Source organism: Triticum aestivum, chromosome 1B (assembly GCF_018294505.1).
Source record: "Triticum aestivum cultivar Chinese Spring chromosome 1B, IWGSC CS RefSeq v2.1, whole genome shotgun sequence".
NCBI lineage: Eukaryota > Viridiplantae > Streptophyta > Magnoliopsida > Poales > Poaceae > Triticum > Triticum aestivum.
The window spans coordinates 292411694-292479383 of record NC_057795.1 but is presented as its reverse complement, the minus strand read 5'-3'; the positions used below and the strand labels follow the sequence as shown (position 1 = coordinate 292479383).

Sequence of the window (67690 nt, the reverse complement as noted above, 5' to 3'; positions counted from 1 at the left end):
CGGATGCCTCCTAAAGAGTAACAGAGGTGTGCGAAGGTAGGCTCAAGCGTTGATTCTTCTCATGAGCGTAATGGTATAAGCCTGCCTGACTGTGAGACCGACTGCTCGAACAGAGACGAAAGTAGGCCATAGTGATCCGGGAGTCCCGTGTGGAAGGGCTCTCGCTCAATGGATCAAAGGTACGTCAGGGATAATAGGCTGATGAGGGAGTCCTGGACTAGGGGGTGTCCGGATAGCCGGACTTTCATCATCGGCCGGACTCCAAGACTATGAAGATACAAGATTGAAGACTTCGTCCCGTGTCCGGATGGGAGTTTCCTTGGCGTGGAAGGCAAGCTTGGCGATACGGATATGTAGATCTCCTACCATTGTAACCGACTCTGTGTAACCCTAGCCCTCTCCGGTGTCTATATAAACCGGAGGGTTTTAGTCCGTAGGACGAACAACCATTACAACAATCATACCATAGGCTAGCTTCTAGGGTTTAGCCTCCTTGATCTCGTGGTAGATCCACTCTTGTACTACCCATATCATCAGTATCAATCAAGCAAGAGTAGGGTTTTACCTCCATCGAGAGGGCCCGAACCTAGGTAAAAACATCATGTCCCCTGTCTCCTGTTACCATCCGCCTAGACGCACAGTTGGGGACCCCCTACCCGAGATCCGCCGGTTTTGACACCGACATTGGTGCTTTCATTGAGAGTTCCTCTGTGTCGTCACTGATAGGCTTGATGGATCCTTCAATCATCAACAACTACGCAGTCCAGGATGAGACTTTTCTCCCCGGACAGATCTTCGTGTTCGGCGGCTTTGCACTGCGGGCCAATTTTCTTGGCCATCTAGAGCAGATCGAAAGCTACGCCCCTGGCCATCAGGTCAGGTTTGGAAGCCAAAACTTCACGGCCGACATCCGCAGAGACTTGATCTTCGAGGGATTCGAGCCACAGCCGAGCGCGCCGCACTGTCACGATGGGCATGATTTAGCTCTGCCACCAGACGGTACCCTAGAGGCCGCACATGAGTCCGCTCTGATCCCATAGTTCGGAGCCGACCGCGCAGATCGAGGACGGGTGGCTGGACACCGCCTTGGGTGCTGCAACTTCTACGATGATGGAGCCGAATACTGACCTTGTCCCTTGCAAAGCTCGTGACTCCAAGGTGCCGGACTCCTTGCCGGACTCCGAACCTCCTGCGCCCCTGCCAATCGAATCCGATTGGGCGCCGATCATGGAGTTCATTGCTGCGGACATCTTTCAGCACTCACCCTTTGGCGACATCCAGAATTAGCTAAAGTATCTCTCGTTATCAGGAGAGCCCTGGCCGGACTGCGGTCAAGATGGTTGGGATGCGGACGACGAAGAAATTCAAAGCCCACCCACCACCCACTTTGTAGCCACTGTCGACGATCTAACCGACATGCTAGACTACGACTCCGAAGACATCGACGGTATGGACAACGATGCCGGAGACGATCAAGAACTAGCGCCTACGGGGCACTGGAAGCCCACCTCGTCATACGACATATATATGGTGGACATCCCAAAGGATGGGAACGGCGAAGAAGCAACGGAGGCAGATTCCTCTAAGAAACAGCCCAAGCGCCAACGTCAGCGGCGCCGCTCTAAATCTCGCCATAGTAAGAATGGAGATTCCGGCACCAGAGATAACAACACCCCAGAGAGTGCCGAAGACAACCCCCTCCAGCAAGATTCAGTGCAGGAGGACGCAGAAGCCAGCCTCACGAGAGAGCGGCAGACGAAGAGGTCAAGGATGACAATTACATGCCTCCATCCGGAGACGAGGCAAGCCTCAACGACGATGAATTCGTCGTGCCCGAGGATCCCGTCGAAAAAGAGCGTTTTAAAGCAGGCTAATGGCCACGACGAACAGCCTAAAGAAAAAGCAGCAACAGCTCCGAGCTGATCAAGACCTGCTGGCCAACAGATGGACCGAGGTCCTCGCGGCCGAAGAGCATGAACTCGAACGCCCCTCCAAAAGCTACCCAAAACGCAAGTTGCTCCCCCAATTAGAGGAGGAGGCATATAAACCTTCATCACTAGCGCACAATACGGCAGACAGACCACCTCGTGGCCGCGACACAGAGGCATCTAGGCCCTCCACCAGAACCGTACCCCGACACCGCTCGAAAAGCGCGAAGCCACGGGGGAATGCGCCGGACTTGCGAGACATATTGGAGGACAAGGCAAAACAATCAAGATCTATCTACGGATCACGTGGGCGCCCCACAATCCACGACGACTACCGTCGCGCCGGATACAGCAACTCCGGCCGGGCCGAACACAGTAGACAAAGCTCTCTCGAGCTACGTCGTGATATTGCCCAGTATAGAAGCGCCGCACACCCACTATGCTTCACAGATGAAGTAATGGATCATCAAATCCCTGAAGGGTTTAAACCCGTGAACATTGAATCCTACGATGGCACAATAGACCCCGCGGTTTGGATCGAAGATTATCTCCTTCATATCCATATGGCCCGCGGTGACGATCTCCATGCCATCAAGTATCTCCCACTCAAGCTTAAAGGACCAGCTCGGCATTGGCTTAACAGCTTGCCAGCAGAGTCAATTGGGTGTTGGGAGGACCTGGAAGCCGCATTTCTCAACAACTTCCAAGGCACATATGTGCGACCACCAGACCCTGATGACCTAAGCCACATAATTCAGCAGCCAGACGAATCGGCCAGATAGTTCTGGACACGGTTCTTAAGAAAGAAAAATCAAATCGTCGACTGTCCGGATGCAGAGGCCCTCGCAGCCTTCAAACATAACATCCGCGACGAGTGGCTGGCCCGACACCTAGGACAGGAAAAGCCGAAATCCATGGCAGCCCTCACATCACTCATGACCCGCTTTTGTGCGGCGGAGGACAGCTGGCTAGCCCGCAGTAACAACCTCAGCAAAAATTCTGGCAGTCCGGACAACAAGGACCGCAATGGCAGGTCGCGTCATAACAAAAACAAATGCCGCGTTAACGGCGATAACACAGAAGATACGGCAGTCAACGCCGGATTCAGAGGCTCTAAACCCGGTCAACGGAAAAAGCCATTTAAACGAACTACTCCGGGTCTGTCCAATTTGGACCGAATACTCGACCGCTCTTGCCAGATACATGGCACCCCCGAAAAGTCAGCTAATCACACCAACAGGGATTGGTGAGTGTTCAAGCAGGCAGGCAAGTTAATTGCCGAAAACAATGACAAGGGGCTGCATAGCAATGACGAGGAAGAGACCCGGCCGCCGAACAGTAGAGGACATAAGGGTTTTCCCCCACAAGTGCGGATGGTAAACATGATATATGCAACCCACATACCCAAGAGGGAGCGTAAGCGTGCACTTAGGGACGTATATGCGATGGAGCCAGTCGCCCCGAAGTTCAATCCATGGTCCTTTTGCCCGATCACTTTCGATCGAAGGGACCACCCCACCAGTATCCGCCATGGCAGATTCGCTGCATTGGTTTTAGACCCAATCGTCGATGGATTTCACCTCACTAGAGTCCTGATGGACGAAGGCAGCAGCCTGAACCTGCTTTATCAGGATATAGTGCACAAGATGGGCATAGACCCCTCAAGGGTTAAACCTACAAAGACGACCTTCAAAGGCGTCATACCAGGTGTTGAGGCCAATTGTACAGGCTCAGTCACACTGGAAGTGGTCTTCGGATCCCCGGATAATTTCCGAAGGAAGGAGTTAATCTTTGACATAGTTCCGTTCCGCAGTGGCTATCACGCTCTGCTCGGACGAACCGCGTTTGCAAAGTTCAATGCGGTGCCGCATTATGCATACCTTAAGCTCAAGATGCCAGGCCCTCGCGGAGTCATCACGGTCAACGGAACACTGAACGCTCCCTCCAAACGGAGGAACACACAGCGGCTCTCGCGGCGGAAGTACAGAGCAGCCTCTTAAGGCAATTTTCGAGTCCGGCCGTTAAACGACCGAACATGGCCAAACGCGCCCGGAGTAACAAACATCAAGACCACCTGGCACGTTCCGAGCACGCGTAGCAATGCGGCCCCAACCCCAGCCCTTGCATGATTGCAAGACTAGCCCTTCGCGTACATCATTACGCTCTGGAGATACCATGGGCATAGGGGGTGGGGCACGACCACGACAGGCCCAGAGTGTGGCTTAACCACACCAGGCGCTCCCAAGTGTGTCGCTCTTTTTGTTTTTCTTTTTTTCCACAGGACTCCGTTCACCAGAGGCCCTGTCCGGCAGTGGACCTGCCAAACTCACGATGCAACAGCCAGGGAAGGACAATGGCTACGATGAACACTCAGGTGGTCTCCTATGAGCATTAAATCTGTTTAATACACCATTCCGCAGCCTACCCCTGGAGGGGGACATGTTTAATAGTCCAATCCCTTGTTTACCGCACTATTTGTATCGTTCTGCACTCGTGGCAGACTTCCTGGAATAAACAATGCATCACTTTTCGCTTATAATTGCATTCCTTTTCTTTACATATATGTTCATTTATAACATCTTGCATCCATACACTTTGGTACGGCCGAATACACCAGGGGCTTATGTTCCCCGCTTTATGGTGTGATAAGTCCGAACACTTTCACAAGTGTGGCACCCCGAACTTATAGCACTATATGTATCGGCTCCGAATCATGTCTTGGGTCAATAGTTGGGTTTGCCCGGCTCCCATGTTTTGGTACCTTATGTTCCGTTCTATCGGCTAAGGTAGCACTGGGAGAACCACTGCGATTGTGCCCCGGTTGAGTTGGGCGAGCGCCTTAGTGGAGAAAGCTAAAACTGACCGTCATGATAAGGCGAGAGCTGGTCACTGTTCGAGAGGTCTTTTCGAGTCCCTAAAGACTTATGCCGCTTAGAGCGAGGAACCGGCTTTGTCCGGCCCAGGCGTGGATAGCACCCCGAACTCGGTCTTCCGAATACTAGGGGCTTCGCCGCAATTTAAAATTATAGAATTCTTTGGCTAAGTGAGAGTGTTCAAGCATTATAAGTCCGGTTGCTTTGTTCGTCGTGTTGAGCGCCTCCCTAGATGGACCCAAAAATGGGAACAAGAGCACTCAAGTTTATACAGAACACCCCAGCACTCGTGGCATGGGGGCTGAAACCGACGACTTGCCATCTCTCAGATTTTATAAACGGCCGCACAGAAGGTAATATTTTAAATTAATAAGCGTTGCTTAGCGCATACGAACAAAGTTTTCAGCGCACATGATAACACATTGCGAGTCTACTCAAATATTACATCTTTGGAGCACTCGTCCGCAATCTTGCGGGCACCCTTCAGGACACTCTTATAGTACATTTCGGGCGTGCGATACTCCTTGTCCGCTGGAGGCGCGTCCGTCAGAAGCTTCTCAGCATCCAGCCTGCCCCAGTGCACCTTTGCGCGGGCAAGGGCCCGACGGGCACCTTCAATGCAGGCGGAGCGCTTGATGACTTCCACCCAGGGACACGCATCCACCAGCCGCCGCACCATGCCGAAGTAGCTCCCAGGCATGGCCTCTTCAGGCCATAGCCGGACTATGAGGCCCTTCATGGCCTGCTCGGCTACCTTGTGGAGCTCGACCAGCTGCTTCAGCTGGTCGCTAAGGGGCACCGGATGTCCGGCCTTAGCATACTGAGACCAGAAGACCTTCTCCGTTGAGCTCCCCTCCTCGGCCCGGTAGAATGCGGTGGCATCAGACACGCTGCGAGGCAGATCTGCAAACGCTCCTGGAGAGCTCTGAATTCGGGTAAGTAAGAGGTAATTCACATTCACATGCTTGCTTTGCATGAAAAATACCTTACCCGCCGCTATTTTCTTCACCGCCTCAATCTCCTGGAGGGCCTTATGGGCCTCGGCCTTAGCGGCTTTGGCACTCTCAAGAGCCGAGGCAAGCTCGGACTCTCAAGTCTTCGAGTCGCGCTCCAAACTCTCATGCTTCTCCATGAGAGCCTGGAGCTCTTGCCGCACCTCCGCCACCCGCGCCTCCTTCTTCTCTCGCTCCGCTCGTTCCGCGGCTGCATTACGTTCGGCCGCGGACACGGCCTCCTTCAGGGTCGCCACCTCGTTCATGGCCCCTACAGTGCCCACGTTATCCTTGTTATTTCTATTGCAACCAAAATCGTTTTCTGTAAGGTACAAATTTAATACGGTGTTACTCACCTTCTTTGTCCTCGAGCTGCTTCTAGCCAAGGCCGAGCTCGTTCTCGGACCGCTCGAGGTTCTACTTCAAAGCATTAACCTCCGCAGTCAGTGCGGCAGAGGTCAGTAGCGCAGCCTGCAAACCCATATTGACATAATTTTTAGAACTCCGGCGTATATATTTTTTAGATCCTCAGTCCGGTTTTTCTTTTCGAACACCGAACCGAGCATTAGGGGCTACTGTCTATGCGGTATTACATTACATATTTTAAAATTTCTTACCTCAAAGCCTGTTAGAAGGCTGCTACAGGCTTCGGTCAGCCCGCTCTTGGCAAGCTGAACCTTCTGAATCACCGCACTCATGATAGTGCGGTGTTCTTACTTGATGGAAGCGCCGTTGAGTGCCTCCAACAAGTTGTCCGGCGCCTCCGGTTGGACGGAGGCTGCCGGTGTCACGGTCTTGCCCTTCTTACGAAGGGGCCGCCTGCCGGACTCCGGAACCAATGCGGGTTCCGGTGTGGAGTCCGGTGCGAAGTCCGGGAAGTTGCCTTGCGGCACCTCCGGAGCCTCCCCCTCCTAGCGGGTCCCCTCCTGGGATCCCACCTTGGCGTCCTCAGCATCACGAGGGGTGGAGCCGGTCGGAATGGAATCCACATCCGAGGGAGCCAAGGACCCGCTCACAGAAGCGGGAAAATCGTCCTCGGCCGGACTACCGGTTGTATGCGGCATTAGAGGGACAGTATGTGGCATAAAAGAGAAATTATAAATCATTCAGGAATCCGGATACTTACGATCAAGCCGGGGGCTTGGCCCTTGAGGGCCACCCCTCGTCGCCGTCGTCGGTGTTGGCGGAGCAGTCCGGAGGAAGGGTCGTTCCCTTCTTGGACCCTTCGGCCTCCCCCATTGGGGAGGCCTTCCTCTTCCTCTCTCCCCCCTCTGGGGTAGAGTCCTCTTTCCCCTCCTCGTCTTCGGGGGAGGAGTCCGCCTCGGAACCATCGGACGATGAGTCCGAGACCACCTGGCGCCGGGAACTCCTTCGGGTTCCCGTGGCCTTCTTCTTGGCCTTCTTCTCCGGCACCACGTAAAGGGCCGGAACCAGCAGCCCTGTCAGACGGGTGTCCGCTGGGTCTTCGGGAAGGGGAGCCGGACAGTCAACCTGTCCGGACGTCCTCTGCCAGTCCTGTTAAAGGCATTGGGAGTTTTAGATCCCACATAGAGTCAAACTATGAAAGAAATAAGTGTCCCATAAAGGATAGCAAAGCTTACCTCGCCGGCCGGGTGCTTCGTGCTGAATCTGCGATCTTCAGTTGTGGATGCGGGGGCTTCTCCCCCCTTGAACAGCACCCTCCAGGCAACTTCGTACATCGTGTCGAAGAACCCGCTCAAGGTCCGGTGCTGCGCCAGATCGAACTCCCACAAATTGAAGGCCCGTTGCTGGCAGGGGAGAATCCGGCGGACGAGCATGACCTGGATCACATTGACAAGCTTGAGCTTCTTGTTCACCAGGGTCTGGAGGCAGGACTGGAGTCCGGTCATCTCCTCCGAACTACCCCATAGCAAGCCCTTCTCTTTCCAGGAGGTGAGCTGCATAGGGGTACCAGATCTGAACTCAGGGGCCGCTGCCCATTTAGGGTCACGCGGCTCGGTGATGTAGAACCACCCCGATTGCCACCCCTTGATGGATTCCACAAAGGCGCCCTCGAGCCAAGTGATGTTGGGCATCTTGCCCACCATGGCGCCTCTGCACTCCGCTTGAACGCCTTTCACCACCTTCGACTTGACATTGAAGGTCTTTAGCCACAAGCCGAAGTGGGGCCGGATGCAGAGGAAGGCCTCGCACGCGACGATAAACGCCGAGATGTTGAGGATTAAATTTGGCGCCAGATCGTGGAAGTCCAGGCCATAGTAGTACATGAGCCCCCGGACGAAGGGATGAAGTGGGAAGCCCAGTCCGCGGAGGAAGTGGGGAAGGAATACGACCCTCTCATGAGGCCTGGGGGTGGGGATGAGCTGCCCCTTGTCGGGCAGCCGGTGCGTGATGTCGCTGGATAGGTATCCGGCGCCGTGCAGCTTCCCGATATGCCCCTCCGTAACGGAGGAGGCCATCCACTTGCCTCCCGCTCCGGACATGGCTGGAGAAGGTTGATACGAGATGTGCGGACTTGGGCACTAGAGCTCGAGTGCGCGGAGATGGATAAGCGAAGAAGGAAGAAGGCGTAGGTAAAAAAGGTGGATCCTTATCCCCTTATATATATGAGCGGACGAAGACTATGCGTCCCCACCGGCCTGATAAAACTCGCTTATCTCCCAAGCGCCACAATCAATGGCGCGGTTGGGTTACCCACGTCCGTATTGATGGGAATCCCGGAATAAGGGGAACATGATCTCTGCTTCGACAAGACGTGCCAAGGAAACCGCTTCGCTAAACGCGCTGATGTGGTATAATGAAAACGATTCAAGTAAAGACTTGGTAGTGGCGTGATGTCATGCCACGAAATACGTCAGCTGATTGAACTTGTGTACATATTATTCTCTCTACGGTGGTATGTGGAATTTATTTTGCAGAGCCGGACACTATCCTGGTGTTCACGAATCTTCTATGAATTATTTGGAGGAGGAACCCGCCTTGCAATGCCTAACAATATGCGCGCCGGACTCATCGTCATTGAAGCCTGGTTCAGGGGCTACTGAGGGAGTCCTGGACTAGGGGGTGTCCGGATAGCCGGACTTTCATCATCGGCCGGACTCCAAGACTATGAAGATACAAGATTGAAGACTTCGTCCCGTGTCCGGATGGGACTTTCCTTGGCGTGGAAGGCAAGCTTGGTGATACAGATATGTATATATCCTACCATTGTAACCGACTCTGTGTAACCCTAGCCCTCTCCGGTGTCTATATAAATCGGAGGGTTTTAGTCCGTAGGACGAACAACCATTACAACAATCATACCATAGGCTAGCTTCTAGGGTTTAGCCTCCTTGATCTCGTGGTAGATCCACTCTTGTACTACCCATATCATCAATATCAATCAAGCAGGAGTAGGGATTTACCTCCATCGAGAGGGCCCGAACCTGGGTAAAAACATCGTGTTCCCTGTCTCCTGTTACCATCCGCCTAGACGCACAGTTCGGGACCCCCTACCTGAGATCCGCCGGTTTTGACACCGACAGCTGATGACTCCCAAGAGCTCTTATCGACGGAGTCGTTTGGCACCTCGATGAAGACTCATCACATCCTGGGTTCGAGAAGGTCCCAAAGGTTCGGTTATTCGCCGATGAAAGTGGTATGTGAGTTGGGTTTAGAACATCGTGAGACAGTTCGGTTCCTATCTACCGTTGGTGTTAAAGGGAGAACTGCGAGGAGCCAGCCCTAGTACGAGAGGACTGGGCTGGGTCAACCTATGGTGTACCGGTTGTTATGCCAATAGCAGCGCCGGGCGGCTAAGTTGGTATGGAAGAACTGCTGCGCCGCGGGAAATCCTTCTCTATACAAGTTCTCGTACGAGGTTTTTGAACAGAACTTCAATAGGCGAGAGGTCTAAGCACTGTAAGGTGTGAAGCGATCTCATAGTAAACGAATGGAAATTGACAACAATAAAAAAACATAACTTAGAAAGAGAGGTACTGAAAGGTAAAAGCACTGGAAATCCTAAAAAAGCGCCCTTTGACTCGAAATCAAATTTGTCCTAGTGTTTCGAATCCACAACAGAACAATGAATGAATGAAATGAATGAATGTGGGCGGTCCCCAGACGACAAGTGTGTGATCAAAAGCCTTTCCTTTAGTTGTTTATATAGGAACGAATCAATCAAGTTTCTACTAAAATAGAACTCTAGAATCAGTCTGTCCGGTTAAGCATTGGGGAGCTGATAGGTCGAACAGAGTGGTGCCAGAGCTCTAAAGTGGCTCTAAATATCCATTTCTTTGATTTTCCTGTGTGCTTTTTTAGGTGGCTATCTATATTAGGCAGAAAGCACTTACATTTGATACCGGGCACTTCGTCATCAGGTGGAAAAGAACGAACGAACATTTCCGATCCTTTGTATTCGATCCGTATCTCTATTCAATGTGTTTTCAATACCCTAACCTTCAAGGGATGAGACACCCACGATACCCAATAGTGCCAGCCAAACCAAGCTAGTACACCATCCATCCAGAATAAAACAAAGGAAAAGAAATAGAACATACCTCCTTAAATAAATATCTCACCTATCAAACTCAAGCAAGAGTCGAACCGCTAGCTTTTTGTGGCCATGGGAACCGGCTGGGACACCCTCAAACCCCCTTTTATTCGAAAAAAGGGATCGACAGTTCTCGTATAAATGGAATGGAATTTCTCAAATTTCACACAGGAGATCATCCTCAACAAGGCCTTGTGGGCTGCTGTTATGTTAGGTGTTTATGAATCTGATTGGAAGGGGACTTAGACCTGATGGATTGGGATATATAAGCTTATTCTTCCAACTGGATTGAGCCATAGTGCAACGTTAGTTCTTGCTGGATCTGGATCACAATATCAAGTTGCTTTCCTATAGCACCTACATGGCCACATTTGCACTAACTTTGTTCACTGCTTGGTTTGACTGAGGTGTTCAAGAAAAAGGAAAGATGAATGCATTTAAAATCTACGAGTTGCCTTAGTAAGAAAGTTCCTCCTTCTCGCTATAGAAATGATCTTTAAGACAACCTATCCGTTTCAGTTTTGAAGAAGACAAGAATGAGTCAGTGCCAGGTGTCCCCGGTCGTGATACACTAACCAACGAACTTAACCTATAGCACTCAATCAAATGAAGTTTTGATTTCCCATATGGAGAAAAAGCTACCTTCAATCCATAGTGCCGTCTTTCTCTTAAAATGACATTAATTATGCTTTCTTCAAGATCGAGATCGTCTAAGACCTATGCCTGATCCCGTCCAATAGAAGGTTTAGTGAGCACCACCGACCAGTCCACCTACTTTGATAGCATAAAATCGTTCGGGGATTTTAATTTAAAAACACCTGCGCAGAGCTTGGAGAGCAGAGCACTCGGGTGCAATGGGTTGATTGATTCCGCAGTAGGTTTCTGAGTTCATCAGGTGTGCTCATGCGTAAAATGCTTTTCACAACAAGCTAGTCAGAAAAAGGGGCACACAACTACGTGATTCTAACTGCTCTTGGTTTTGTAACTCACTGCTCTAGGTTTTCTACGTGGGAGTTGGTCCGGATAACATATCTTAACGAGGGATATAAAAGGGCGAAGGTCAATGAAATGGGGTCCTTATAGGTATCTGCCCATGTTCAATCACTGAAGTAATGAATCTAAACAAGAAAACGAAGTAGAAGTGAAAAGCTTTTCTAATATATTTGTATATCTCTTTGCTCAGTTTTCCCCTTTAATGTCCCTCTCCATTATTATTCATAGTAATGTGCTCCTCGCTGAGCTTTATGATTTCCATTTTCATTCTTCCCTCTCCTCTCTGGTTGCTTTTCACCGTCTCTTTGCGTTTACCCTATTTTCGTGACTCTCCTCTCTTTCTTTTCCCCGTACCATTATTTTTATCATTTCTGCCTAAATCTTAGAATCCTAATGCCGTAGGTGCTATGTCAGAAATCCATTTTTTTCCTCTGCCCCAAGGAAAATCAGAGAAGAAGAAAGCCATGGTATTTTCTACTTGAATTCAGGAAGATTCAGATACCGAAAGCAACAGGAATGGGAAAGCGGAACGGGCAATAGGTTTATGACTGAGCACTAGAGCCTGGAATAGCAGGAATGAAGGTTGGGAAATATGCCATGCAGAAATCCAATAAGTTGGCACTGCTTTCCCTTTGCATATGAAAAATGGAGAGGAAAAGCATGGGTGGACCAAGCGTTTTAACCAGAATCTAGTGACGGAGAAAGAAGAAAGAATGGGAAGAAAGCAGCCATGGGCAAGCTTTAATGAATAGAAATAAGTAGGAGTTACAGCCTTTAAATTCGAGTGAAACGAGCCTTTGACATAGTCACAAATTCGACTGCCCTTTCACTATTATTATTATTTTGAGTAATAGCGGAAGGAGTGCCAAAGCCCATTTTAGTAGAAAGCTGCTGCCCTTTTATAGTAATGCAGAGTGACATAATCAATCGAATTCGACTGGTTGGTTTCCCTTATTAGTCAATTGCTTTTGATGTATCAGGTAGGAATGGGAGAGCCTCTTTTCTTGCCGCAATGGAATCGGCTTAAGCTCCACCTTTTCTTTCATTTCCTATCATAGGGATATAAAAATAAATCCAATTGCGTTTTTCTTAGTTTAGAATATCAAAAGACATCCCACAACCCGGTCTTAGGTTCAGAGTCGCTTTGTGGGAACTTCAAGAGAGAGAAGAGAGATCGTAGCTTAATATCAAAGGTCAGTTATACCTGCCTACGTTCGGCATACACATTCACTAGTTCCATTCGGAACCTTTCTCTAGATGGAATCCGGATTCGACTTTCAAATGCAAGAGCAAGAATGTCGTGAGGGAGCCCTATCTAAAAAAATGCAAGGGCAGATCCCACTTTCTTTAATCGAGCGGTCAAGGGGTCGCAAACATCTTTTCTTTTTCAGAGAAAAGGTTTTCAAAAGATATCCCGAAGGGGTTTTAGGTAAGGTAAGGAGTGACAACTCTATTCAATAAGCTGGCTCTTTAAGGGAAGATAGGGCATCTCCTAAAATGTTGAAGTTTGGTGCTTTAGAGATAGGGTCGGCACGCTTTGCTGGAAAGCAATAAGTCAACAAAACAAGGTAGGTCTACCCCCTAATAAAGGTTTGGCACGACGACCCTGTATCCACTCTCGATTAAAGCACGGAGAGTTAGGTTTATTATCTCCAGTTTGATGCTATCTTCTCCACGACTTGGTTCTTATGGATCTCCTCCAGGTCCTAGGCATCTTGTCTCTAGCTCTGCTCTCTATCGGTAGTAAAATCAGTACTTTATCTTTGCCTGTCTCTGTCCATTCCTTCAACAGTGATGGACTCAGAGTGGCATAACCCCTTTAATAAGAAGCATAAGACCTAAAGTGAGGAGATGGAATCAAAAGAATGATAGCAAGTTCTTTGAAAGTGGGAAGAAAGCCAAGGATACGGTGGTGTGTAGGGTCTTCAAATCAATCAGGAAAGCGTGAGCTGAGAAGGAACACGGCTTTCCGCGCCTTGACAAGTGGATCTACCAAGAATAGCTTTTTCAGCCGTTTCTGATTATATAATAGCTTGATCCTCTCACGCATGTGATTGATTTCTCCCCTCTCTTTCGAAAATCTTCCATTCGAACAGGAAGATTCCCTTCTCACTGTGTATCCAGAACCTGAGGATGATGAGGATCTATAAAGATTCTTTGATCGAGCTCTCTCTTCGGCTTCTTTTGTTGCCGAAGACCAGAACCCGTCTTATTTGCTGAAAACCTGTTTGTTTAGGGACTCTTTCCTTTCAATGGACATACTTGCCTGGAACTGATTCTACCTTGAGAGCGCTTCCCTCTTTTCTGATTCCTTCCCTTTGACCACCAAAAATACAACTTCTAATAGCCATTTCTATTTTTTAGATGTTTCAAACAAGTGATTTTACACTTTTATCCTTCCTGTCTCTCCCTAATAGAGGAGTTTGACCCTTCCACTTATGCCTTTGCCCTTTGTACTTCTTCCCGCAATTGAGATCCCTGTTAAGGAAGAATATCTCGCTTGTGCTTTTTTGCAAGGAAATCGCTCTACTTTTTCCAGCGATGAGTGGTTGAGTAAGGTCTAACTCAATCTGTGTTATGACCTACCTTTTTGATTGAAGTAAATGAGAGCTTTACTTCTTCTTTTCAAACCCTAAGGCTTGAGCTCGTCCTCGGGTCAGATTTGGATCCTTTTCTCTCGTTTGAAATTCCATAGATATAGATGTCTCGACTGCCGAATCCAAATCCTTAGAACAACTCGATTCCGTTGATTCACTGTCCATTTGTCCTTCAACCGGATTAATGGTCAAGAACTTTGACAGCCTTTCCTTCACACAAGGTTTTTAATCCATCTCCCTCGCCTAGGGCAGTAGGGGGAAGTAGCGATATTCCGATTCCTTCGTGGGGAATCAACGAAGGCAGCCGCTCCAGCAGCATTAGTACTTAAGTTAACGCCCCAGCCCTTATCCCACGATGAGAAGGTAGATGCGGTAAGCCAACTCCTATCCTTCTTGCAGAAAGGGCATTCAATGCCATCTTCATTCCCTTCCTTGCTTCGAGGAGCAGGTCGAATAGTCAAAGAAGGGGATGGCTAATTCCAGGAATAGAGTAGCATTCTCAAGCACTACGCTCCATTTTTTTCAGTCCATATAAAACAGTCAATCTACCAGCAGCAAAGGCTGTAGATACATGTCCACCACCTGTTTATCTACTACCATAAGCGGGAGCAGTTGCAGGTAAAGAGTGTTGTGAAGGCTTTCATTTGCGCGTTAACGGCAGTTTTTGTTATAGCACTAGAAATCTGTGCCGTTAGTCGAATGCTCGGAATGAAAGAATGACTATTTCCTTGCTGGAACATAATGACAACCGCAGGAATTCGGAATAAGACATGTTAAGTTTGTCCTCTTTCTGTCTAATGACTACTACGACATGCCTAGACTATAACATTCCTACGGAGTGCTACCCATAGATTACGGAACACTTGGCATATGTTGATTGAGTCTCGGGTATAGCTCCCTCACTCGCTCTACTTTGAATCACGAATTAGCGTATGAAAAGTGGTGATCTTTCTCTATTTCTTCCTCTTCCACCAAAACAAACAAGTTCTTTTCGGGCATCAGGAAAACTAAGTTCTTCGTTCCTCCGGTAATTGGATTGATATATAAGGATTTCGAACAAGGGGAGTCCTTTCAAGCTTCATCAAATTCATGGCACAAGGTCTGTTTTTCATTATAGAATCGAGCAAGAATCGGATTGTGAATTAGGATTGTCTGCAAGAAGGGATTCGGAAACAGGAAAGCGAGTCAAGTAATCCGAATATGTAGCCACGCTCACATTCTAATGCTTATATCCAGAACTAGTTCACCGAACAAAGGGACAAAACTAATGACTAAATTGTAGCGAGCTAATACCTAAACTGGAACTCTGAAATAGCACTCATTCATTCAATTATTTGAAGCTAAGGTGCGGGAAAAGAATACATAATGTTAGATATGAACTAGTTGACTATTCGATTGAGGGACTACGATGCATTTTACTCATGTTTTTATTCCATTCCAGGATTCATTCATATTCGACCATAACGAGACTCAATAACGAAACTAGGGCCCTTGCTTTCCCAACTAGAGCAGGAAACTTCCAACCAAATAGGAGGGACCCGGAAGAAGAGATAAATGACAACTATCTCTAGAGAATTGAAAAGAGGTGTGCGAACTATGTTATTGAATCGGCCATGAAAACCTAAAATGAAGGAATAGGGGGTCTGGGATAAGCATGTATTGGAGGCAGGTTTCCCAATAAGTCAATAACTATCCTTCACTATCTGGGGCTACCTCACTCTATGATATAAGTTTCATGTATGGTTCGAAGTAGTTAACTCCCTTTTATGGAGCGATCGATCAGCCCCGACCATGACCGGTCTAGAATCTCTCTCATTGAGATTCTCTTTTGCGCCTGCTTTCTTCTTGATTTATTGCAGCAGCTAGTCTCCCTTTTCCAAATTCGATTATAAGTGAAGTGAGTTATGTTTCAAGAAATTCCATCCATTTCATCGCCCAAAATAATACCCAGTCCTGCCAATCTCTACGACAATCTCTGGTTTAGTTTAGTTGATCTTTTTCTATTATGAAAAGCAAGCAAACACTAGTAATGGTGGAAACAGAACTTAGAAATCTAAGGCGGAAGGCTAGTTTCATTAACGAGTCTCACCTATTTCTTACTTCCCCTACCAGCCCTACCTACATCACCTTTCATATGGAACAAGCATGCTTTAGTGATGGGGCTAGCCGCTTTCACAAGAAATCAAACCAAACAAAGACATTTAGCATAGGAGTACCTTAGGGCATCTAGTGCTCTGTTCATCGTTTGAGGACTATAAGGTGCCAAGGGAAATAGCTCCATCCCATTGGATATCCCTAGCCTTGGTGGATCAGTGCAGTGAGAAAAAACTCTTCCATTCTATCTATGGTAGATAAAGGAGCTTCAAAGCCGTAGCCATCCTCATGGCCTTTTCACTCTACAGCCATTGCAATTTTTTTTATTAAATGAAATAGTTCATTTTCTCGCTCTTAACTCAAAAGTACTAACTAAATAGGGGCACGGGAAATGCATCCTCGCTGGCTTGGCTTATGATTGGTTGCTCAACCTTGCCTTGAAACAGACGAAATCGAAGCTAGGCAGCAGAAATCACATTGAATGCAATGCGTTCTCTATTTTCATATCTCCATGTTGATAAAAACTATTAGCAAAACATGAGGAGAGAGAAAAAGCAATCAAGTGGGAATTCAAGTCCAATCAATCTTTGAAAAACTAGATAAAAAAGAAATGACGGACATCTAATATAGTCTTTGCTTTCTGTCTTTTACTATTACTATTATTTATAGAAAGGCATCCTCTCTATACTCTAAACCCTTATCGGGGAGAAGTCACTCTTCTAAGTGCTATATACAAGCAAAGGGAGGAGGTCTCTATGGATAGAGTTCTATCAGAACCCAACCCTGAAAGCTATGACATTACGGGCCACAACGGATGAAGTGGAGGAGAACGGGCAAAGCGGAAAAACTCAGACATCTACTACTAAAGAAGACTCGGTCCTATAATGTCGAGTTCCTAGTTAAAGTTATGGTTACTACCCGGAGAGGAAAGTGATTCAGATTATGAAGTTTCTGAGAGGCGCCTAAGGCTAAGATAAGGTTAGGGAAAGAAGAAGACAACAAGATTATGGCAGGCAGCCAACTCATCGAGTAAAGGCTTCCACGGTGGGTTGACCAAAATGAGGATCCCAAATGGCATGAGCAATAGGTCTTACGTGTAAAGGATCCTCTATGCAGCCTTGCCAAGCTACATGAAACAGATTTCCGGACATCGATAGAAAGATTATTGCTAACTGCCCAAAGTGAGAAGAAAAAATGTTCTGATAAAGACGTTCCTCAGTAATATCATCATGACTTTCGAAATCATGTGCGGTAGCAATACCAAACCAAATATGACAAATAGTGGGGTCCTGAGCTAAGCCTTGGCTAAACTTGGGAAATCTTAATTCCATAATGCCTTTCAAATCCTCCTAGCCACTATCCTACTGCAATAATTCTCGCTAAGAAGAATGCCCATGTCATGGCAATTCCACCTAGAAGGTAATAGGTTACCCCTACAGCATGTCCTTGTATAATGCTCAAGGCTCTAGGTTGAGTAGCAGGAGAAACTTTGAATTTGTTATGAGCCCAAACGATGGATTCAATGAGTTCTTGCCGATAAGCATGGCTGCTGAATAAAACCATTAAACTGAAGGCCCAGACAAAATGAGCACCTAAGAAAAAAAGACCATATGCAGATAATGAAGAACCATAAGACTGAATGACTTGCGATGCATGTGCCCACAAGAAATATCGAAGCCACCCATTAATCGTAATTGAACTCTGTGCAAAGTTTCCCCTGTAATATGAGTTACCACCCCTTGATCACTTATAGTACCCCAATCATCCGACTGCATTTTCCAACTAAAATGGAAAATGACTACCGAAATTGCATTGTACATCCAGAATAAACCTAAGAAAACATGATCCCAGGTGGATACTTGACATGTTCCCCCTCGGCCAGGCCCATCGCAAGGAAAGCGAAAACCTAGATTTGCTTTATCAGGTATCAAACGGGAACTCCGAGCAAATAAAACACCTTTCAAAAGTATTAATACAATCATATGTATGGTAAATGCATGAATGTGATGGACTAAAAAATCTGCGGTTCCTAATGGAATAGGTAACAAAGCCACTTTGCCACCTACTGCTACTAACTCGCCGCCTCCCCGCGTTAAGCTAGTACTTGTTGTTGCACCAGGAGCTATTACACCAGGCGCAGTAGCATGGATATTTTGTACCCATTGAGAAAAGATAGGTTGTAATTGTATGGCAGTATCCGAAAACATGTCTTGTGGACGGCCTAAAGTACTCATGGTATCATTATGAATGTACAAGCCAAAACTGTGAAAACCTAGAAATATACATACCCAGTTAAGGTGGGATATGATTGCATCGTGGTGTCTAAGGACGCGATCTAATAGATCATTGTATCTAGTAGTTGGATCATAGTTTCCTACCATAAAAATTGCTGCATGTGTAGCAGCACCAACTATTAGAAATCCGCCAATCCACATGTGGTGTGTGAACAAGGAAAGTTGTGTACCATAGTCAGTAGGTAGGTATGGATAGGGAGGCATAGAATACATATGATGAGCTACAACAATGGTTGTAGAGCCTAGCATAGCTAGGTTAAGAGATAATTGAGCATAACATGACGTTGTTAAGATTTCATAAAAACCCTTATGGCCTTGTCCTGTAAATGGGCCCTTGTGAGCCTCCAAAATATCTTTAAGTCCATGGCCAATACCCCAATTGGTCCTATACATATGACATGCGATTAGGAAAAGAATAGCAATAGCTAAATGATGGTGCACAATATCGGTCTGCCAGAGACTACCAGTTACTGGATCTAGTCCTCCACAAAATGTCAGAAATTCTGCGTATTTGGACCAATTTAAAGTGAAAAAAGGGGTTGCTCCTTTAGCAAAACTAGGATAAAGTTGAGCCAAAAGGTCCCGATTCAAGATAAATTCATGAGGAAGTGGTATCTCTTTAGGATCCACCCCAACGTCAAGAAATTGGTTAATTGGTAAAGATACATGAATTTGGTGCCCCGCCCAAGAAAGAGAAGATAGGTCTGTTTTCATTCGTGTAGAACTGCTACCTCATTAATGAACTTACTCAAAGAGTGCTATAGAGCCGAGTCTAAGAAAGCCACCCTGTTATTATTTTCTTAACCTCAGAAAGCCTCACGCGCGGGGCACCTCACATCGCACTAAATCACTACTATTAGGCCCTTCCTATCATTCCACAATCTGAAGGAAAAAGAGTATCCTATGAAGGAAATCGTATCTGATCTATCACCTTCCTCGTATTGATGCTTGCCACCGCGTCACTAGGTTGTTCATAGCTCTTGCTTAGCTTAATGGATCACCCAATTGTATTCCGGGATGTGTGCCTTCCACAATCCCTTAAGGAAGAGGTTCACTACAGCCTTGCTTGTTAATGGGTTTCTGACTTCACAGCAGAGTGCTAGACTAGGGATAAGCTGGATACTGACTTCTTTCCCAGAGCTCCATCAGCCCTGCTTAGCCATACATCAGCTCTCCCATTACTATACGCATTCTACCTACGCTTTTATGGAAAGTAAGAAGAAAGGTTGGATGGTTGATCCACACAAATAAGAGATATGTAGGCACAACCTTCAATTGCAGAGAATAGCAAGCCCCCTTTGCTAAACAGATGTATAGAGGAAAAGGGTGACCCACATCGCAAGGGCTTTCCGATTGTGTGAATCAGAGCCCAAGAGAAGATCAATTCATTAGGAGACAGGTATCGATGCTTACCAGCAGGAGAAAGATCACTAGGTTCATTCTCTGATCTGATCAATAGGGTTCCCTAGGAACATTCCATTTTCTAGAAATCCAGCAGGGATAGTAGCTGCCTTTTCCAGGGCAAAAAAACAAGTTAGCCTATCCGAGATTTGCTCTTTTTTCCAGCTTTTTGGAGTGAAGAGGGACTTGTGATTGGTTTTCTACAGGGATGAGAGATACCAAGCCGGGCAACTTCCCCTACTAACTACTGAACACAAAAGCCAAGGTGACCCAGAACAATTATTTTACTTATTTCTAGTTTAAGCAGGACCTTGTGCGCGGTTCACGACTCCAGGTGCTTAGAGATGCGGTTCACTACAGAAATGGTAAGAAAAGCAAGAAAACGGGTATCAAGATATGGAAGTGAAAGAAGAACTGTTGATCGACCGGTGGTTTGGGTCTTGCCTTTTAGGATTCGGATTCCTATTGAATTGACTTTGCCTTTGCCGAGGAGCAGAAACCGAGCCCTTTGATTTGATCCAGTGAGTGACGTTACGAGCAGAAGCCTCGACAAGTTGAATCCGGTACCGAAACAAGGATGACATTATTGAATATATTCTTCTTTCATGTGTTTTGCCTTTCTGGTTTTCCGTAACTTTTGTAGTAGTTACTCGCCACTAGAAACAGGATTCATGAATTCAAACTAAAAGCAAAGGTATCGCTAATTCCATTTCAGTGGAAATATAGGGATGTAAGTTTCTCTCCTACTGATTTTGATTGCACATCTAATGAAAATATATGCACATGAATGTTCAAAAGCAAGGATATCCCCTTTGCCGTTACCGAGGATCTATATTTGTCCCTTGATTCAAAACCGAGGAAAGCATGCGCTCGACCTCCTGCAAGGAATGCAATTAGTCACTTCGTAGTCCTCGTTTGAATTTGCTATCGCTCCGAATCTTTGGAGCCGTTAAGTTCGGAGATACCATTGTAGGAAAACAAACAAGTGAAAGAAGCCCTCGTTCCCACTCTTTCCCCCCCCCCACCTACCCGGTAGGTAAGTAGAGGCCTCGGTTTCTCTATTTGCTATGAGAAACCTACACAAGTAAATTTCTATTTCGTGTGCGATCCCAATCGTGGACTTTCACAATTAAGTCGATATGAGGTTTATCCTTCATGTTATTTTTAAAAAAAGGCATCGCCTTGAAATGCCCTCGAGGACCTGGTTTTTTTACCCGTTTTTCCTCGCTCGCATTTTCCAGGTTAAGATCCCTGTAAATTTCTTCCAATTTGGTTTCGGGCAGCTTACGATTTCATCAGGATCTCAGAACATTCTTTATTTGCTTTTTCAACAACAAAATGGAGGGTACTTCTCGGTTGGGCGGGGTGTGGCTTGCGGATGGCTCTGACCGAAACCTATCTTCTCCATCGGCGTCTTGACATCCCACTTTTTTCATGGATCATCATCTCCTGGCGTAGTGAAAGCACTCGACGAGGCCTCTACGACAGAAGAGATTCTTCCCCGTTTCTAAACGGATGATTCCTTCAAATAAATAAAAAGAAAAGTGAAGAGGAAAATGCATAACCAGAAGAAAAAGATATCGTGATGTAAAATGATCATGGGGACACATTGTTTTTAGGACCGACAATTTCCTGCACTGCTTAAACCAAGAAAAAGATACATACTAGTTTTCATAGGTAGGCCTCTCTCTCCTAGATAATAGGTTTTTCCAAAACTACCCATGGGATTTCTTTGTATTTTCCTTATCTTTTGTCCGGTGAAGAATCTCCTGCTGCAGAGATAAGATGAATGGCTTCAAGATACCATCACTCGTCATTGCCAAGGAAATGAATTGCAAATTGGCTACTTATAGTCTACACTTCCCCTGATTCTCCATGACGACCTGCATCCATTGATTGAGAGAATAAGCTGAAGATAGAGCCATTGTGATATTGATTTGGAAGAGAAGCCGTGGAGACAACTCATTGTTACTATGTCCGGAATTGTTAAAGAATGAAGGTACCCCGTTGACTATGTCGGGTAACACCGACTTAGGTTATCCCTAAAAACACTATCAAACACATCATAACTATTTGCTTCCGCTTTCCTTGCAGAGTTGGTTCTAGCTTTCACCAGAGGATCTCGATCGATGCTTGCCATCAAAAGATATGGGTCTAGCTGTTGCCCTAGCCGGAAATAATGGGAGAGTGAGCCATTTATACTGAAAAGAGTGATTCGTTTTTGAAGTATATCAAATTCAGAGGAAAAAGCTGGAAGAAGATGACGGGATTGTCGATAGATCCCCTCTACATCCTAACCAAGAGGACCAAGTGCAAACCTCTGTCTCTTTTTATCACCGGGTGGAAAGGTTATTCTTTGCCAGTAGTACCCTCTTTAGGAAGAATCGTAAATGCCAGAGGACGCGTTCAACATGAATTGTTACTGTGGAATGAAATCACCTCTTGAATCGAGCAAGAAATGACTATTTATTTGATAATAGCAACTTATCACAAAAACAACCAAGGGTCCATCGACCCGATTGAAACTGTCTTCACTGTGTTGAATCGAAGGGAACTACTATAGAGAGTGGAATAAGCTACAAGGCATAACACTATGAGCTTTTCTTTAGATAACCTTAGTCACACCAGCTTTTCCTCATGGGAGGGTAAAGGAAATCAGAATGTATGAAATCTATCCCAATAAGAAATGCGGAAGGTTGTCAACTAGAAACCTGTTATCACTCTCTTCTTTTGATCGTCCCATCAGTTTCTTGTAAGCCCGCTTCCTCTGATGATCGGTTGCGGCTAACTTCTCTCGCTTCATCTCTCTGAGTTTGCTTCTTGGTAGTAGTTACCCCTGTCAGAACCTTTGTCTTCTCTTTCGTATAAATACGCTGATCTGCCAGCCAGCCGAAAGTAGAGAACCACATTGTATGATCTGGGGCAACTCTCTGTTATAGCAGTGATTTCTTATTCATTCAGGGCACCCGTTCATGTGTTTTTAAAGAAAGGATACCTTGTGATTTTAGATTTCAATAGAGATTTGATTCCTCACATCTAAGGGAAGACAGACACAAATGCACAGACACATTATCCGGGAGTGTCACCGTTTGCATCGTATCAGTATCATAAGAAAAGATTGATTGTTGTGAGGGATTTTACTACCCTTCCAGACTTAGCAGGTAATGAAGCTGCTGACGAGGGAGGAAATGTCCGTTGAAAATAAAGCGAACCAGTGGGGCTTAAAAGTCACTCTTTGAATCGTTTTTCAGACCGTTAAGTTGTCAACCTTTCCAATGATTAGGCTCCAAAGTTTATTAGATTTCCTGGTCTGCCGAGGACATCACTAGATTGATTGCTTACCGACTTTGATTCAGATACCAACCCATCTTTTTATCAAAAGCATGGAAACTATCTAATCGAAGATAGAATTCACGCATGTGAAAAGTAAGCAATTTCATCATTTTCCTTCGCAACACAGCTCACTCAATTGTAGAGATACCGAACAGTTTGAGTGATCGATCGACCTTGTCGCACGATGAGCTCATTCTCTCTCTTCCATCCTGCCTTCTGAACCGAACCCTGGAGAAAGACTTCCTGAACAGAACAGAGCTGCAATTCTAGAAACTTCCATTTTTCCATTGATCTGGGCACTGCTATTAAAAGTGGGTCTACCCGGCCCGGCATGACGCACATTGACCAACCACTTCTATCTAAGAAAATACTTAGTTAGGGTCAATCTCCCTTCAGGGTTTACGCGTCCTAGTCCGAACCATTGGATCGATCAGAAGAAGAAAGGCAAAGGAATTGAAAGGTAGAGGAAGAAGCATCGCCCAGCAGAGTGATTGAGGGAGTCTTCCCCAGCCCAATGGTCTTCTTTTTGTTTTCACTCTCCTATTTTGATTTTGGAAGAGTTCTACTACTGTTTCAGTAGTTCTAAGACCCTTCCTTCCCTTTTCAAGTGCTTGCTATCCCTCTCGCTCTACCCATCTAAAGGGAGCCCTAGTTTCAACATAATAGCCTCGTTTTGAAGCACTCGCTTCATATGGACGTACGTCGAACAAAGGAATCTTATCGGCATACCCACCTGCTGGGCGTGGTTCACTTGACCGACCAACCGACCCAATAGTAGGAGTAGGCGGCTGGAGAACAAGTCCCTTGGAAAGCTTCGTTTTCCTAACCCAACCTAAGCATAATGAGCTGGTTATTTGAGTATCGAAGTTGTCGAGTGTTCCATTCTTTCGTATGTAGACCCCAGCGAAGAAGGAGAATCAGAAATGGAACTAGTCGAACATGCATAAGATACCGGTTTTAGGCATAACCCCGGGTTAAATAAAGTAGTAAAGGAGCCCAATCTAGCTAAAGAGGGGCTTCTCCGCCACCATAACCAACTAGCTACGTAGATGAATTATCCTTGCGTTCAGCTACAAACCCATCCACTAGAGCTTGAACCCATGCTTGCTCAAACTGGTATCAGTGTCATCAACATAGTCATCATAATCATAATTGTACTCATCAGGCTGTTCTTTTGCATCCCAAAACAAATCAAATGATGTATCAGCGTCATCCTCTAGAGGCTCGCTATTTTCAACAGTGGCTGCTCCTGAACGAGCTGCTCATGCTCAGGTGGCAGCTCGTTAAGATCAAAGTCGTGGTTGTTCATCATGGAGACCTGGACCCCTGCAGGTGCCGTTTTCCCCGCTGCCAGGCTCCCACCAGAGAGAGATCCCATTTCCGTTTTTCTAGAGCAAGCTGGAAGCATAGACTCATACCTTGTACTCTCATTCTTTCGTTTTAGCTAGCCATCATGGTATGTGCTTTGAAAGTTAGTTCTTTTTACTAGAAAGTACTTACAAAGGGCACTGAGGCACAGCCTCGAGCTAGGCAAGATTCTCTATTGTTGCTTCTTATTAGCCAGATCCCGCACCAGGTTTTCCAGGCAGAACAGTTCCGGGATCTTATGAATCTGCGACTAGACGTGAATCTGGTTCAGAACCACAGATCATGGGTTAGCCATCCCGTTGTAAGGTTTCTTTACACGCCATGTTTGCGGAATAGCCACGACCCTTATTCCATGAGCTTCTGCCAGTTGCCAAGGCAGAAAACTGGAACAACAAATAGGTTGTCCTCCACCGCTCGGAACGTCACACCTTGTGCCCTGTTCCAAGCGAACTGCATCGTTGAGAAAAAGGATTGGCTACTGAAGGGATGCGGCGTGGCCACTTTCGCAAGGGCCATCCACTGACCCTTCTACTATCAGTTTTTAGTATTGGCTAATACCATACTAGCTACTCACCTATCGGTCTAATGAGCATACTTGGAGAAAGGAGAACTTCCCGCCTATAATGTTGGGTTAGCAACCTACCCATTCATTGAAGTACTTCCTTCATATGGCCCAAAGAAAGGCGGCTAAGCCGTCTTAGTTCGTGAACAATGACCCAGGTGCATAAACAGGTGCATAAAAAGGAAATCAAGTTTGGGAAATTGTAACTGGCTAGTATTTATGCCGAAATCTAGTGATATTATTTACTATTACTATAGTCAAGAAGTAAAGAGTAAAGGTTTTGGCCATTGGCAACGCTTACCTAACTTCTCACTTAAATGTTTACTCGCGTTACTGGTATTCAATAAAACAAGGAAACCATGGTACCTCCCTCCCTCCCTTACTTGGTAATCTAAGAACCCTTCAGGGGGGAGCAAGAGATCTTCCATACCAACATTTTGTTCGCCACCCCTGCTTCCTCTTCCACTTGAGCTTGTGCAGCAAATCTAGCTATGCTTAGGCCAGGTCCTGCAAGTAAAGAGAAGTAAATATTGGAAACATGGGTATCTAGTTTATTTTATTCAACGGCTGAGTAACTGAAATTCCTTGCTTCTTCAAGCAGGAGATCCCGAGTACCGGGTGTCGTCAGACTCCCATTCTATTACCTTTGTGCCAAGAGCACGTTAAGCTGCCTAGGCTGTTCCGCTACCGGTGTGTAAAGAAGCTCCGCCTAACGGCTAAACCAATGAATTTCTCTCCTTAAAGGAATCTACTTCCCTGACTGTCAATTACTCGCTTCTTCACCGGTATCACACCCACGCCAGACTGAACAGCAGAGTTAGAACCCAACCAAATACGATTCTTGTATTATCTTACCGAAATTCGGATCCATTTGGCTCCAAAGGAGCAAGCGCGGGAGTTCTAATAGGACTTTGAGACTAGAAGAATCCTACGGGCTGCTGAGAACAGAGAGAAGTAGTTGCAGAGAGGTTTGATAGGGTTAGGCAGATGCCCCATTATTCGTAAACAAGAAGAAATCCAGATTAGTTTGATGGACCTGTGTCTTAGCACATGCATGGTGTCAATGTGGTCCCTCTCAACTAAACACTTAAATAATTGGATCCAGTAGGGTTCAATAGAGGTATGGTATCGGCAACCTTTTAGGGAGCTATATTCTTTGGAATAAGATAGCTGCCCAGAGCTTGTGACGTACCTACCCCATGGGCGTAGATAGAATTAGGTAAGATAAAAATCGATTGGAAACTCCTAAATTAGACCAATTCAATTCCATCTGCTAGAATAAGAAAAAAGTGCTTCCGGATTTCTCTCATCCTTTATAATGAGAATTTCTCTTTGTTCAGTAATAACTTAATCTTGTAATAAAGCACTCTTGCTTGGAAGGTATGGTAAAGGTAAACTGTTTTTATTTTTTGATATAAAAAAGAGAGTGATAAAGGAGTCATTCGGAAGTGAGTGCGGGGGCAAAGCTCATTTCTTTCATTCGGGAATGGACACTTGACCAGAATGAAATGTGGGAATATCGGGATTGGAAGATTTTTTATATTGATATAAAAAAACTCAACACGACTAGTGAATTCAAATTAGAGTCACTTGCGGATTTCTTCAAATTGTTGTAGTGTAGTATTGTGGTTTTTTAGTAAAGACCCCGACCTATAAATATTCACATCCCGGCTCATACGGGCGGACAATATTCACCCAGAGCCCCGTTGCAACCGCAATGCTGTTCTTGAAGGACGTTACCTTAGAGCAAAAAAAGGGAATAGAAGTTAGGAAGACTACTGACGTAGGGCGACGGGTGAGCTCAACCTCGAACCAAACAAGCAACGTATTGAGCAACTAGCGCGAAAGCCGTTGCGCGTTAGCGCATCCATTTTCTTGCTCCGTCGTTATTAGTTTCTATTCTCTCCCTGCACAAACCTCGGTCCAATCAATTTGTTTGGAATTGGGGTTAGGACCGGTTAGAACTCCCATTTCCCGATCGGAGGTTTGAGCTGCTACGGCAAGCTTTTTTTTCCGAATAGTGGGTATGGGGAACCCACCGTACCAACACGATTGGCTGGTGTTGCTGATACCAGACCCATTATAACCCCGATTGGAAGGGCAGGCCAGTCTAAGGCTCTGGGAATGCGAGGCCATTGAAAGTGAGTATCCCATATTCTATGACGGAGATAGAGCATTAATTGCAGTTTTCACCCCACCATAACGACCGAGCAAGGGATGAAATCTTTCGATGACTAGGGAGGCGTCACCCGAGGCCGATTCCAGTGGATCACTATAGAATCCTCTAGAAGCAGGTTCTCCAGGCACTATGGTAGGACGTGGATCGATCATGACGAGAATGGACTTCTCCGTCATGTAATAGTTTAGAAGAGTCACGGTCCTGTTCCCCACCGGGATTTTGCCCTTCTCAACTAGATGAAGGAGATATTCATTCCATTCAGGCATATGAGGAAGGGCGGCGTCGGATTGACCCTGTCTTCTCTCTTGGTCGGGTTGGAGGCTAAGTTTCTCATTCAGTGGTGAGGTGTTCATAGAAAGCAAGGCCTCGCCCAACGAGTGGCGGATTTGGTTTGGATGGGGTCTCACTTGGACGCTGGGGAGATCCATAGATCTGGATAAAGACTTTCTCGCTCAGTAAAGAACAGTACACGCGCTATGGCTTACGTAGTGGATCTTCGGGCAACCAACCCGGCACATCCAATTCCGATCAACAACTTGGAGGTATGGCTGAGTGGCTTAAGGTATTGGTTTGCTAAATCGACATACAAGAAGATTGTATCATGGGTTCGAATCCCATTTCCTCTGGCACAGAAGTAGAACGGGCGGGCGAAATTACGTGAGAGAAAGAACCTCAAATTGATGGAGTCCGCCGTCGGACAGAATAGCTGCTTAGTGACTAGGAGCGTAGCTCCCCTTTCTTGTTCTTGGTGGCGTCTATAGCGAAGAAGACCTTCCCGAACAAGGGTTGTCCAGTCCCTGGCCGGCTCTCGGCTCTTGAGGAAGCTCCTCCACCGCAGGTTAGAGCAAAACAAGCAACGGAATGAGCAACTAGCGCGAAAGCCGTTGGGCGTTAGCGCATCCATTTTCTTGCTGGACTGCAAATCCTTTTTTTCTTTTTTTAGTGTGAAGAGCAAGGGGCATTGCCCTGGAAATCCTTCAGTGGTTCGAATCCACATCTGAGCGTCTTTTTTTCGATATGCCGCTCCGCGAGCAAGGAGCGCCGTGAGGAGAGCAAGAGAACAAAGTGGGATTTGGTGATGTCGGAATTTGCACCTATTTTTATCTATTTAGTGATCATTTCACTAGTTTCTTTGATTCCACTCGGTGTTCCTTTTCTATTTGCTTCCAATAGTTCGATCTATCTAGAAAAATTGTCGGCCTACGAATGTGGTTCCGATCCCTCCAGTGATGCCAGAAGTCGTTTCGATATACAATTTTATCCGGTTCCTATTTTATTTATTATCCCTGATCCGGAAGTCACCTTTTCTTTTCCTTGGGAAGTACCTCCTAACAAGATTGATCTGTTTGGATCTTGGCCCATGATGGCCTTTTTATTGATTTTGATGATTGGATCTCTCTTTGAATGGCAATGGGGTGCTTCGGATCGGGAGTAACCACTTTTGAAAGGGCAAAGGGGGGAAGGACATAGGAAAGAAGGATGCCTACAAAAAATCAATTGATTCGTGATGGTAGAGAAGAAAAACGGCGCACGGACCGTACTCGAGCTTCGGATCAATGTCCCCAGAAGCAAGGAGTATGCCAGCGTGTTTCGACGAGAACACCGAAAAAACCTAATTCAGCTCTACGTAAGATAGAAAAAGTACGGTTGAGCAATCGACATGATATATTTGCTCACATTCCAGGCGAAGGTCATAATTCGCGGGAACATTCTATAGTCTTAGTCAGAGGAGGTAGAGTGAAAGATTTGCCAGGTGTGAAATCCCATCGTATTCGAGGAGTCAAGGATTTGCTGCGAATTCCGGATCATAGAAAGGGAAGATCTAAATATGGTGCAGAAAGACCTAAATCGAAATGAATGGAAGATGCCTCTAGAAGTTTTGGGTTATTTTTTGGGGGTGATATGGAAGCAGCTAGCTCCCTTTCCCTTATTACATTACCATTTCTCTCCGCTATTCTTCGCTTAGAAGGGCTTGACTTACTTAACTTACTAGTTTCCCGAAACTAGCTAAAAAAGGGTCAGGTATACCTGCGTGATGGGATAGGGTTTTTTCTAAAGTGGGAGATGCTGTCGGTATGGGCAATTTCTTAAGTTCTTTGATTGATTCCGCCCCCGAGTGCTACCAAAGTTCCTCTAATTCCTCCGCCAGATATTTCCCTTGCCAGACTTTCCCGATAGCGGAATCGATAGATGTTACCATGGAGCGGTACCTAGCAACCTTCATTCCTTCTTTTCCGTCTTGCCTTTGCTACTTGAGAGAATGCCTTTGACCGAGCAGCTCTTCCACTCATTTTATTAGCAATCAAACCTCTTCCCTTCAACTCGTACCGAAGGCTATGTCCTAATGAGCATTTCCTCTGTTTCCTTGTTTCCCACCTCTGACCTTCCGCTACGACATGACCAGTCCACTAATAAGTCAGGTATCTCTGAAAAGTAAGACCATCCTCTTCCCTTCATCAATAGAAGAACTCCAACCATGCTTTCTTGAAATAGCAGTTATTGTCTTCCTGGTCAGCTTTTGACAAGTGACTCTTGGTTGCGGGGCCAGGGGGACCTACTATCTACTTAACCGCTAGGCAAAGAGGGAGGAGCCAGGAAGCGGGCGTTTAGTGAGGAAGAGACAAAAAAGCATTTCGTCGATAAAGATGAGTGCTTTCGATCGGCTTGTTGCACTAAAGCTGCGAGGTACTTTGATCGAATCAGCTCTTTGCATTTACTTTCATCCCATCCCACTCTCTTTCTTCTTTCGTTTTAAGAAAAAAAAGAAGGAATTTAAAATTCTTCTTATCCTTCTATACAATCCAATCATGCAGTCTAGCTCTACTTTGCAACGATATATCTAGCTTTTAGTTTTGTTGAACTGCGCTTATCTCAGGAAATGAGGATAACTTAACGGAGCCCAAACTCATTTGAAATAGGTTTTCTAGGCTTTGGCTTAAATAAAAGATCCAGCTAACTTGTGAGATAGAGTTGTCTTCCTGGCTGGAATAGGATGGTACCTTATGACTTCAACTGGAAATGGCTTGCATGGATCCAAAAAAACTCAAGCCAACTATTCAACAATTAGTGGGACCTAGAATGAAACTACCATTGTCTTCCCGTACTCATCTACATCAACCACCGGCTACAGAGGGAGCTAGCCTGGAAAGAAAAGGAAATGAATGGAGGGTATAAGTATTTCACTGGTAAAATCCCTTCATTAAAGACACACTCAAAAATAGTTTGTTTCAAAGAAAAGGAAATAGCACTAAAGAAGATTTTACTTTTTTGGCATTAACTGAAAGCCCAGACAGTCATTTAAAATGAGTCATGATACTAGTAAGCTCTTGGATAGAATTCAGATCACCACCTCTGAAAAAAAAGATCATCTGCAAAGCACGGATGGTTGAGTTTGAGCCTCAACCAGCCTTTGTGAAAAAACTAGATTGCGGCTGATTTTTCTGCTTAAAAGCCCTATATTAGAGTTACGACCATCCACTAATAGAATAGAGACAGCGAAAGAAAGGGACAATATATTGGAATCTAAAGCCAGGGAACTTCTAAATTGTCGGGGAATTAGCCTAGATGGTGATGAAGACATCTCCCAGGCAGCAGATCTTATTTTATATGGGAAAAGGCACGATCAAGTCAAACTATGCGATCCGGGCCTTAAACTGTGTAACCTCCAAAACCTGGAAGGACTTCCTGGATGAATTAAGAAAGTTGAGTGGGCCATTTAATTTATATAGATGAAATAGAATATATAAAAAGTTTGATCTATTCTGTTGAAATAGAATACCCTAAAAATGTTTTCTAAATGTGGGCCACCATTTGTATTCCGACGAAATGCTATCACCAAGAAAACAGAGATTGAAAGGATATTAGAGGAGCTGTTGCAAAATGTTGTAATTAGGCCCAGTACAGGCCCCAAAGCAGCACTTGTGTTGAAGAAAGATGGAACCTGGAGAATGTGTTTCGACTATCGAAAACTAAATGCAACAACTATGTTTTCCAAATACCCCATTCCTATCATAGAAGACTGACACTTTTGGATGAGGTGTCAACTAAGATAGATTTGAGGGTTGTTTATCACCAAATAAGAATGAAAGGAAGAGGATATCTACAAAACAACCTGAAGGACCGGCTTTTTGAATTCAAGGTGATGCCCCGGCAACCTTTCAACAACTCATGAATAGTGTTTTTAAAGAGCTATGTTGGAAAGGGGTATTGGTCTTTTTTTATGACATTCTAGTGTACAGTTCTACCATGGTGGAGCATCTCAAGTTGCTAGAGGAAGTGTTCCGGCAGAACAAACTTTTTGTTGGTGAGCCCAATTTCATAAAGGAAATACATTATTTATGAAATTGGGGTATCTACTGATACAAACAAGGTAGAGGGCATGACATCTTGGCCAGAACCAGCCAATGTCAGCGAACTCCGAGGGTTGCAGGGGTTATTATAGGAGGTTTGTACCGGGGTATGGAGCTATCAGCAGGCCTTTAACTGAGTTGTTAAAGAAAGGTGTGGAGAAGAAGCCAGAAAAGCATTTCTCAAGCTCAAAAGTTCTATGGTATGGTGATGCCTTTGAACGTTGACTGGGAGAGCGGCTCAAAAGAGTTGGGACATACTAGAAGCTTTGAAGTATATGTTCTTTAAAAAGATAATAGCAATCTTGACTTACATTCGGTAAAGATCCCCGTGAAGGAATGCTGATTGAACATCGAGTTGATAAAGAGGGAGTACCATACCCAAGATACTCCATTAAAGGAAAGGTATGCTTGTTTGGTTTCTTTGGTCCGAGAACACACACCACAAACTCTCGCAGTCGATGAGGAAATGTTAGTCAAACTACATTTCAGTAATTCATCCGGCCTTAACCTCTACGCAAGGAGATCTTACGTATAGACCCATGATTAGGTAACTACTTCTTCTTTTATTCGGAGTATCCAATGGAAAGTGGCCTCTATCTACAGGTCATGGATACCTGGGCGCTAGAAAGGTTACCGAACCAGGGTTAAGTGAGGCTGTTCAAACTTCATGGCCTTCACTATCGGATGTATATGAGTAAAATTAGACATCAGTATCACAACCTAGCGTTATCTAGATCTTTCGTTGATCCAGGAAATTTTGGGAAGGACTCGGCATTGTCCCACAAAAGGCCAGGCCTTGAGTTTCTAGCCGACTCATATAAGTCAAGGTGTTAATTTTTTTAGGTGACGTATCTTTCTCTCTGATGTTCTCTGTGGTCTCAAAGGATGATTAGACGGATAGCGACATTAGTAAATCAAAGCAGAAGTTTACACGTCGGGTGCATACTTCAGTGCCACTAATTAGCAACTTTTTTTTGCCCTTTACCTACACCATGTAGACCGGAGGATTACACATAATCCCATTGGCGAGTTACAGACAGCTAGGTTATTCAAGAAACTTGGAATACCAACTCCAATGCTTGGCTTGCTGAATCAGCATATGGATTACTTCATTGAATTTCTCGGCCCAAGCTCTTGTGATTGGTCCACTTGGCAGGTGGAGTGGATCCTTAGTAGGTTCTTGTGTTCCTTGTTTACGTAGCTCTTCTGTTGGATCACGTAGCTCCTCCGTTGGATTATGTTGCTCTGCCCTTGGATTACTTGAGTCATTTCTGGGTTTACTTGGCTACTCCGCAACATGTTGGTTACTTGATCCTTCGCTTTGTTTACTTGGGAGCCCAATACTTATTGGTTGGGGAAATTACCTTCAAAGGAAAATGATCCTCCCACTGGACCCAAAAACCCATATATTCCCATGGGAGGTGGTGCTGAACAAGCAGGCAGGCCCACCGTTGTTTATCTTTACTGCAATCCTGGTTAGGTAAAAGGAATTCCGCAGCAGTGGGTATGTGATTAGTTACAACCAATAGAAAGACTTATTGAAATAATAGGGAATTTCCTCATCCAGTCTACTCCTAGGACTACATCATATGCTCCCAACTCCATGGCAACCAAATCAAACTTCAATCCATATCCTTGCATCTCCCACTGTACACTAGAACACATCCCATACAATCAGCCCGAAGAGCATCAATTAGCAGGCCTACTAAATAGGCATAGAGATACATTAGCCGAGTTTGCTTACAACAACTGCTATCACTCTAGCATCGGAATGACACCTTTCAAAGCACTCTACGGGAACCTTTGTCGTACCCCGATTTGTTGGCGTTGGCACGTACCTTCCGACGGTGTCGGTGTACTAAAGTAGGGGTACCTTAGTACCCCGAACTTGTGCACGGGCAGTCGCAGTGTCCCGTGGCAAGGCTTGCCGGACGTCCGCCAAGATCCTTCGCTATTCCCATTTACTGCCATTCAAGAACAAAGTGTTAACTGTGAAGACAAGGCCCCGTCAAGAGGAGCTTGCCGGGAAGGACAAGACCCTGGCAAGAGGAGCTTGCCGGGAAGGCCAACCAAGGCATTTCAAGAGACTTGCCGCGATGCGCCGCGCATCCCGGCAACACCTGGCGAGCGACGAGCTTGCGGGTGCGACAAGATAGCGACCGCGGCAAGACGCTTGCCGCGGCGAAGCCACTAGTCTGCGCCCCTGCTCCAGCGCATCCAACGACGTGTCGCCGCAGGATCGCTCCTGGTGCACGTGGCGGGAAGCTGTGCAGCCAAGCGGTGCGAGGTGGCAAGTGAAGATGACTAGGAGGCCATCGTGGCGATCGGTGGTGCCCTTAACGGTCGTTTCTTGCACTGTTTGAGCGACCAGACAGGCATTAAATGCCCTTGTCCCCTGCCGTCAGAGTTAGGTAGGGGGCACTATTGATAGCGGTTGTACCAACCCCCGTTTTTACTTTTTTACCCCTCTCTCTGCGTTGCCACCTGTCGGTGACCCCTTTAGACTATAAAAAGGAGGCCCATGCGCACGTAGAGGGGGTTCGACTCATTCGAGACTAGAACACACCCACGCTCTCAAGCAAGAACAAATACAAACACAAGGCGGCAGTAGGAGTTTTATCTCTCCGGAGAGCTCCGAAGCTGGGTAAAATCCCTCGCGTGCTTGACCTAGATCTGCTCTTTGTGCGCCCTCCGCTCCCTCACCGGACCGAAAAGGGCCCTGCCCCATAGGTGTTCGTTTCACTCGACATCTTTGGCGCGCCAGGTAGGGGGGCGTCGAGGTTGTGCGAACCTGATCCGGTCTTCGCACGCGCTACATCAACATTTTCATCGATATGCCACCAAAGAAGAAGACTTCGGAGGTGGCCGCTCCGTCCACGTCGATCCCACTGCCGCCGGAGCAAACGGGCGGCGGGGGAGACACCGGCGGAGGAACGGGTGCTGATGGGGGGACTCACATTGTCACCAGATCCGAAGACAAGGCCCCGCAAGCTTCGGCGTCCGTACATACACCGCACCCTTTCCAGGAGGTGCAGGGTCGACAACGCCATGGTGCTCCTAGCACCATACTCGCGTTGGAACAAGGCCAAGCTGGTGGATCTCGGGGCGTTCAAGACCAGCATGCACGCCAGCATGCTGGCACGAGTGAGGTGCGGTCGCCTGGACGGGGTACTGCTCCTTCCAACCCAGTTGGAAGTCCGAGCATATACCGCTCCTCGCGCCGCTCGCCGCTGCCGCCGAAGACCCCAGAAGAAGCGTTGGCTCGAGCCCAACTGCTACTAGACTACCCTCCAGCGCCGGACAAGATCGACGACTGGAGGATCACCATTCAGAGCCTCATCGGCTTCACCAACGCCGACAAGCCCCGGCAGCCGAGCACGTCGAAGCCGTGGCAAGACACTCAGGCGGAAGCCAGTGGCGACAAGACTGGCGGGGGTGCCACCACCGTGCACTCCTCGCCCCGAAGGCCAAGAACGCCGACTCGCCGGGCCAACCTCGACACTGACTCCACTGCATCGTCGGACCCGCGAGCTCACCGCGATCAACGCCAAGTTCTCCAAGAACGACGACACGAAGACGCTCGCACTCGCATCGAGCGTCGAAGAGAAGCGCAACGTCAGTTAGACCAGTGCGCTGGGCCCACTGTTGATATGCATGCGCCAGGGGAACCAGGCGACTTGCCGTATGCGGTAGGTTGCCCTGCGTTCACCCATGAGCTGCGGCAAGTCCAGTGGCCCAGTACCAAGAACTTCAAGCCAGACGTACCCGAGAAGTACGATGGCAGGATACATCCGTCAGAGTTCCTCAGCATCTACACCATCACGGTGCAGGCTGCCGGGGGGCGCGACGAGAAGATCCTCGCCAACTACTTCCCGCTGGTACTCAAGCCCAACGTCAGATCTTGGCTCATGCACTTGCCGGACAACTCCATCTCTTCATGGGCGGACCTGTACCATCAGTTTGTCAGCACCTTCACAGGCGGCCACAAACCCCATGGCCAGGAGAGCGATCTTCATCTGCTCGCCCAGAAGGAAGGAGAACCCCTGCGCAAGTACATATAGAGATTCAGCCAGGTGCAGCGCAACATCCCAGACGTCCACCCTGCCGCGGTCATCAGCGCGTTCCATCAGAACGTGCGTAACCGCAGGACGAGGGAGGAGATGGCGATGTGCAAGATGTGTCAGCGAGCTTTATGCTCTGGCCGACAAGTGTGCACGTGCTGAAGAAGGGAGGAAACTCCCCGGAGAGAACGCAGGAGCAGAAGGATCTGACAGCGAGGATGCCCCTCCGGCGAAAAAGAACCGGAGGCGGAATAACAGAAAAAGGAAAGCTAAGGATGTGCTAGTCGTCGAGCAGTCCGGCAACGGAGGTGGCGCCGAGAAGGCCAAAGCTGGCGACTCTGGTGAGGCTGTGGTGGCCGCCGACAAGCAGGACGGCTCCAGCAAGCAGTACTGCAAGATCCACCGTACCAAGGGCCATGACCTCCAAGCCTGCAAGAAGGTTGAGCAGATGGTAGAGCTACAGAAAGCTGAGTACGAGCGCCGCGACAAGGAGAAGGCCCAGGAAGGTGGCGGAGGGTCCGGCAAGAAGCGTCCTGCCCGGGGAGGGCGCCGCGGCAAGGCCAAGCAGCGGCAAGGAGATAGGCCTCCCCGCGGCCGCGACAAGGACAAAGACGAATACGAAGATGATGAGATGGAGGAGGATGAGACCGATGAGCAAGAGTTTCAGAAAGCGACAGAGGTTTTGTGCGTAGACGGCAGTGCTTCTCTGCACACCTCGCACCGCCAACTCAAACAGTGGGTGCAGGAGGTAAATGCAGCAGAACCATCAGTCGAGTCGCGCAAACCCCTGAAGTGGTCCAGCACGCCCATCATCTTTGATGTTTAGGACCACCCTGATCGCATCACTGCGGTCGGGTGCTTGCCGATGTTGGTTTCGCCAACCATCCGCAACCTCAAGGTCACGAAGATGCTGGTGGACGGCGGGGCCGGCTTGAATCTGATCTCTTCTGCGGTGCTCAACAAGCTCCAAATCCCCGACAGCGAGCTCGAAGAAACTGGGACCTTTCAAGGAATTAACCCGGGAAGGAGCAAGCCGAAGGGGAAGATCACACTACCAGTGACATTTGGCAGCGAGCTGAATTTCAGGACAGAGAGAGTCACGTTTGACGTTGCTGATTTCCCATTGCCCTACAATGGGATACTCGGCTGTCCAGTGCTCGCCAAGTTCATGGCAGCCTCTCATTACGCCTACAATGTGCTCAAGATGCCCGGTCCAATAAGTGTTATTTCTGTCCAGGGCGACAAGAAAGATGCACTTATCTGTACCGACAAGATCTACCGAGAAGCAGCAGCCGCAGCAGAACGCAAACCACTTGCCGCTGAAGCTCCCGGGGGGAAGAAGAAGAATACCAAGTCTGGCAAGAGTAGCTCTGATGCCCACTCCGGCAAGCGCGCCTCTTCGGAGTGTTGCGCTACCGTCGAGGACGCACCATCGAGCTCCACCGGCAAGTGCAAGAAGGCGAAGACAGCTTCACTAGAGACTAAGAAAGTGGCCGCCAAGGAGGACGGCACTGGTGGTACCTTCACCATCAGTGCCACGCTTGACCCTAAATAGTAAAGCGCGCTCGTTGCTTTCCTGCGGGCGAATGTCGATGTGTTTGCATGGCAACCATCTGACATCCCCGGTGTTCCCAGGAAAGTAATTGAGCACCACCTTGCCGTCTGCCCTCACGCGTGGCCCGTCAAGCAGAGAGTCAGGAAGCAAGCGGTGGAACGCCAACAGTTTATTGCAGAAGAGATCAAGAAGTTGGAAGCAGCAGGCCTCGTCCGAGGAGTACTCCATCCAACGTGGTTAGCCAATCTAGTAGTCATGCGCAAGGCGAACGGGAAATGGAGGCTTTGTGTTGACTTCACTGATGTTAATAAAGCTTGTCCCAAAGATCCATTTCCCTTGCCGCGCATTGACCAGATTGTCGATTCCACGGCATGATGTGATCTGCTTTCATTTCTTGATGCATACTCAGGATATCACCAGATCTTCATGGCAGAAGAAGATGAAGAAAAAGCTGCATTCATTACTCCCTGTGGCATGTACTGCTTTGTATGAATGCCTTTCGGATTAAAGAATGCTGGTTCAACATTTGCAAGAGTAGTCAGTCAAGCTTTTGAGCCACAGCTGCACAGAAATGTAGAAGCCTACATGGATGACATAGTGGTCAAGAGCAAAGACAGAGAAACTTTGATCCAAGATTTGGACGAGACTTTTGCAAATTTGCGCAAGATCAATCTCAAGTTGAACCCCGAGAAGTGCGTGTTTGGAGTTCCTTCCGGCAAGCTTCTCGGGTTCTTTGTGTCCCAGAGGGGGATTGAAGCCAACCCCGACAAGATCAAGGCCATCGAGCAGATTGAAGCCCCGAAGCGCGTCAAGGATGTGCGAAGGCTTGCCGGCTGCGTTGCTGCTCTCAGTAGGTTCATCTCTAAGTCTGCTGAGCGTGCCCTGCCATTTTTCAAAATTTTGAAAAAGGCAGGTCCAATGAAATGGACTCCGGAAGCGGAGGCTGCGCTACAGGACTTGAAGAGATACCTATCCTCCACTCCAGTACTTGTCGCACCTAAGCCACAAGAGAAGTTGCTGCTGTATCTAGCGGCAACCAATCAAGTGGTTAGTGCTGCATTAGTAGCGGAAAGGGAGGCAGATGATGAGCTAGCGACCGCGGCAAGCGAGTCCAGCGACAAGCAGGGGGCTTCCTCGTCAAGCTCTGGTCCCGACAAGGATGAATCTGCACAGCCGTAGGAAGAGAAACAGAAGAAGATGGTGCAGCCCCCAGTTTATTTTGTCAGTTCCCTTCTGCAGGGGGCTAGATCAAGGTATTCTGGAGTGCAAAAGTTGCTTTTCGGCCTTCTCATGGCCTCGAGGAAGCTGCGCCATTATTTTCAAGCACATGAGATCACAGTTGTCACTCGCTTTCCGTTGAAGAGGATACTGCAAAATCCAGAAGCAACAGGCAGGATCGTCGAGTGGGCACTAGAATTGTCAAGCTTTGGCCTCAAGTTCAAGAGTACCTCAACTATCCAGAGCCAAGCATTGGCAGAATTCATAGCAGAATGGACGCCGACACCTGATGAAGAAACTCCGGAAAAGAGCATCCCCGTCAAGGAAGCAAACAAGGAATGGATCATGTACTTTGATGGTGCCTTCTCGCTGCAAGGCACCGGTGCGGGTGTGTTACTCGTCGCACCCACCGGAGAGCACCTCAAGTACATGGTCCAAATGCACTTTCCCAAGGAGCAAGCAACAAACAATACTGCAGAGTATGAAGGCTTGCTTGCCGGACTCAGAATAGCAGCAGAGCTTGGGATTAAGAAACTAATTGTCAGGGGTGACTCGCAGCTTGTCGTCCGTCAAGTAAACAAAGATTATCAGAGTCCGTTGATGGAAGCCTACATTGATGAAGTGAGGAAGCTGGAAGAGCATTTTGACGGCCTGCAGATGGAACATGTTCCAAGAGCTCAGAACGACATTGCGGATGGCCTGTCAAAATGCGCCGCACTCAAGTTGCCTGTGGAACCAGGGATTTTTGTGCTCAAGCTGACTCAACCATCTGTGACACCATTAACTGGACAGAGCAAGAAGAGAAAGTTGGTCACTGGTGACTACTTTCCGGCAGAGCTCCCCGAAGCCGCCGCCAAGAAGGTCCCGAAGATCAACACACAGAGTGCTGAGGAGCAGTCTGCTCCGACAAGTCCTAGGGTTTGTTTCGTTGAAGCAGACGCTTCCGACAAGTTGTGTCCCGACACGCTTGCCGGGGGGCATCATGCTCCGACTGAATCACAGATTCTTGCCGTAGAAGTAGATGTTCCCGCAGCAGCTTTTGTGCCTTTAGTCCTTGTCATTGAGCCACAATCTCCGGCATGGGCACAGCAGATCGTCCATTTCCTTCAAACAGGAGAACTTCCCGAAGAACAAGAAGAAGCAGAAAAAGTAGCCCGGCAATCCAGTATGTATCAGTTTGTCGATGACATACTGTATAGAAGAAGAATCAATGGAGTGAAATTGAAGTGCATTTCCCGGGAAGAAGGACAGGAGCTGTTGGCAGAAATACATGGAGGCATATGTGGTCACCACATTGGCGCAAGAGCACTTGCCGGCAAAGCCTTCCGGCAAGGTTTCTTCTGGCCGACAGCCCTCCAGGATGCAATTGCACAAGTAACAAAGTGTGAAGCGTGCCAGTTCCACTCCAAACAGATTCATCAACCAGCTCAAGCTCTCCAAACAATCCCTTTATCCTGGCCATTTTCGGTGTGGGGGCTCGATATCCTCGGCCCCTTTCCCCGAGCTGTCGGGGGCTTCGAGTTCTTGTACGTGGCAATCGACAAGTTCATGAAGTGGCCGGAGGTGGAGGCAGTGAGGAAGGTGACAGCACAGTCAGCAGTCAAGTTCTTCAGGTCAATTGTTTGCCGCTTCGGAGTCCCTAACAGGATCATCACCGACAACGGCACACAATTCACGAGCCGCACCTTTATGCAGTACGTCCAAGATCTTGGCGCAAAGATCTGCTTCGCTTCTGTTGCTCATCCGAGAAGCAACGGTCAAGCGGAGAGGGCAAACGCTGAAGTGCTGCGCGGGCTCAAGACCAGAACCTTCGACAGGCTGCACAAGTGCGGAAGAAATTGGATCGAGGAGCTACCAGTGGTTCTTTGGTCGATCAGGACGACGCCAAATTGAGCCACTGGCCAAACACCTTTTGCTCTTGTCTACGAAGCAGAGGCAGTTCTCCCCATAGAACTCGTATACGGATCGCCTCGAGTGCTCGCTTATGATGAGCTTGAGCAAGAGCAGCTGCGGCAAGATGACGCGCTGCTCCTCGAGGAGGATCGTCTTCAGGCTGCTGTACGAGCTTCTTGCTACCAGCAAGCTTTGCGCCGCTACCATAGCCGCAAACTTAATGCCAGAAGCTTCGAGGAAGGCGACCTTGTTCTTCGACGCGTTCAATCCGCCAAGAATTCCAACAAGTTGACGCCAAAGTGGGAAGGCCCTTATCGGGTAAAGCGAGTCACTAGTCCTAGCGCTGTCCGCCTTGAGACCGAAGATGGCATTCCGGTGAGCAACTCCTGGAACATAGAGCATCTTCGCAAGTTTTACCCATAAGGCGCGGTTGCCGGAACTTGCTGTCTCGGCAACCACCTTTTGTACAAGCTTTGCCGTTGTTGCATGTAACCCTTTGTACAAAGCCGGGCGCAGATCCCGTGCATAAATAAAGATCATAGGCTCTGCAAATGTTGTCAAATTTCGTGCTTTCTTTCTTTTTTTTGCATGCACTATCTGACACTTTGTGTAGCACTTACCCCCGGTAAGCAATAATGAGCCTTAAGGCTCCATATCTTTATTTTCTCTTCTTTCTTTTGCTCAAAAAGAAGATTCCTCCGCCCACAAATTCACGGAGGGGGGGGAGGAGATAATGGTGTGGACTAGGCGTCGTTCAAAGAAGCATAAGCCTTGCCAGAACAAAGACGACAGAAAAGCTAAGTTGCCAAAGTTTGAGCACAGTCAGTTTTAAAATTTTAAGTTATATTCCTTGAACGACCGTGCCTTGTATGTAAAACCTGTGCGCGGAGGAACCGACTCGTGGCTAAGTTGCGCCCTGACTTTGTTTCGAGTCCGCTCAACAATAAAAGTGTGCTGCCACTAGCCCCGACAAGGTTTCTTGCCGGAGGCAACACCGCCAGCAGGCTGCTGATGTTCCGCACTCAGCGCTCGCGGCAAGCGTGCTTGCGCCGGCAAGTTCCCTAAAAGCGTAGGGTAAAAACATACAAGGGATGGAACCGAATAAAGGAAGTAACATAGTAGATAGTACCCAGAATAAAGTTATATTACAATAAATAACTTGCCGCGCTCTAAGAGATTGTTCCTATGACATATCTAGCAGCGGCAAGAAGAAGGAAGGGAGAAGAAGGGTGGCCTAATCCACGCGCTCGCCATCGACCCTCCTGACTTCATTGACCTTGTCCACGATGGGTGCGACAATGGCTTTGAGTTCTTCAAGATCAGCACCCGCCGGCAGCTTCTTGAGGACGCGGGAGAGGTCGAGGCCCGGGTTGCGGAAGAGTATCTTCACCAACACCTTCTCCAAGACCTTGGCACAGATTGCACGCGACTCGTCGGCCAGCTTCTTCGGGATCCTTTCCCGGAGCTGCTGGAGAGCTGTCACCACGCCCTTGAAGAAAAGAGTAAGCTTGGCGCTGGGCTGGAGGTTCTCGTCGGAGGAGTACCCAAAGCCCGCCAAGTCCAGCTCCGCTAGCTCCTCGTCGATGGATGCAACAATGTTGACGAGGCCCTCTGTCTAGAGCTCCACCGTAGCCCTGAAGGTGTTTTGAGTCTCAGCAGCCCTCGTCAGCAGCTCCTCGTTGCCCTTGATCTCCTTCTTCAAATCATCCTCTCGCCTCTTCGCGGCGTCCAGTGTCTCCGTCAAGGTGGTCAACTTTAGCTCCAGATCAGTGCTTGAGTCCTTGGCAGCGTTCAATTCCTTGACCTTGTCGGCGAGTTGAACTTGCAGATCGCCATGGGCAAGTGCATCCTTCTCGCGTTCGCGCTGGAGTGCGGCAAGCTCTTCATTCTTCCCTTTTATGTCCGCCTCCAGCTACGTCACCTTCACCTCTAACTCCTTCTTGGCGGCCTCAGCAGCTGCGGCGGCATCCTTCGCCTCCTTGAGCGCCCCGCCAAGTGACTGCTCCCGTGCGTCGAGCTCCTCCTCGTGGCTGTCCAGATTAACCTTCTTCTGTGTCAGCTCACCTTCCCGCTTGGACAGCTCCTCGGCGGCGAGCCTCTGCTGCTCCTCGGCTTCATCCTTTTCCAGGATGAACGCCTTCTTCGCCTCGTCAAGTTGCGCCCTCTCCTCCGCAATGGATCGGAGGGCCTCCTGGTTGCGGCTCCTGAGCTCCACTACATGCTTCTCTATGTCAACTCCCGCCCGCGTGTCGCGGGCCACCGTGGGGAGCGAGCACCTATGGGGCAGGGGGCCCCTTCTGGTCCGGCAGGGGGGCGAGGGCCGCACGAAGAGCAGATCGAGGTCACACACGCGGGGGGATTTTACCCAGCTTCGGAGCTCTCCGGAGAGATAAAACTCCTACTGCTGCTTTGTGTTGTATTTGTTCCTGCTCGAGAGCGCGAGCGTATTGTGGTGATAGATGTGTCGAATGGACCGAACCCTTTCTACCTATGCATGGGCCTCCCTTTTATAGTCTAAGGGGGTCACCGACAGGTGGCAACACAGAAAGAGGGGGTAAAAGAGTAAAAACGCAGGTTGGTACAACAGTGTCCAACAGTGTCCCCTACCTAACTCTGATGGCAGGGGACAAAGGCATTTAATGCCCGTCCGGTCGCCCCAACAGTGCAAGGAAACGACCGTTAGGTGCGCCACCGTTTGCCACGATGGCCTCCTTGTCAGCTCCTCTTGCCACCTCGCACCGCATGGCTGCACAGCGCCTCGCCACGTGCTCCTGGGATGGCCCTGGGGCGACACGTCGTTGGATGCGCTGGAGCTTGGGTGCAGGGTGGCAGCCTTGCCGCGGCAAGCGCCTTGCCGCGGCCCTACTCTTGTTGCGCCGGCAAGCTTGCCGGTCGTCGGGCCTTGCCGGGACGCGCGGGGCGTCGCGGCAAGTCTTCTGGACGCGCCTTGGTTGGCCTTCCCGGCAAGCTCCTGTTGTCGGGGCCTTGTTCTTCCCGGCAAGCTCCTCTTGCCGGGGCTTTTGTCTTCTTGGTTGACACTTTGTTTTTGAATGGCAGTGAGTGGAAATGATGGAGGGTCTTGGCGGGCGCCGGCGAGCCTTGCCACGGGGTGCTGCAACTGCCCGTGCACAAGTTCGGGGTACTAAGGTACCCCTACTTTAGTACACCGACAGGAACCCCCGGGCCTGGGCCATACACGGTGCCGAGCGTTGTTGGGCCAGGCCCAAAACAGTGCACGGGCACACGCGGCCTGGGTCCAAGCCGAATCCGCTCCGAATCCACCGCACCCTCTCGTAACGGCACGCGTCAATCGCGGTGTCATGGGAGGCGTGGGTGGTGTGCGCGATTTTCGAGGCGCCCACCCCTGTGACCACGGGGCAGGGTGAGGTCACTTCATCTGTCGCCCCGGCTTTGCCTCCCCGCCACGCGGCTCCCATGCACATGGGGTCGTGGGCGATGAAGGTGGGAAACCGAGCCGTCACGGGCGGAGGTGGTGGGCCGGCCCTGTTCCTCTGTTCTCCCCGTGCTCCGATTGGCTGAGCGGGGCCGCCGAGCCCCCACCTTGTTTCTTTAAAAAGGGGTGGAAGGGGAGCACAAAAATCCCGCACTTCCTCATCTTCTCCCTTCTTCGACTTCTGCCACCCTTCCTCTCATCCGCCATGGAGGAAGGGAACCCTGGTCCTTCATCGGTGGCGGCGAGGGTCGCCACCAGGCAGCGCGCCTCTCCCTACCCCGCACCAGTGGTGGCGGAGCCAGCCACGAGGGGAAGAGGAGGGGGCGAGGTCGTGGACGAGGCCGCGGACGTGGTCGGAGCGCTCGGGGAAGAGGCGGCCGGGGCGGTGCGCCACCCCCGCCTCCGCCGGCAGCCCCTCTCCTCGAGGCGGTCCATACCGGGGACGATCCTTGGGAGTTCTTCGTCAGGCTGCGCCGGGCGCCTCGTCGTCGCCTCCGGCTTCCGGCTCCGTTTGCGAGCGCGATGGAGCCGGACCCGCCCGAGATGCTGGAATTGCGCATGAGGGGTTGTGGGATCAGCGGCACGCGAGTTAGTGTCATATCCCCAGCCCCCAGCGTGATGTACTTTGATCGAGGATGGAAGACGTTCGCCCGCATCCACAGCTTGACGGCGGGGTTCACCCTCCATTTTAAGTTAATGGAGGGCGACCTTCTCGCCGTCAAGGTCTTCGGGGACTCCGGCACCCAGGCGAGATGCTGCGTGGACAGCTCCTCCGATAGCGAAGACTCCCCCTCGAGCGAGAGTGACGAGGAGGAGAGCGACAGCGACGACGAGAGCGGTGGGTCCGACTAAGCGTCGGCCATCGCCTCGCACGCCACCGGCGACCCCATCATCCGGGTCGCCGGCCTCCTGAACTCCCCGGGGCCGTCTCCCTGGGCGGCTGGCATAGGGAGGCTGCGGAAGAGGAAGAGGGGTGGTGGCAAGGACGTCAAGTCAGAGTACGAGGGCGTGGCGCCCTCGACAGCGTGCTGACATCCTGCCGCCCCGTCTTCGAGCTCTGCTTCTGGCGCCTCCGCCTCCGCCAAGCCCCTGGCCGGCCCCCGGGATGTTCTCTTGGTGTCTTCTGGCACCCGTAGTTCACCTAGGCGCCCCTTTTGCCCTTCCCGGCAAACTTCTCTTGCCGGGACCTCCTTGACCTACCTCCTGAAGAGAGAAACAGGAGAGGGATTACGGGCACCTTATCTTTTTAATTTGTAAGCCTTCGGGCCTTAGCTGCATTTAAAACTTGTAATCCTCTCTTTCATGTTTTTCATCCTCTATGGACTTGTACTGGAATGGGATGTTTTTTAATGAAAAAGGGGAATGCTTGCCGGGTTATATCCTTTACTTGATTCTGTGTCTTGTATGTTTTCATCTAACGCTTCGAGGGAACTTGCCGGTGTAAGCACACTTGCTGAGTGCGGAACATCAGCAGCCCGCTGGCGGTGCTGTTTCCGGCAAGAAACCTTGTCGGGTCAGTTGCAGCGCACTTGTATTGTTGAGCGGACTCGGAAACAAATCAAGGGCGCAACTTGGCCGCGATTCGGCTCCTCCGCGCTCGGGTTTTTCATACAAGGCACGCTCGTTCAAGGACGCGGCCTTGCATTCCCCAGTCCATAAGAGGATGCATGATGAGGGATGAAAAACTTATCTGATATCACAGCCCCCCGGCAACTCTGGCTTGTTGAGACACAGGAGCCTGCGCCCTTTTCTTTTGTTCTTGCCGCTGGCATCGCAGCCCCCGGCGACCCTGGCTTGCCGCGGAGGGACCTTGGTGCCCGCAGCCCCCGGCAATGCGGGTTTGCCGGGCTCAGGTGCCGGTGCGCCTTCTTGCTCCTTCCTTGTCGCTGCTATTTCAGTCATGAGAACAACTTAGGCAGTGCCGTAATAAGTTATTTTTGTAATGTATCTTCATCCTGGGCTACGCTCGCCGTGTTACATCCTTTGTATGTTTTTACCCTACGCTTTTAGGGAACTTGCCGGTGCATACACACTTGCTGAGTGCGGAACGTCAGCAGCCTGCTGGCGGTGTAGGCTCCGGCAAGAAACCTTGTCGGGGCTAGTTGCAGCGCGCTTTCATTGTTGAGCGGACTCGAAAACAAATCAAGGGCGCAACGTAGCCGCGAGCTGGTTCCTCCGCGCACAGGTTTTTCATACAAAGCACGTCCCACGGCAAGGCTCGCTATGTTATATCCTTTACTCCGTCGCACCCCTTGTATGTTTTTACCCTACGCTTTTAGGGAACTTGCCGGTGCATACACACTTGCTGAGTACGGAACATCAGCAGCCCGCTGGCGGTGTAGCCCCCGGCAAGAAACCTTGTCGGGCTAGTTGCAGCGCACTTTTATTGTTGAGCGGACTCGAAACAAATCAAGGGCGCAACTTAGCCACGAGCCGGCTCGTTCCGCGCACGGGTTTCCCATACAAGGCACGGACGTTCAAGGAACATAACATAAAAATTAAAAACTGATGGTGCTCTGCACTCAAACTTCGGGCAACTTAGCTTTTTCTGTCTTCCGTGCTCCGGCAGGATTGCACTTCTTCCTTGACTCTCTCCCTTGTATGTTTCCACCCTCACACTTTTAGGGAACTCACCGGTGCAAGCACACTCGCTGAGTGTGGAACGTCAGCAACCCGCTGGCGGTGTTGCCTCCGGCGAGAAACCTCGTCGGGCTAGTTGCGGCGCACCTTCATTGTTGAGCGGACTCGGAAACAAATCAAGGGCGCAACTTAGCCACGATTCGATCCCTTCGTGCACAAGTTTCCCATACAAGGTACGGTCTTTCAAGGAATACGACTCAAAAGTTTGAAACTGACTGCTCTCTTTGCTCTACTTGCCGGTGGAGCTCGATGGCGCGTCCTCGGCGGCAGCACAGCACTCCGGAGAGGTGCGCTTGTCGGAGTGGGCACCAGAGCTATCTTTGCCGGACTTAGTCTTTGGTGAGGCTATCTTCGCCTTCTTGCACTTGCCGGTGGAGCTCAATGGTGCGTCGTCGACGGTAGCGCAGCACTCCGAAGAGGTGCGCTTGCCGGAGTGAGCATCAGAGCTACTCTTGCCGGACTTGGGTTTCTTCTTCCCCCGGGGAGCTTCAGAGGCAAGTGGCTTGTGTTCTGCTGCGGCTGCTGCTTCCCGGTAGATCTTGTCGGTACAGATAAGTGCATCCTTCTTGTCACCGTGGACTGAAATAACACTTATCGGACCAGGCATCTTGAGCACATTGTAAGCATAGTGCGAGGCTGCCATGAACTTGGCAAGCGCTGGACGACCGAGTATCCCATTGTATGGCAACGGGAATTCAGCAACGTCAAATGTGACTCTCTCCGTCCTGAAATTCAACTCACTGCCAAATGTCACTGGCAGCGTGATCTTCCCCTTTGGCTTGCTCCTTCCCGGATTTATCCCTTGGAAAGTACCAGTTTCTTCGAGCTCGCTGTCGGCGATCTGGAGCTTCTTGAGCACTACGGAGGAGATGAGATTCAGGCCGGCCCCGCCGTCAACCAACATCTTCGTGACTTTGAGGTTGCGGATAGTTGGTGAGACCAACATCGGCAAGCACCCGACCGCGGTGATGCGATCAGGGTGGTCCTCAACATCAAAGACGATGGGCGTGCTGGACCACTTCAGGGGCTTGCGCGATTCGACTAATGGCTCTGCTGCGTTCACCTCCCGCACCCATTGTTTGAGTTGACGGTGCGAGGTGTGCAGAGAAGCACCGCCGTCAACGCACAAAACCTCCGTCGCCTTCTGAAACTCTTGATCATCAGTCTCATCCTCATCCATCTCATCATCCTCATCTTCTTCTTCGTCCTTGTCACGGCCCCGGGGAGGTCTATCTCCTTGCCGCTTCTTGGGCTTGCCGCGGCGCCCTCCCTGGGCGGGAAGCTTCTTCCCGGATCCTCCGCCACCTTTCTGGGCCTTCTCTTTGTCACGGCGCTCGTATTCAGCTTTCTGTAGCTCTGCCATCTGCTCGACTTTCTTGCATGCTTGGAGATCATGGCCCTTGGTGCGATGGATCTTGCAATATTGCTTGCCGGAGCCGTCATGCTTGTCGGCGGCCACTACAGCCTCGCCGGAGTCGTCAGCTTTGGCCTTGTCGGAGCCGCCTCCGTTGCCGGCCTGCTCAACAACTAGCACATCCTTAGCCTTTCTCTTTCTATTATTCCGCCTCCGGTTCCGTCTTGCCGGAGCGGTGTCCTCACTATGAGATCCCTCTGCTCCTACATGCTCTCCGGGGAGTTTCCTCCCCTCTTCAGCACGGGCGCACTTGTCGGCCAGAGCATAGAGCTCGCTGACATTTCTGATCTTGCACATCGCCATCTCCTCCCTCATCCTGCGGTTACGCACGTTCTGGTGGAACGCGCTGATAACCGCGGCAGGGTGGATGTCTGGGATGTTACGCTGCACCTGGCTGAATCTCTGTATGTACTTGCGCAAGGGCTCTCCTTCCTTCTGGGCGAGCAGATGAAGATCGCTTTCCTGGCCATGAGGCTTGTGGCCGCCTGTGAAGGCGCCGACAAACTGATGGCACAGGTCCGCCCACGAAGAGATGGAGCTGTCCGGCAAGTGCATGAGCCAAGATCTGACGTTGGGCTTGAGCACCAGCGGGAAGTAGTTGGCGAGGATCTTCTCGTTGCACCCCCCGGCAGCCTGCACCACGATGGTGTAGACGCTGAGGAACTCCGACGGGTGTATCCTGCCATCGTACTTCTCGGGCACGTCTGGCTTGAAGTTCTTGGTACTGGGCCACCGGACTTGCCGCAGCTCACGGGTGAACGCAGGGCAGCCTACCGCGTACGGCAAGTCGCCTGGTTCTCCTGGCGCATGCACGTCGACAGTGGGCCCAGCACGCTGGTCAGATTCACGCCGCGCTTCTCTTCTACGCTCGATGCGAGTACAAGCGTCTTCATGTCGTCGTTCTTGAAGAACTTGGCGTTGATCGCGGCGAGTTCGCGGGTCCAACGACGCAGTGGAGTCGGCGTCGGGGTTGGCCCGGTGAGTCGGCGATCTTGGCCTACGGGGCGGGGACTGCATGGAAGTGGCACCCCCAGCGGTCTTGTCGGCGTCGGCTTGCGCCTGGGCGGCTTGCCGGGGCTTCGATGCGCTCGGTTGCCGGGGCTTGTCGCCGTTGGCGAAGCCGATGAGGCCATAAATGGTCATCCTCCAGTCGTCAATCTTATGTGGCGCCGGAGGGTAGTCTAGGAGTAGCTGGGCTCGGTCCAGCGCTTCCTCTGCAGTCTTGGGTGGCTGTGGCGACGAGCGGTGCGAGGAACGGGACGTGGTCGGACTCCCAATTGGATTGGAAGGAGCAACACCCCGTCCGGGCGATCGTACTTCACTCGCGCCAGCATGCTGGCGTGCATGCTGGTCTTGAACGCCCCGTGACCCACCAGCTTGGCCTTGTTCCAACGCAAGCACGGTGCCAGGGGCACCGTGGCGTTGTTGATCTTGCACCTCCTGAGAGGGGCGCGGTGGATATCCAGACGCCGAAGCTTGCGGAGCCTTGTCTTTGGTCCTGGTGACGACGTGAGTGCCGCCATCGGCGCCCGTTCCTCCGCCGACGTCCGACCCATCGCCCCTTTGCTCCGGTGGCGATAGGATAGTCGCAGACGGAGCGGCTACCTCCGAAGCCTTCTTCTTCGGTGGCATGTTGACGAAGATGTCGATGTAGCGCGCGTGGAGACCGGATCAGGTTCGCACAACCTCGACGCCCCCCCTACCTGGCGCACCAAAGATGTCGCGGGCCACCGTGGGGAGCGAGCACCTATGGGGCAGGGGGCCCCTTCTGGTCCGGCAGGGGGGCGAGGGCCGCACGAAGAGCAGATCGAGGTCACACACGCGGGGGGATTTTACCGAGCTTCGGAGCTCTCCGGAGAGATAAAACTCCTACTGCTACTTTGTGTTGTATTTGTTCCTGCTCGAGAGCGCGAGCGTATTGTGGTGCTGGATGTGTCGAATGGACCGAACCCTTTCTACCTCCGCATGGGCCTCCCTTTTATAGTCTAAGGGGGTCACCGACAGGTGGCAACACAGAAAGAGGGGGTAAAAGAGTAAAAAAGCAGGTTGGTACAACAGTGTCCAATAGTGTCCCCTACCTAACTCTGACGGCAGGGGACAAAGGCATTTAATGCCCGTCCGGTCGCCCCAACAGTGCAAGGAAACGACCGTTAGGTGCGCCACCGTTCGCCATGATGGCCTCCTTGTCAGCTCCTCTTGCCACCTCGCACCGCATGGCTGCACAGCGCCTCGCCACGTGCTCCTGGGATGGCCCTGGGGCGACACGTCGTTGGATGCGCTGGAGCTTGGGTGCAGGGTGGCAGCCTTGCCGCGGCAAGCGCCTTGCCGCGGCCCTCCTCTTGTTGCGCCGGCAAGCTTGCCGGTCGTCGGGCCTTGCCGGGACGCGCGGGGCGTCGCGGCAAGTCTTCTGGACGCGCCTTGGTTGGCCTTCCCGGCAAGCTCCTCTTGTCGGGGCCTTGTTCTTCTCGGCAAGCTCCTCTTGCCGGGGCTTTTGTCTTCTTGGTTGACACTTTGTTTTTGAATGGCAGTGAGTGGAAATGACGGAGGGTCTTGGCGGGCGCCCGACGAGCCTTGCCGCGGGGTGCTGCAACTGCCCGTGCACAAGTTCGGGGTACTAAGGTACCCCTACTTTAGTACACCGACACCGCGCGACAAGCGCTTCCCGGGACTCAAGCTTCCCTTGCCGGGCACGGTAGAGTGACACCAACTTTCGGAGCAGCTGCTCCTCCTCGGACTCGCCACTGCTGCTGCTGGGCGCGTCAACCACTGCCAGCCCAGCAGAGGCGAGTACTTCCCCGTCAAACTCCTCTCCTTCGACCGGCGCCCTGGAGCTCGACGCCCAGGAAAGCTTGATGTATACGCCCTCGCCGACCTTCAAGTAGGCGCCTGGCTGGGGCTCGTCGGAGCCCGGCGCTGCATCAGCGGCGGAGGGGTCGGCGGTCGGTGCAGCGCCTTGCGCTCCTACGCCCTCCGGGTCGTCAGTACGATCGCCGGACCCCTCGCCAGCTCCTGCGCCAGCAGCCTTGGCGGCTTCTTCGTCGGCAGGTTCATCGGCGCCGGCCTCTTCCTCGTCTGCGGCGGCATCTTCAGTATTGCCGCGTGCGCCTTCCTCGCCGGTGGCCTCAGTCTCCATCGGGTCTGTAAGAGGGGGATCTGAGGACATGGAGAGGAAGGAAAAGTCAAGCAAATATCCAAAAAAGAAGAAAGAAGATCAGAAGAAAGACCCAAGGGAAAATTTCCGACAAGGAGGGTTACCTGTGCTGGGCTCCGTGACCATGGGTTCCACCACCGAAGGATCGCTGGTCCCATCCCTCGCCGGGGAACTACCCCTTGTCGGGGACCGCTCCCTTGCCGGAGAATGCTCCCTTGTCGGAGAATTGCCCCTTGGCGGCGTAGTCGAAGCAGATTGCACCTCCGGAACGGCCTCTGGTTGCTCCTGGTGGGCCTGCTCTGCTCCTACACAAACAAATCAATAATCGAGATGTGAGCAAAAAAGAAAAGAAAAAAGCACCCATGTGCACCCCACAACAGGAAGTGAACCAAACACTTACGCTAGGGGCTGTGCTGGGGGCTGCTGCGAGGAGAAGGAATCGGGTCCGTCAAAGTGGTCTCGGACGTGTCTTCTGCCATCACAGCAGGATCGTCCTCGATGACAACCACAGGGACCTTGGCCCTCTTCGCTGCTCTCTCGGCCAGAGTCCTGAAATGGAACAGGGATTCAGAGAGAAGCAAATCAGATGCAAGACAAGCAACAACAAAAATCGAAGAAAAACAAATACAGCAAGGAGAAAGCCTTACTCTTCCTCCTCTTCTTCCTCCTCGTCGGAGCTCAGCGCGGAGAGGTCGAAGTCTGGTACCCTTTCTGCACGGCGAGGCGGAGGAGTAGGCTCCCTTGGACGTTTGCTGGGGGCTGCAGCAGGATCAGGCGTGGCGGCCTGGGAAGACCCCGCCTTAGTTGCCGGTACAGCCTGGGACCCTCCCGCGGCAACGGTACTTGCCGCGGTGGAGCGTGTCCCACGGCGCCGCGGCTGCTGGCCTGCCTGCCCCCCTGCTACATCTCCAACTCGACAGAGGCGCCTTCTTGGTTGAAATTGGGGCTGCGCTGGAGGCTCCGCTTGCGGCAAGCTGCTTGAAGACGGCTGGCCGCTCGCGCCCTCGGCGGGCTCGCTCGCCTCGGCCTCGGGCTCCCCCTCGCCAACGACCCCTCCGGCAAGGTCCTCCCAGTCGGCAAGGCTTGCCGCCTCAGCCGCCTCTGCCTCCTCCAACGTGAAGCCAAACTCGCCCGCGGCGGCGGCTGCCGCCGCCTCTTCGGCCCTGCTGGCGATGTACCGCATCTCGTCATCGGTGGTGTCTCGGGTGAGGAGCCTCTGCTCGTCGGCGTTGACTACTACCTCCGTCAAGCCATCAAAGAATTGCCGCACGACATCGTCGGCGGGCTCCATCCAAGTCGGGTTTATCCCGTGCGAGTCGCACTCCGGCATCATTGCACAGATGCGATCACGCTGGGAGTTGTTGCACAATGGGATGATGCCCTGCAACAACCTGAACCACTCTGGATGGTTGGCGTCATGCTTGAACAGCTCCTTCAGCATCCCGTCAAGCTCCAGAACTGTGAAGTTGAAGTTGAGGCCTGGACGCAGCCTCATGATATCCGTCGGGCCGCAAAACAGCCAGGCGGGTCTCCCCCTCTTCTGCAGAGGGGCGATGCGTCGGCGAAGGAAATCCATGCCAACTGCCCCTGTTGTGAGCCCGGCAAGCCTGAGCTGGAGGATTCGGGTAGTGGCAATCTTCAGCTTGGCGTCGTCCGGCGACAAAGCGCTCTAGTCGCCACCGTGCACTACCCGGGTCTGGCGCAGGTTCGTGAATGGCTGCGGATTGGCATCAGTGATCCAGCACCACTCCGCCCTCGACTCATCCCACTTGCTGCGGAGCTCGCCCGCCAGATACACCTCCTTCATGCCGATTCGTGAGGTCCAGGCGATTCCGCCGGCCAATGGCTCTCCTTTCTCGGCTCGGGGGGTGAAATAATGGCGAAAAAGAGCAACATTTGGGTGGATGCCAACGAAGTTCTCGCAGAGGTGTGTGAAAACCGCCATTGCCAGAACGGCGTTGGGGGTGAAATCAAGAAGATGAAACCCGTAGGTATTCATGATATCACAGAAGAAGTCAGAAAAAGGTGGGCAGAGCCTGCAATAGAAGAACATCGGAAAGAAATAGTACCCTTTTGGGCACCGCTTCGATATGGAAGCCTCGGCGGAGAGCACCAGCGTGCGCGGATGCGCCCGCATCTTCGTCGACCAGAAGAGGTAGAACTCCTCCTGCAGCGCCTTCGGGGTGAGCTCAGTGGGGGCGGGGGAAAGCACTCGCTCCTTGCGCAGCGCCTCAAGCCGCAATGCCTCGGCCGACTTCGTGGTCTTGCCGGTCTTCGGAGCCATGGCGGAAGCGGCAGGGGAGCGCGGAAGTGTTGGGAGCGACGACAGCGACGGGAGGCGGAGCGCTGCTCTTTTTCGGCCTGGGAAGCGGAAGGGAGCGGCGGAGCTTTCGGAGGAAGAAACTGCAAGTGGCGAAGGTGGGGGGAACGGCCCTGTTTCCTCTGCTTATAAACAGGGGAGGCGAACGTTACGCATTTCCTGAGTTAAAAATTACCCACGATCTCTCCCACGACGCCGCGATTGACGCGTGCCATTACGAGAGGACGCGGTGGATACGGAGTGGATTTGGTTTGGACCTAGGCCACGCGTGCTCGTGCCCTGTTTTGGGCCTGTCCCAACAGCGCTCGGCACCATGTATGGCCCAGGCCCAGGGGCTCCTGTCGGTGTACTAAAGTAGGGGTACCTTAGTACCCCGAACTTGTGCACGGGCAGTCGCAGCGTCCCGTGGCAAGGCTTGCCGGACGTCCGCCAAGATCCTTCGCTATTCCCATTTACTGCCATTCAAGAACAAACTGTTAACTGTGAAGACAAGGCCCCGGCAAGAGGAGCTTGCCGGGAAGGACAAGACCCCGGCAAGAGGAGCTTGCCGGGAAGGCCAACCAAGGCATTTCAAGAGAGTTGCCGCGACGCGCCGCGCATCCCGGCAACACCCGGCGAGCGACGAGCTTGCGGGTGCGACAAGATAGCGACCGCAGCAAGAAGCTTGCCACGGCGAAGCCACCACTCTGCACCCCTTCTCCAGCGCATCCGACGATGTGTCGCCGCAGGATCGCTCCTAGTGCACGTGGCGGGAAGCTGTGCAGCCAAGCGGTGCGAGGTGGCAAGTGAAGATGACTAGGAGGCCATCGTGGCGATCGGTGGCGCCCTTAACGGTCGTTTCTTGCACTGTTTGAGCGACCAGACGGGCATTAAATGCCCTTGTCCCCTGCCGTCAGAGTTAGGTAGGGGGCACTGTTGATAGCGGTTGTACCAACCCCCGTTTTTACTTTTTTACCCCTCTCTCTGCGTTGCCACCTGTCGGTGACCCCTTTAGACTATAAAAAGGAGGCCCATGCGCACGTAGAGGGGGTTCGACTCATTCGAGACTAGAACACACCCACGCTCTCAAGCAAGAACAAATACAAACACAAGGCAGCAGTAGGAGTTTTATCTCTCCGGAGAGCTCCGAAGCGGGGTAAAATCCCTCGCGTGCTTGACCTCGATCTGCTCTTTGTGCGCCCTCCGCTCCCTTGCCGGACCGAAAGGGGCCCTGCCCCATAGGTGTTCGTTTCCCACGACAGACGGGGCCACCGAAGATGAAGGAGAGTGTCGAGAAGATTCCACTTATTCTAGATTAAAAGCAGTTTAGGACCAGGTACACCGACCATGATATTTGGAGTTTGCATTACGTGATCATGCTTGACTTTGGCTTGATCCTACAAAGGGTGTGATGCGTTTTTGATTGAAGGATTAGGTATAGCTCACCGATACATCGGACCTTTCTTGGCCCATATCCCCCTAGCCCTCACTCCCTTGTTTCGGTGGTTGGTCTCTACCTTTTTCTACCTCTTGGCTAGTTTGTCTTCCTCTTTTTTTTGAGGGTAACGTAGTAAAAATCCTTTATTTCAGGGGATTTCCCTTTTCTTTCCAAATGAATTTATGCTTATCTAAAATTGGTAAATACCAAATAATACTATATATATACATATATATATATTATTATTTGAAATATGTACCAGTTTCCTGAAACTAACAAATAGAGTTATAGCTTTGATTGACTTACTAGCTTACGGGAACGCTTTGAATCTCAACTTACTTTGAATGAGTGCTTCCCACATAGATTGCTGGAAAGAGGAGTGATCCGGGGCAGAAGTTGAAGCGCGGGAGAAGGAAAAAGAAGTATACAAGGGGTGCGCAGTTGGTATATGTACGGTATAGACCTTTCTTTGTGAATAGCTAGTTCAGTTACAAGGGTGTATACAAAGGTCTGCTATAGGTTGAAAAAGCCTGTAGAGATAGCCTAGATAGCCAAGAAGATATACGTAATTCATAGAGCTAGCTAATAAAGCTTTTGTTAACTTCAAATAGGCTATTGAATGCAACGGCAAATAGAGAAGAAGAAAGTGCCAGATAAGAGCTAATATATTCCAGTCTATGCATGGATAAAGGAATGATAAGAGCTATGAGCAGTTTACTAAACTACACTACGGCTAATATATATAAGGACAAATCAACTAGAAAAAACCGTTGCCAAAGAAACCATTTGTTTAAGCTTATTCATTCGCGCTAGGCTAAAAAACTAGATAGAAGAACTAGAGGCCGCCAAGGTCTTCAACCATTAGCAGGTAGGATCCTTTGCTTACTACTTGAAGCAGAAACCTAGAAGATGAATTCTTTCTATTCCAAAATACATCTTCTTTTCAGTCCGCTTCATTCATTCCCTTACTAATAAACCAAATTCATCGCTAATGGCGAAACCAGCCTGTATGTACACCGCACAACTAACCGTTGCTTCATAGGTTTGATTAGCTCTTCTCACCTTTCCGTCGACATCTACTAAGGCTTCAGCTTAAGTGGGTTCAGCCGCCCCAAATCTGACTCGATCCAGGGTTATATATCATAAAGGGCTTCGACAAGGGGTTTGATTCGTTCTTTGAGCAAAAAGATAAGGTCGGAATACCAGAGTTCTTTCTTTGCTTCCAAGAACATAGATTGCTTCTTCAACCCAGGTCATGACCGAGGGCGGGTATCTCACTCGCATATCTAGAACCCAGCATCTCTCCTGAACGACACCTTCTGTAGACTCTACTGGTGGTATTTCCCGAGGCATGGGTAAATATGTGCATTCATATCGGTCAGGAAACGACAATGACTCTTCTGCTGGTATTTCTCGAGGCGAGGGTAAATATGTGTGAACATTCGTAGCATTCATTGTCACCGATCATTGACAAAAGAAGAAAAAGAAGCCGTACGACAACTTAAGGAATCTTTAGATTTGGCGGCTATAGACTCAAAGGGCAGAGACATGCTGCTGGTACTTTTTTTAGCTAACTAAAGTCCAACTTCCTTTGACGAAAGAGGATGAAACGGATCAGCCGATTCAATTTAGCATTACCCGACTCGTAACTTCAAGCACAACCATCCATCTCAATCCAAAATCTCTGATCGTCTGTGATCTGAACCCAAACTCTCCTCCGGTTTTGGATATATAGACAGTGCCTGCTCTCAAACCAACCAAGACAGCAGCAAGTTCCTATCGAGAACAAGACCACAAATCAATATGACTAATTTCTATAATATCTCGGGTGAATACGTGAAAAAGTTTTACTTAGCTCAGTGAAACGGAATAAGGAAGATAAAGTGTAGTGTGATAAGGGAAGATGCAAGTCAATTTTGAGGCTTTCAAGCAAGGGCTGAGATAGATATACAAACCAGAAGAATTCACATCAGAACCCTTTCCTGCTTCCCCTTTTTACCCATCGGACTTGACTCACATTTTGATCTCCTACGCTTGCTTTCATAGTCCCCCTATGAGCAGCCCGGAATCAATGAAGGAGTTCATTCAGCACCGAGCCGAGCGAGCGTAGATTCAATATGTTGATTGTACCGAACGAAGGATTTGCCTTATCACGAAAGCCACATTTGTTTCGTTTGAGGAAGTCACACGTCATGTTCCCTATAAATAAGATGATTCATTCTTTTTTTCAGAAATCCCCTCTTCTTCCTCCTCAAGCCCCTATCAAAAGACCAAGCGGATCTCATCCTGTAGAAGACTCACAGCGGATCTATCTAATGGCATGGCAGGCTGTCGGATGTGATCTATTCTCGTGTCACATCGCTTTCTTTCTTCTCCCTCCATTTTCTTCACTACTACCGCTTCTACCCATAAATCAAAGAAGCATTGTGGAATAGTGGCATTTCATTAATGGCTAAAATGTTCTTAGTGAAAGGGTTGTCGCAAAACCGGCAAACTCAAAGCAGTCTCTGAAAGCGAATAGGAGCATAGCGGCATCATCCAAGCGAAACACGTCTCCTCAGTCAAGGGTCTTCTCGCGCAAATAAGATAAAAAACATAACAACTAATTTCGCTTAATGCATGTCACCCGCCCTCTCTCAATACAGCAAGTGACTCTCTCTCACAAGACAGAGAAAGATTACCAATTCATCCAATCCAATTTGATCAGAAGTGATTTCATTGTTGTTGTATAGTGAAACCTTTCCTTGACAAAACCATTCTCAGCTAATAGAAGCCGAGCTATCTATCCAGATCAGGGTTGAACGAAGCGAATGGAAAAGCCAAAGAAAACATAAATCCATTGCAATTAGAAACCAGTGACTCTATAGCCAGGGCTCGATTGCGATGTAAGATAGAAAGAATGGGGAGTTAGGGCTTCGGTTTCCTCTGTAGCCAGTTTCAATTCCAAATCATTTGCCGACATGCGGACTCACTTCTATTTTATGGGATGAATTTTATTATCCAAGTTTTCTCTTTACGTGGGTGAATCAAGTGCAACAAGTTAGGTCAGAGCTTGTGGTAGAAGATTGGGCTCTGTTATGCATATCCACTCAACTAGGAAAGAAGTACGCATTGCTGACTTTCTGTTTAAACGATCCTAGTTACTAGTAGCTAATCAAGTCAGAGTAGGGTGGACGAGAAGCTTCTTGTCGGTGCCCCCAAAAGCAAAGCACAGACTCTACTCACCCACGCGTTTTCCACCTACGGAGGGAGAAATCATCGAAATATCCTCATCCCATGAAAGGGAACCCGAAAACAGGACGAGAGTGGATAGGATGACTAAGGAGGCCGTAAAACTTAGTAGTGCATTTTTGAAAGATAAGATTACAAAAAGGCGAGAGCAGCATAATTGTTAGTTAGGGGTAAGAGGGGACGGGCCCGTATAGAAGTTCAATCCTTCTTTTTCCAATACGTCACTCTGCAAGCAAGGAGTGCCACGCTCGAGCGGAGCGAAAACTAAGCAAGGGGAATTCTGTCATTCCATGGAAAGCATGCGAAATCCTTTGATTGTTTATAGAATCAAAATAACTATATAGTCTTTCTTGTTCCACTTGCAAGGCAAGGAAAATAAAATGTCAGTTTCGTTATTACAACCTTATTTTTTTATGTCAAAGACAAAAAGCTATGCGCAAATTCTCATTGGATCTCGGTTGTTCTTAACAGTGATGGCTATTCATTTAAGTCTTCAGGTAGCACCACCAGATCTTCAACAAGGTGGAAATTCTTGTATTTCATATGTACATGTTCCTGCGGCTCGGATGAGTATAGTTATTTATATCGCGACATCTATAAATAGTTCCTTGTTCCCATTAACAAAACATCCCCTTTTTCTTTGCTCTTCCGGAACCGGTATAGAAATTGGTGCTTTTTCTACTTTGTTTACGTTAGTGACTGGGGGTTTCGGGGAAGGCCTATGTGGGGTACCTTTCGGGTGTGGGATGCTTGTTTAACTTCTATATTCATCTTGTTCCTTATTTACCTGGGTGCATTGCGTTTTCAAAAGCTTCTTGTCGAACCGGCTCCTATTTCAATCTGTGCTGGGCCGATCGATATACCAATAATAAAGTCTCCAGTCAATTGGTGGAATACATCGCATCAACCTGGGAGCATTAGCTGATCTGGTACATCAATACATGTTCCTATGCCCATTCCAATCTTGTCTAACTTTGGTAACTTCCCCTTCTCTACCCGTATCTTGTTTGTGTCTTCCTATTCCATCTTTTCCTGAATCTCCCTTAACGGAAGAAATAGAAGCTCGAGAAGGAATACCACTAAAAACCTAGTTCGCTCTCAAATAAAAACCTAGTTCACTCGCTAAAGCATCCATGGCTGAATGGTGAAAGCGGCCACCAACCTAGAAAGGCAAAGTGGGTCAAAAAGTAGGTTCGATTCTTGCCGGATGCACTGCCTCTTCAAGACAGAAACAAAGGAGGGAAAGAAGGTAGTATAGGGAACTTGCTTTTGGATTCTTATCAAAAGTGAATCCCACTAACACTTCTGTTAGTGTATTATGAGAAAATCTTTTATAGACACAACAAGTGTGAAAATCCTTAGTCACTAGGCAAGAAAGCTCGATGGGAACAAAAAGGATACAATTAGTTCAGAATCAAAAAATGTACAATTCCAAAGGAAAGAAGGAATGGCAAGTTTCCCTCCATTGAACATCAATCAATCTAGAAAAGGTAAAGGAAGGCGTATCACAGGGGTATTTTGCTTTTTCTATTCACTTCCGTGGGGTTCTAAATTGAAAACATGAACACAAATGAAATCGTATTGAAATTACATAAAAAAAGAAAAGGGAGGAGTAGCTCTTGGTTTAAAGAAAAGGGAGGAGATGGATCAAATTCAATCTTTTTCTATTCTTTGATGATCTTCAACACATCTATTTGAATTCCCTGCGAGTGAAGGATATCTCGTATGGAGAAAAACCTCTTGAGCACTATATGATCTTATTTTTTATTTCAAATATGAGACCTGCCTTTTTAATGGGACATCCAGGCAACAGGACTACTCATGCATGTGGCCAAGTACTCGACCAATCCTCGGAGCGAAGGGATGAACGAATTCTCGAGGTCTGGTTCATTGAATTCAGCATCACATGAAACCTTTAGCACTTCCGTTCGATATTGGATGGAGTATGGCTGGAAGGTCAGCCTAGCTAGTCTTGTCAATCGGCCCTGAATTTTCTTCTCCTTGGTACCTACCGCTATTGAACTTCGGTACCTATATTCCTGAAACAAGACAGACCTTCATGAATACCTTCTATTTTGGAATATATCAGACATTTCCACATTGAGGTGAAATTACATATGAGGAAAATAATCCTGGACTACGAAAGCTGCCCTTGTGTGGTAGAACCAGGTCTTCCACCGAGCAGTCAGCCAAGTACTGAAGCCCCTATCTTGATATAGAATAGAAGTGAGTTCACATAAAAATAAAAGAAGCCCTATGATTTTTTAGCCCTGCTATCAATCACTTTAGTAAAGGGATCGAAATATTATGGTTTGAAATAGAGATTTGAGAGTCCCTCGTGTGAGTACATGCTGAAGAGCAAGGAGTGAAAGTGCATTCATCTTTCTTTCTGCTAGTTGTTTCCTGCTAATAGTGATTAGTGAGTGCCCCATACATAGCCAATGTCCGCCCGTGTTCACATCCAGTCTTCTCTGTACACTAGTGCAGCTTCCAGCTCTATGCTATGTATGGTAGTCGTTTGACTCGGAAATCCCTGATAAAAGCTTTTAGTCCGTGCCTGGCAGTTTCAGCCGTGGTCTAGTCCAACAGCCTCTTTTCGATCCAAGAGTCGCATGAGAAGAAAGCTTCCGGTTAGCTTCAGTTAGTGTTAGTTAAATAGAACGGGAACCTCGTAACTATGCCAAGCCCGATCTTGGTTCCAATGCTGCAGAGAAAGGTTATGGGTAAAAAGAAGGTCTTTATCCTGGTGCTGTGGAGACCGCTGTTGCTGATCGAACTCATTTTCTTTCGAGGAGATCAAAAATCTCTGAATTTGTGCGAAACGAATTTACATATTTATTGTGAGGGGCTTTGAAAAGCAAAAGGATGAAGACTGATTTAGATCCTCTGAAAGCGCAGGAAGTATGCCTTTTGAGCTTTTTCTCCACCCACCTCTGAGCATCCTGTTGGAATGGTCCTAGGAAAGACTACGTACGAGAAATCATTCTCACAGCCAACTTTCCTTATTCTGAGCAAATAAATGTAGTATTTAGTCCAACCAATCATTGGTGAATCTATGTCTTTCGTGAAAAGTGGAGTATTTGTGCCCAAGATCTTTCTATTCCCTTTAGTAGGTGCACACATCTCATATGGTAAATATACCTTTATGCCCTATAAGGTAAGATTGATTGACGGAGTCAAGAGATGGAGATCTTGGTTTAGCAGCGGTTGCCTGTCCTTTTCTTTCATGAAAGGTATGATCTAGAGTATGATTCTGATCCCGTGATTGGGTGCTTGGCGTAGAATGAGTGGAGCATACTAGGAATGCTCGCTCAGTGAGGGAGCTCTGTTGGAGAAGAGTGAGACTAGAAAGAGGGAATACCCATGTCAGGCCATGTAAGGCCAATAGTTGAGGTACCTGGATCCAGACAAAACTCCAAACATGTAAGAATCTACCTTGAAGCAAGGTTTCTACTGGTTAATGTGTTCCACCCTATTGATGACACCTAATGTTACTAAAAGCTTAGATGAAGAAAGAGCTTCTGAGCGAAGGCTTGTTGGCTTTGGTTGTTGGCGTGGATTATCTTGTTAAGCTTTGCAGAGATGGTGAGCGTGAAGAAAGGACACTACCATCAAAGAAAGACAGCTCTCAAATGGATTTGCTAGTCTATGATAACCAAGTAGAAGCATCCATTCCACATAGGTGATTTTTAGAGAAGAATAGGCGCAAGCTCTTCTCAAAAGAATTTCGTTTACAAGATTCAATCGTCCATTTGTTTCGTTTTGAATTGACATAGAGAAAGATTTCTTGCGTTCCCTTAATTCAGGAATAGGTGGCGAAGGCTACTTGTTCCTTGTATATATATAAAGGAAAGGGGTTATTTTTCCTTTACGGCAATAAGACTTGATTCCCTTGCTTGTAGTTTTGGATCGATTCCGTGTATTTCACATATTTAAGAGTGGTTAGGAGAGAGAATCAATGTTTATGGGAAGAAGGAAAGAAAGATCAGGGGAAGAAGCAGGGTAGAGGAATTGGTCAACTCATTAGGCTCATGACCTGAAGACTACAGGTTCAAATCCTGTCCCCACCTAATCATAGTCAAAATCTGAGTTTGATCCTAGCTCAGAAGGAATGCTAGCTATATGCTTAACACATGCAAGTCGAACGTTGTTTTCAGGGAGCTGGGCAGAAGGAAAAGAGGCTCCTAGCTAAAGTTGTCTCGCCCTGCTTCAAAACTACAGGGCGCGCGCTACGGCTTTGACCTAACGGCCTCCGTTTGCTGGAATCGGAATAGTTGAGAACAAAGTGGCGAACTGGGTGGATAACGCGTGGGAATCTGCCGAACAATTTGGGCCAAATCCTGAAGAAAGCTCAAAAGCACTATTTGATGAGCCTGCATAGTATTAGGTAGTTGGCCAGGTAAAGGCTGAGCAAGCCAATGATGCTTAGCTGGTCTTTTTGGATGATCAGCCACATTGGGACTGAGACACGGCCCGGACTCCCATGGGGGGCAGCAGTGGGGAATCTTGGACAATGGGCGAAAGCCCGTTCCAGCAATATCGAGTGAGTGAATAAGGGCAATGCCGCTTGTAAAGCTCTTTCGTCGAGTGTGCGATCATGACAGGACTCGAGGAAGAAGCCCCGGCTAACTCCGTGCCAGCAGCCACGGTAAGACGGGGGGGCGCAAGTGTTCTTCGGAATGACTGGGCGTAAAGGGCACGTAGGCGGTGAATCGGGTTGAAAGTGAACACAAGAATCGTGTCCGGCTCTGCAAAACAAGTTCCACACACAACCGTAGAGAGTATAATATTTCACAAGTCCAATCAGCTGACAACTTTTTGTAGCGTGACATCACGCCACTGCCCGGTCATTATTCAAACCGTTTTTTAGCTTGCCGCTCCGTATTTCGAGGTGTGTTTCATTGGCACGTCTTGTCAAAGCAGAGATCATGTCCCCTTATCACGGGATTCTCATCAACACGGGCATGGGTAACCCAACCGTGTCATCTTCAAGGCGCTTGGGGAATAGGCAAATTTTAAGGCGAGTAGGGAGGCGCATGACTTTTACTGCGGTTATAAAGGGAAAAGGATTCACCCTTTCTTACCCACGCCTTCTCCTTCCTCTGCCCATCCATTCTCGAGCTCCAGCGCCCAAGCTCTCGCCTTCTCTGCCCAAAAAGCACTCGAACCATGTGGGGACCCCGACTCATAAGTCGAGATCACCGAATGCACGTGTACAGTGATCCCAGAGATCAATGCTCACTGAACACACAGAAGCTGAATAACAAGAGTCTTACATCCATACATACCGTTTTACACAAGTAGGACCATTATGGTCAAGTCTTGAGTGTATCATTGCAGCGGAAATCTTCATCGATAACTTGGACCCATGCCATCTGCCTTAACCGTACAGGCATTCTGACTGGGAAGTGTCCTAGCTCGCATGTTCGTCACCGAAGTGTTCTTCATCACATCCTGTTCTTTCATGACTGGCCAATAAAATAACCAGTGGCAAGCCAATGAGTACTTTGAATGTACTCGCAAGCAACCCATGTTTTTGGTTCAAGATACAACAATGCATGATATAGGTAAATTTTTGCAGAAAGCTAGTTTTGAGTGCAATGACATGTTCAACAACTTGTAAGACATGCATCAAGAGAATTCAAGTAACCATGAGGACAGGTTACAGATATCAACATAAATAGAATGGGCACCAACCCATCTCAATCACGTCAAGTCCTTTGACTTGACCCAAGTCATTTTATCAACACACACACTCGGTTTGTAAACAAGTGGACGTAGCCCAAGAGCGGTTACCCAACTGTCCTTGACTGTGGACACGGATATTCAAATAGTTTTACACTCTGTAGAGGTTGCACACTGTACCCACAAGATCCGGGAAACTTCCATGTCATCCACGACCCGCGATACCTCAAGTACCCGGGGTAAGCACCCGATCACTACCTTTCCCTAGACGACACTAACATGGAGTCCACTCCATTGGTAGTAACCCCCGTGCTAACATTTCACATCATAAAGTTGTGGAGCCTCGCTCCCATATTCATCATATACCACAAGCACGGGGTACCAACGGTGTGTTCAGTGCCCTGTGAAAACAGTCATGGCCGCCCTACCTGGCACGACCCCGTCCCGAGAGAGCGCACCAACAACTCTCCCGTCACTAGTAATGCGGGCTCCAAGCTAGTATCGGTCTAGGTAATCAATAATGCCCTTTCCCATATAAGGGTAGAGTGCTTGCGCATGTAAGGTTGGAATAACGGTCGCAACTTCAACCAATCTGTTTTGAAAACACCACACACTTGCCTCGGTAAACCACTTCGTCATCAAGTCGCTACCCAACTCATCATCTCCCCCGGGCATAAGTGGCACCCGGTGGGGTTTTCGAAAAGTCTTTTGAAAATACTTAGTCTCCTTTACCATGCATATTCCCGTCCCCTTTTTGCGTAGCATCTACTTTAGCATCTTATCTACTCCCACCGGCATAACCCTCATAAGAAGGTAGGGTCATGCACAATGCAAGTATCAACGAGGAATTAATGGTGGCAAACCATCAACGTGGGTACCACCTCATCATGATTCCGTTGCAACAACAATGTGGTGCTATATGACATGCATAAAAAGGGTTTCATAGACATGGTCAAAGGGCTACTTGCCTGTTTTAACAAGGTCTTCGAGGTCTTCAAATATCTCTGGTCCAGCTCCAAGTATTTCGTCTACTTCGTCAACTATCGTTGAAAGCAACCATAATAAGCAACACAACAAGGCAGAAAATAAAAGTGCTCAAAAAAATGTGAGTTGGACTTTTCTAGGATGCCTTTGGTTATATGGGGAATGAACAAAGTGGTTTCAATGGAACTGGATAAGCGGATATTTCTGAACATTTAAATATGTTAGAAACAAGGGACTTATGGATTTGCAAGAAGTGTACAGAAATATATTTTTGAAAAATGAGCAAGGGCACCCATTTAACAAATAATGATTTTAGAAGCATCTAGGAATTGGTTTCACTGGATTTGGAGCTCAAATGATTTCTCTATGAATTTGCAAAGTTGGCTATACATGAAGGAATAGACCATTATTTGAGGTGGTACAGAAAGTATTAGTAAAAATGTTCGAAAACTAATTTAGGAACATATAGGTATCTAGGAATTTGAATCATCAAATTTTGACTCCATTTGAATTATTTATGAATTTCTGAAGTTCTACTGGAAAAAGAAAAAGGGAAAACTTTTACCCTCATCGTGCGTGCATGGCGAGATATAGCCTTGGGCCGGCCCAGTTGCTCTGCCGCGCCAGGCACCCAGGCGACGTCGATGGCGCTTCTGGGAGTACGCCTTCGATCAGGGAAGACGTCTTGCCGGAGGCCGTCTCCACTTAACCCGGGGGCCGGGGCCTTAGCTACTTACAGGCGGGCCCTGCTGGCAGGCCCTCCACCTACCTCCAGCTCAAAACAGAGGAGGGGCAGGGGATGCAGGCCGAGCAACGTGCCGGCGCCCTTCCTGGCGACTCCGACCGTCCCCGGCGGCGTCCAGCATACCGACGGGCTCGGGGGATCGAGCCGCGCACATCCATGGGCTTCACGCGCTCCGGGAGGAACGAGGGAGACAGTGACCTTGGCCCCGGCGGGCGGCTTCGGTACGAGACGAGCGCGACGCCGTGGGCACCGTAGCAGAGGAAATAAGGAGCGGGAGGGATCCTATGGCCTGCGGCGCTTCCCCTGGTGGTCGAAGGAGAGGACGGGAGGCTCTGGTTCGCCGGAGCCGGGAGGAGGCCGACGGCGACCATGGTGGCCATGGAGAGGAAAAGAGGGAGTGAGGGGGAGAGGGGACTTGTCACGGAGATGCACGGGAGAGAGGCGGTTCCAAACAAGAAGAGAGAGAGAGTCGGGGATGGCTTAAATAGGCGTGGCCGTGGTGCACCATGGGCAGCGTGCACGGACGCGCTCGTGGGAGATCGCAGAGGGGAGGGGAGAGAGGTTCTGGAGGAGGCCGGCAACGTGCCGTGTCCCGGACGCCGAGGCCACCTCGGGAGACATCACCCCGACGCCCAAGGCTCTCATATGCCATTGGCGTGGGTGAGCTACAGTGCGAGAGAGCACTGTAGCATGCTCCAGAGTGCGAGCTTTGCAGGCACTGGCATTGTTTATGCGCCATGAGCATGTCCTTTTGTGTCTGGGGGTTTTGGGGGTGAGTAAACAATGTAGGAGTGGCATTGGATGCCCTAGAGAGCCAGTAGGAGAGGAGAGAGGTCGAGGGAGAGGGAGAGAATGGCTGTCCAGAGAGGTAAATGGGGGTTTTTACCCCTCAATCATTGAGCTTTGGAAGAGGGGGAGCCACTGGAGGTTGCTGGTGATCAGGTTCAGCTGTGGTAAAAATGTGGATTCAAGGAGATTAGTGTAGGGGGGTGAAACCAGTGACTTTTTGCAATGGCCAGAAGGTGTTTGATGCAAATTTTGGTAAGAAAATGGACTCCATTTGTCATGAGACTCCACAGGGTGAAATGAAACATATAATTAGTGCCTTCCACCAAGTTGGAGCTTATTTGGGCAAAGTTCCCAATGCAACTTTTGTAAACCCTAGAAATGAACAAAAATGGATTTTCCAAGATTTAGTCATGCAAATCTATTCTCCTTGATGCACCACTTGGTGTAGTGTCATCATTAGAGTCTCTGAACATGTCCACAAAAGTTGAAATCAAAAGGAGAAAGTTGCCAATGTAGAGTTGTTCAAATTTGGTTCTGGACAGGAAGGGTTTTGGGGCACTTTGATCAAGTTAACTTTTTCTCCAACTTGTGCCATTTGGTCTAGATTAATTATTAGACCATTTGAGCATGTTCACAAGGTTTGAGAACATTTGGACATGTTTGGCAATGTAAAGTTGCTCAAACTTCAAAATGGACAGAAGTGGTTTTGAGGGGATTTCATGGAGTTGTACTATTCTCCATGACATGATACTAGTCAAGATCATCAAACATGTCATATGTGACATTCTAGAATTTTCTTGGAATTTTTGTAGAATATTTCCTTTGTAAATATTTCAAAAGCTTGAAATATCCAGAAAGGGTTTTTGAGGGATTTGACCAATATTTTGAACATGACCATGTGTTGACACTCTTATATATGGACAATATATGTCCACTGAGTTTCCCTAGGTTTTTGTAAAATATTTTTGAAACAATAAAATAATTTTTCCCTATTAAAGACCATTTCTGACCTTAAGAAAAAGCTTTTAAATAAAATAGGGAAATAACCTTTAAAATTATATTTTTGTGGTTTATGGGTATCCTATATCTAATAGGAGTCAAATATATTTTTGGAAAGATTTTTACTGCCCTTGATTAAGTACTTGCAGTGGAAACCTCAACTCAGGGGTTTTTGAAAAACTAATTTTTGAAAATACTATTTGGCCAAATTATTTTTTGTAAGAAAATACTATGTTTCTCTATACACATGGCATGATCATTGGGCAAAAGTTTGGGGCAAGGAGATGAAGTATAGAAGTTGGAGGATTTATTTGACTTTTAGAGCACTTTCAAACAGCAGACGGAAATCAAATCAAGCAAAGACCAAAACACACAAAAGTTTTTGTCAAAACACAATTTATCATGATTTATTAGCTTAAGTGTTGTGCCATGAAAATCAGGGTGTGACAGACCTACCCCCCTTACAAGAATCTCGTCCCCGAGATTGCCAAACTAGGTGCGGAAAGGAGTATGGAAACGTGGGTCTCGGGTAGTCTTCACGTCCTCATACTGCTTCTGCTTCCGAGTGGTGCTCCCTTGAACTTGAAGTACTTGATGGTGTGGCTTCGTGTATGACACTCTTTTTGATCCAGGTTGCTAATGGGTAGCTCGCGGT

At 49.0% G+C, this 67690-nt stretch overlaps 1 protein-coding gene across 1 annotated transcript; it reads left to right on the top strand.

Annotated features, from left to right (window-relative positions):
• Nucleotides 1–28609: 28609 nt before the first annotated feature.
• LOC123090382 (ribosomal protein S12, mitochondrial-like) lies at nucleotides 28610–28987 on the top strand. The gene has a single exon (XM_044511710.1). It carries the CDS (start codon nucleotides 28610–28612, stop codon nucleotides 28985–28987), a length of 378 nt encoding a protein of 125 aa, XP_044367645.1.
• Nucleotides 28988–67690: the final 38703 nt, after the last annotated feature.

Coding starts and splice junctions, on each gene's coding strand:
- LOC123090382 (XM_044511710.1), top strand. CDS start 28,610: ATGCCTACAAAAAATCAATTGATTCGTGATGGTAGAGAAGAAAAACGG.